This window comes from Argentina anserina, chromosome 4 (genome assembly GCF_933775445.1).
Source record: "Argentina anserina chromosome 4, drPotAnse1.1, whole genome shotgun sequence".
NCBI lineage: Eukaryota > Viridiplantae > Streptophyta > Magnoliopsida > Rosales > Rosaceae > Argentina > Argentina anserina.
Window position 1 is genome coordinate 8,132,445 of NC_065875.1, and position 72,089 is coordinate 8,204,533.

General features: G+C 38.4%; 6 protein-coding genes and 3 long non-coding RNA genes across 10 annotated transcripts in view; all 9 read right to left on the reverse strand.

Annotated features, from left to right (window-relative positions):
* Positions 1-2,713, reverse strand: part of LOC126789793 (cyclic nucleotide-gated ion channel 17-like) — a 5,466-nt gene extending 2,753 nt beyond the window's left edge. Inside the window, exons 1-4 of the mRNA XM_050515845.1 lie at positions 2,412-2,713; positions 1,310-1,874; positions 276-485; positions 1-194 (exon numbers count right to left, since the gene is read on the reverse strand). The exon at positions 1-194 is cut by the window's left edge and continues 105 nt beyond it. Coding sequence (XP_050371802.1) covers positions 1-194; positions 276-485; positions 1,310-1,874; positions 2,412-2,440 — 998 coding nt within the window. The 5' untranslated portion in view covers positions 2,441-2,713. The remainder of the gene's footprint in view (positions 195-275; positions 486-1,309; positions 1,875-2,411) is intronic.
* A 7,253-nt stretch (positions 2,714-9,966) lies between these two features.
* Positions 9,967-12,939, reverse strand: LOC126789790 (probable alpha,alpha-trehalose-phosphate synthase [UDP-forming] 11). 2 transcript variants are annotated; one of them, XM_050515842.1, is made up of 4 exons: positions 12,815-12,939; positions 10,910-12,751; positions 10,542-10,815; positions 9,967-10,287 (listed from the first exon to the last, which is right to left on the reverse strand). In XM_050515842.1, the coding sequence occupies exons 1-4, from the start codon at positions 12,937-12,939 to the stop codon at positions 9,967-9,969; spliced, it is 2,562 nt and encodes an 853-aa protein (XP_050371799.1). The 2 variants fall into 2 exon arrangements, with proteins under 2 accessions (XP_050371799.1, XP_050371798.1); XM_050515841.1 differs by having other exon boundaries at positions 10,910-12,939.
* A 1,199-nt stretch (positions 12,940-14,138) lies between these two features.
* On the reverse strand, positions 14,139-17,385 carry LOC126789804 (uncharacterized). The gene is made up of 5 exons (XM_050515860.1): positions 17,248-17,385; positions 16,101-16,185; positions 15,031-15,135; positions 14,489-14,590; positions 14,139-14,339 (listed from the first exon to the last, which is right to left on the reverse strand). Exons 1-5 carry the CDS (start codon positions 17,343-17,345, stop codon positions 14,295-14,297), a joined length of 435 nt encoding a protein of 144 aa, XP_050371817.1. The 5' UTR covers positions 17,346-17,385; the 3' UTR covers positions 14,139-14,294.
* Positions 17,386-21,037: 3,652 nt separating this feature from the next.
* Positions 21,038-21,584, reverse strand: LOC126789812 (uncharacterized). The gene is made up of 3 exons (XR_007671625.1): positions 21,459-21,584; positions 21,244-21,322; positions 21,038-21,148 (listed from the first exon to the last, which is right to left on the reverse strand). It is a non-coding gene; the product is annotated as an uncharacterized LOC126789812 (long non-coding RNA).
* An 88-nt stretch (positions 21,585-21,672) lies between these two features.
* LOC126789811 (uncharacterized) lies at positions 21,673-22,372 on the reverse strand. The gene is made up of 3 exons (XR_007671624.1): positions 22,242-22,372; positions 21,875-22,065; positions 21,673-21,772 (listed from the first exon to the last, which is right to left on the reverse strand). It is a non-coding gene; the product is annotated as an uncharacterized LOC126789811 (long non-coding RNA).
* A 9,571-nt stretch (positions 22,373-31,943) lies between these two features.
* On the reverse strand, positions 31,944-33,560 carry LOC126792123 (uncharacterized). The gene is made up of 2 exons (XM_050518610.1): positions 32,766-33,560; positions 31,944-32,672 (listed from the first exon to the last, which is right to left on the reverse strand). The coding sequence occupies exons 1-2, from the start codon at positions 33,558-33,560 to the stop codon at positions 31,944-31,946; spliced, it is 1,524 nt and encodes a 507-aa protein (XP_050374567.1).
* Positions 33,561-36,934: 3,374 nt separating this feature from the next.
* Positions 36,935-38,697, reverse strand: LOC126789810 (uncharacterized). Its single transcript, XR_007671623.1, has 3 exons — positions 38,560-38,697; positions 37,906-37,945; positions 36,935-37,163 (listed from the first exon to the last, which is right to left on the reverse strand). It is a non-coding gene; the product is annotated as an uncharacterized LOC126789810 (long non-coding RNA).
* A 10,718-nt stretch (positions 38,698-49,415) lies between these two features.
* Positions 49,416-50,279, reverse strand: LOC126792124 (uncharacterized). Its single transcript, XM_050518611.1, has one exon. It carries the CDS (start codon positions 50,277-50,279, stop codon positions 49,416-49,418), a length of 864 nt encoding a protein of 287 aa, XP_050374568.1.
* Positions 50,280-51,319: 1,040 nt separating this feature from the next.
* Positions 51,320-52,409, reverse strand: LOC126789800 (uncharacterized). Its single transcript, XM_050515853.1, has one exon. It carries the CDS (start codon positions 52,127-52,129, stop codon positions 51,446-51,448), a length of 684 nt encoding a protein of 227 aa, XP_050371810.1. The 5' UTR covers positions 52,130-52,409; the 3' UTR covers positions 51,320-51,445.
* Between the last annotated feature and the right edge of the window lie 19,680 nt (positions 52,410-72,089).

Consider the following 72,089-nt stretch of genomic DNA (forward strand, 5'->3'; position numbering starts at 1 on the left):
ATTTTACTTTCAGGATTGCAGTTATCAAAAACATGTGTACTATTTGCCCATGTCACATGATCAATTTGGTTGACACTATCACAATCTAAATATTTAGGCAAGCATTTTGGGGTGCTGAGTTCTTTGTCACAAAATGACTTCCAGCATGAGGCATACCGGTCAATAGATAGCAGATACCATGCGGCCCCCAAAACCTGAACAGCATGAAAATGTTATATCCTTTCAGAAATTAGGGACGGGTACAGAGAAAGAGGACAAGATACAATCTAACTTACATGGCTGGCCAGCATGTACAATAGCAGATTATATGCAGCCCCTGCCCAAGCAGTTTTTGTCACCACGCCAGTTGCTTTGATTAATTGCAAACTTAAAGGGAAAATCAGATATAATCTGGGAATGTACTGGAGGAGAACAATTAGCGCAAGCGCATTGTTGGTGTTATCCGTTTGAGCATTTTGGGGAGGTATGATAAACCAGATGACTATCTGTACAAAATATGTGAATTAGCTGTAATTACCTTTCTCACCCAAGGAAAGCACAAAAGAGACCAAACTCTAATATCTTATGATCTTGAATCTAACATTGTAGTATGGTTTAATGGGGGTGCTAGTTTTCACAATCTCCATTTTAGGTCAAAATGAAAATACACTTGTCATATATCCCCACAGAGTTTCTGTATACTGCTTCAATAATTATATTGGTGTCATCCATAAAGTCAAACAAAAGCTCCACTTAAAAGAGTAAATATAAACAGCTTGAATTATGAAGTTTAAAGCGACATTAGAAGCCTAAAGTCTGTCCACAAGGTAGATACTGAATTTATATGACTAACTTTTGAGTGACAAGGTAAACATTATTATTTATCAAATAATAAAATAATCTAGACTTCCAGCAGCTAAATCATACTTCCGTTAGATGCAAATGCACCAAAAAAACATGCCATACAAACTAAATATATAGTTGATAGGCAGGAAAGTGAGGAAACACATAGAGGGATGAGTGATGAATTTTCTCCCAGGTTCAGTACGTGCATACTTAAAATAAAAGCAAACGGAAGATTATTGCTCCTGCCTATCAGATGATGCCCTCACACATATCCTAATAGATTCTCAGTTCCTCATGAATTCATTGTCTCCTGTCATGTCATCCACAACAAAATTTGGAATCAAACAAGATTAACCTTGTCATGGACCCATTGTCATTCTCACTCACATTATGGCATTATGCTACGCTAGATATTTCAAACACTTCAACTAAGTGAGTGGATTTAAGGCTGTAAAATTTCCAGAATTATACACCAAATATGTACCTGAGGAAGTGGCAATGTGGCTATGAGATCAATAGAGAAGTCGGATTTAATGTATCTTTGTGCAATCTTCTTTGGGTCCATGACAAGTTCACCCCTTCCAAACACTCGAGAACTTGGTGCAGTATAAGCTGTCCTAAACTTTATAATCATGTGGAGCAAATAGAAAAAATCCGCAATAGTCCGGAATAAAGTCACAACAATCCGCAAATTCAAGTCTGTCTTCATGCAAAAATTGTTTCCACTCCCTCCAGCCATGGGCAAGTAAAAGTACAACGGGTCCACAAAGAGTGCAACCAAGCATGAGACAATGAAAACTCGATTCCATTGCAGCACTAACTCACTACCTGGGTCAAGTATTTTTTTGCGCCATGGCTCATGGTCCTCCGGAAACACCTTTGAATGCCCGATTCTGAAAGTTTCAACAAATCTGCTTCTGCCTCTCACTAGTTCATTATCAGATTTGAGCAATGAAGATGATGCAACCTTATATTGACAGGCTGACTTTTCAAGACGTTCAGTTCTGTCCCATATAGAATCTCTATGGTGTTTTTGATCAGAATAAAACCTAAGCACATAAAAAAAGGTTAGTAAAGTATTAGAGTATCCAAACACTACTTGTTCTATCAGCAAACATTATCATCTCTGTAAAGAGAGTCGCTTATCTTATAGAGAATTCGAGCCATAAGAAAAGCTTCAGCATAATTAACAGTCAACTTTCATCCCCACAATTAAACTATAATTCGTTCATGATACCTAGTTCAATCGACACAACAAAGTTTCCTGTATTTCCTCAGCAAAGAAACAAAAATCTCTAACAAGAGTAAACCCGAAGACAACGATTACCAATCCAATGTTAGACTTTGGCCTAATTTCTGGATAAACTGGAACACCCAACATCAAATACAATCCAAATTGCATGCCCAAATGAGAAAGCTTAGTTTTGGGGTAACCATAGGACTAAAAGTAACTCAATTCTTCTTCAAAATCCAAATAAGCATCAGAACAAAGACAGAAACAAAAAGACAATTCTAAGAACTTTCTTGGGTCAACTTCTCCTTAAAAAACAGAGATGAAAAGGATAAAACTTTGAGTGAGAAATAACCTGACAAGCCTCTCTTTCTTCAATTCCATGCCCAGAAGAATAAGAAAGCTGAAACCCAACCGCTCTTCAGAATTTTAACATACCCAGAACAATAAAGGCAGCAACTTTAAATGGGATGCTGCTAATGGTAACTTCCAAATCTGAGGTTAGAGAGTGTGTGAGGGTTAGAGTGGGAGTGACATTGATTTGATTTGGTGGGTATGGAGTGGAATCTAATTCATTCCATAGAGCAAGTGAGTTGTCTTGGTAAACAAATAGTTTGTGTTCAGAATGAGGAAGCCAAACAAGACACTGGTGTTGACTGTTACAGTCATTCCATAGACCTGTGATTGTCTTCATTCAGTCCACACATGGTTATATACTTTTCACTGCTACTAGTGGGTATGGGATTTTTCCTGATTTCATTTTATTATATTATTGAGCTAATAGTCCTCATCCCACACTTGGCTTTGTCAATTATTACTGACTAAAGCTCGACCATATTTTGTGGTAATTTACGAGTGACTTGACTTAAGAGCAAGTTCACCCAAAAATCTCTGGATCACTGCCATCGGATATCAGTTTTCACTTGAGAAGCACCGACGAGTGTCCAAATTTAACATGATTAAATACGTAGACACGTTAATATTTAAATATGTTAATAAAATATTATTTAAATTACATAATTCTAATTAAAAAAATTTAAACAAGAAGCAATATTGTTTCTTATTTTTTAAAAAGATTATGGCTAGTTTAATACAGCTTCACTTCTAAAAAAATCAATTTCTAGATCGACTTCTAAAATTGAGAGCTTCTTTCATACCTCCCAAAATGACACCGACACCTCTTTCTTTTTTCATGTCAATCTTGACAAAGTCAACACATGTAAAATGACTAAAAAAATATTAACAGTACAAATATAAAATAAAATAAAATCAATCTAAACTGTTTTTCCACGTACGTACAACATAAGTCTTAAACAGGATAAAATCTTCTTCCCAGCCTACCGCGCTTAGAACATGGATTGGGAAAGAAATGCTAATAGAAGATTTCGACAATTATTCTCTATGTACCGAGACTGCCTTGATTATTTCAATGAAATTTTCCAAGAACAAGATATCCATAATCATTCACAATCAATGAGTAAGTAAAATTTTATGTCAATTTCAAAGGTTATTTAATATGTAGGCATTGACTTTGATTTTTTTTTTTTAAAGATGATGTGCACACTATATTAATATTAATTTTTATTGTTTTTAGCTTTTGTTTACAGTGACTTTATTTTTTAGTTCCACTATAAATGATTATGTTAAAGAACTTGTGGAAATATATATTTGGTAATGTATTGTAACTTTGAACAAACAAGTTAGCTATGAATCTAGACAAAACTAAGAACTAATTAAATGAAAAAAAATCAGTGTGATGGAGGTCTAATTAAAGGAGATATAATTAACAATTGTGGAAGTATGGATAATATTTTATTGATTTAATTGGACAATGGGCAATTTGAATATAGAGGTCTAAATAACATTTTTCTATTTTATAAAAGAAAATTGGAGGTATATTGACTAAGGAGTGTATGTGCCATTTATGCCTTTTTATCATTTCTTTTAGATTGTGGCGGCAGAGGTGCAATGGTGGCAAATTCAACGGAGGGAGTGTCGTGGCAGTGGCGTTGGTCTCAGACTCTTAGTTTAGATCAGTGGAGTTGGGCGGAGTTGTGTCACTACTTTATTTGAGGTATGCGCCAAGTCAATATGACATTTTTATGATGATTAAGATCGTCAATTCCGACGCGACCCCATAATACGATAAATAGTGTTAGATATTGTTAAAATGAATAATCACATTTTAAATTATGTCATTCACATAAACAGGGCCCAAATCACTTCAACAATCTTCCACTCCCTGAAAACCCCAGTGCATCCAATGCTTTCCACATAAACATATTTATGTAGTTAAAAAGTGCGTTATACATGAAGTAATTTTAAAAGGTCCTTTCATCGATCATGAAATTAAATTTCATGCAACTGATGGCTGAGATGACTATTAGGATATAAATGTTGGCGTGAATCACAGAGGAAATTGAGGGTTAAAGTGTAGGTTTACTGATTATATATAGGATATTAGTGTGTATAGGTTGATTAAGGCAATTTAATATACTTTTCCTCTTGGTATCAGAGCATTGCTCTATTTTTTCTGCAGTTTTTTGGTGCGAGCTCGTCAGCCGAGCTTGCTACCACCCTCCCTGGAGTTCGTCGACGGCGTCAGCAAGCCACAAGCCTTGCGGTTCGGCAACGTCAGCAAGCCGGTTGCACCACCGCTGCAAGCATAATCAGTCGGTATATCCGACTCGTCCCCGCTTTCCTGACGTGCTCACCCGATCTCCCGACGTGCTTCTCCTCGAGGGACTGCATCACCGCCGGTCTCCGATCTCCTTGCCGCCTCGATCTCGCTCCGCCACTGCCTTCACATCGAGCTCTCCTCCTCTCCTTTGGTTTCCGCCGCTGCAAGCATTCCACCGGCGACATCTCTATCCTCCACCAGAGTCGCCGCGTCAAGCTCTCCTCCTCTCCACCAGCACCGCCGCATCAAGCCGTCGCATTCGCCATTGAAATCGCTGCTGCCCGAGCTCCGGATTTGGATCCGACCAGCCCGGTCTGGCCCAGCATCGACCCGCTCGGCCTGGCCCAAATTCGAACCAACCCTAATCTGACCCGACCCAGATTTGACTCGACCCGGATCTGACCCGGCCCAGAATTGGTAGTCTTGATTGTCCGTGTAGGTTCACCAACAATGCACGTGCATTCAAGACAGATTTATATCAGGTTTTTGGTAATTCCGCTGTATAATTCCTAATTTTTTTCAAATTCATTTTCAATGGGTTCTGGAGACGAAGCTGATGTTCCGAAATTTGAAGTTCTGTCAAGAGTTCTGACAATGGGTCCTTTGGGGAAACTAAACTCAATGGGACCAATTTCCGTAAATGGAAGCGACTTATGACGGCTCATCTTCGAGGCATGCATAAGATGGGGCATGTAACTGGAGTAACTACGGCTCCTAGTGCAGATGATATTATTGCCTACACTAAGTGGGACGACGATGATGGCCTTGTGATGTCGGTCTTGTGGAAAACTATGAATGAAGAAATAATTGATCTGGTGGAGGCATGTGACACGGCGCATGCAATATGGCTGACACTTGAAGGCTTATATACTAATGACTCTGCTTTCATACAGGTTCATGAGTTCATATACACCGCTTTGACGATGCAACAAGATGGGCAACCGGTGGCGTAATATTTCACCAAACTAAAAAATATTTGGGCTGAGATTGATGTGAAACGTCCTTGCATGAACAAACATCAAGAGGATATTGTTTGGTACCAGCGTGAGAAGGAGCTTGAGCGAGTTCACCATTTCATGAAAGGTCTTGACGCCAAGCATAACAGTGCGAAAGGGGAATTGCTCTGACAGATCGAACCCCCTATCCTACTTACAGCTTTTACATATATCCGTAAGGATGAATCTCACCAAGAGAACCTTCATCAGACACAAGTTGAAGTTTCCAGCCTTACTGTTCGTGCCAGATCTTCAGCACCACCCCTTCAGCAGACCACTTCAACTCTACTTCATCAGCGAGGACCACCACCAGGCTTCGGGAATCAGCCCCGCCCTCCTTGCTCTTATTGTTATGATACTAACCATGCTCGTGTGACCTGTTGGAAGTTTTATCCACACCTTCGGCCTAAGCGGCCTAATTATCGTCCCAAAGCGAAAGTTGCTATCCAATTCGTCCAGGAACCCGATATATATGGTGTGGTTAGACATGATCATCATACAGTAGACGGAGCAATACCTACCGCATTCATAGCTGGTTGTAGAAAAATTGGTATGGCTTTAAATATTTCTCACTTTATTGGTTTTGATACATGGATTATTAATTCGGGTGCGTCTGATCATATGACTTATGACAAATCTTATTTTACTATATTGTCTCCTCCACAGTACCCTATGTTACTAATGTTAATGGTGAGGCATTCCCCGTATTAGGGAAAGGGTCAGTTTGTATTACTCCCACAATAGAGCTTCACAATGTGCTCTATATACCTGCTTTATCTCATCATTTGATATATGTTCCCCAATTGAACGTTGACGCTAAGTGCTATGTGACATTTTTTCCGATGTATGTGATAATTCAGAATCTTCTCACCGTTGAGTTAATTGGTCGGGGGTATCTGATGGACCGGTTGTTTCATCTGGATCATACATATGTGGGGGAGAAACCTGGGGCACAGTCTCAGACCGCTTTAATCTCCACTTCTGACAAGATAAGTGAAGTTTGGTTATGGCATCGTCGCTTAGGGCATCCATCTTTTAGTATTATGAAAAAAATCTATGCCTACTTTGTTTATTAGTGTGGATGAGTCACTTTTACGTTGTGAGACATGTGTTTTGGGCAAGAGTCATCGTTCTACTTATTCCCCTAGTACTTCTAATAAACGTATTCTTCCTTTCAAATTAATTCATTCTCATGTTTGGGGACCCTCTAAAGAATCTATTGTGTCAGGGATGCGGTATTATGTGTCATTTATTGATGATTGCACCCGTCTTTCATGGATTGTTCTCCTCAAAACTAAAGATGAGGTTTTTCCCGCTTTTCAAGCCTTCTATACCACTGTCCAAACACAATATAATGCCACAGTTAGAGTTCTTCGTTCTGATAATGTGGGGGGGGGGAATATGTGAATCATGTCTTTCAGGAGTTCCTTAACACACACAGAATTGTTCATCAAACAGCGTGTCCTTATACATCTGAGCAGATTGGAGTTTCTGAAAGGAAAAATCGTCATTTACTTGACATGGTTCGGTGTATTCTTTTTAGTGCCCATATGCCCAAATACCTTTGGGGTGATGTTCTCATAACTTATGCCCACCTCATTAATCGTCTTCCCTCTCGTGTCCTTCAGGGAAAAGTTTCATATGAGGTGCTTGCATCTCATGTTTCCTTACCCTCTTTTCATAATCTTCCTGCCCGTGTTTTCGGTTGTGTTGCTTTTGTCCATCTTCCAAAACACCAGAGATCTAAGTTGGATGCCCGGGCCGTTAAATGTATGTTTGTTGGGTATGGCGGACATCAGAAAGGGTATCGGTGATATCATCCGCCTACCAGGAAATACTATGTCACTATGGATGTTACTTTCTTTGAGGACATGAGTTATTTTCCCTCTTCTGATACTACTCTTCAGGGGGAAAATTCATACTTTGAAGAGTTGTATCATGGAGAGGGGGAGAAAAGTATGTTAGTAGATATGGTGACAGGATCAATTGAGATTACCAATGTGTCCGTTATACATGCACCACCGGGTGATTCCGGTATAATCACTCCAGAGATTTAGGTACCAGAAGATGACAATACAACTGCTCCTCATGTCTCTCGTACTACTGTTTATACACCTGACCAATGCTCTCATGGTACGGAAGATCACTCATCTGAGGTTAGTCATTCTATTGGGACTAATACTAGTTAGGCTAATAGTAGACAATATGTCTTGCCAAATAGGTCTACTCGGGGTCAGCCAACAAAAAAATATTAACCTACCCTTCAGGCTAAAACTAAGTATACTGTGGCAAATTTTATGCCTACTAAAAGATTGTCTAAGTCATATGAATCATTTGTGAATCAAATATCTATTGTATCAGTACCTAACAAAGTGCATGATGCATTGAGAGATCCAAAATAGAGGAAAGTAATAGAGGAAGAGATGGAAGCATTACAAAAAAACAATACTTAGGAGCTTGTATCTCCACCAAATAGCAAGAAGATTGTGTGGGATGTCGTTGGGTGTTTACAGTGAAGCATAATCCAAATGGGTAGTGAGCCAGTATAAAGCACGCCTAGTAGCAAAAGGGTTCACCCAGACATATGACATAGACTATGATGAGACATTTGCACCTGTTGCAAAGATAAGCACTATTCGAGTATTTCTCTCTTGTGCTGCTAGCTTAAACTGGCCACTTAGACAGTTTGATGTTAAGAATGTATTCCTTCATGGAGAACTTACAGAAGAAGTGTACATAGATCTTCCGCCGGGATATGCGGCCGCTTCTCCAAGTAACTTTGTATGCAGATTGAAGAAATCTTTGTATGGTCTTAAACAGTCACCTCGTGCTTGGTTTGGAAGAATCTCACAATTCATGAGGAGAATTGGCTACAGACAGAGTAATTCAGACCACACATTATTTCTCAGACATCAACAAGGGAAGGTAACAGCCCTAATTATATATGTTGATGATATGGTAGTTACTGAGAATGATACTATTGAGGTGGATAGATTACAGAAACAGCTAACCACATAATTTGAGATGAAAGACCTAGGAACACTCAAGTACTTATTGGGCATTGAGGTAGCCCGGGGAAGTGATGTTATATATTTGTGTCAGAGGAAGTACATCATTGATCTACTAACAGAGACCGGTATGTTGGATTGCACTCTCATTAATATTCCTATTGAGCAGAACCATCTGTTAGCAGAGTATCCAGATCAAGTGCCTACTGAAAAACCTCGTTATCAGAGGCTAGTTGGACGTCTGATTTATTTATCACATACCAGACCAGATGTTGCGTATGCAGTGAGTGTAGTGAGTCAGTTCATGCATAATCTCAATGTGGACCACATGGATGCTGCTGTAAGAATTTTGAGGTACTTAAAGTCAGCTCCAGGGAGAGGAGTAATCTTCTCTAATCACAATAATATCTTTGAGGTTTGTGGCTTCACGGATGTAGATTGGGCTGGAAATATAACAGATTTGCAATCTACATCAGGGTACTTTATCTTTGTTGGGGGTAATCTTGTTACATGGAAGAGTAAGAAACAAAAAGTGGTAGCTCGATCTAGTGCTGAAGCAGAATATAGAGGTATGGCTCAGGGAGTGTGCGAATTATTATGGCTTAGAAATTTGCTACAAGATTTGGGTATTAAGCATAAGTGTGCTATGCAGCTGTATTGTGACAACAAAGCAGCTATTGATATTTCCCAGAATTCTGTGCAACATGATCGTACAAAACATGTGGAAGTTGATCGTCACTTTATAAAGGAGAAGCTAGACGCAAAAATCATTAGTTTTCATTTTGTTCCTACAGAAGAGCAACTTGCCGATATGCTCACAAAATGAGTGTCTAAAAAGATCTTTTATGATTCACTTAACAAGTTGGGTATGGTTGATATGTATGCACCAACTTGAGGGGGAGTGTTGGCATGAATCACGGAGAGAATTGAGGGTTAAAGTGTAGGTTTACTGATTATATATAGGATATTAGTGTGTATAGGTTGATTAAGGCAGTATAATATACTTTTCCTCTATAAAGTCTTGCGAATAGTATAGACTGAATTCACCCGAAACTTGTACATTCTGTCAAAGGAACATATCTAAAAGATTCAAAGAATAGAGTTCTAAGATGGATCTGTAAAAGAGATATCATTTGTACAAAAGTTCAATGTGTTGTTAGCTCTCTTTCATACCTAAATCCTGACGCAAACACAAACATTAGCTTAGTAATTTGCTAGTACTCACTTTCAAATGAACACCTCAAATGATTCCTCATGTTGCGGTCGAGACTTCAGTTGTGCTGATGCTGAAGCGAGGCCTTCTAGCAACTTGATAACATCAACTGTATCATCCAGATAGTATTTTGCCATACTTGGTTTTTGACCAACAGTGCAAGCAAACACTTCTGCAATGGCTGGCATGGATGGACTTGATTCGGGATACATGATACTCTTAAACATATCTTCATCCGAGCGATCGTCCCCTATGCATAGCAAGAAATCTGGTGACCTCACCTTATTTCGCATAGTGGCGATGAGCTCCTCCACAACTATACCTTTGCTCACACCCTGAAATTACAGAGACGAAATGTTACCATGCAGAATTCCTGCAGGAAAGAGGAAACTGATTTGTATGACAATTGGCATCATTGTATTGCGTGGATTTTGATATGCTTACTTTATATGGCACCATAAGTATTTCAAAACATTTTAATTTAAAGCCAAGTGACATTTTATGAACAATTTCCATAAAACATGTATTGTTTCCTCCTTTCTAAACTATTGGTGATATCATGGCATTTAGTAATGCTGCAAATGCATACCAGTGGTTTCACTTCCACGATGTGTTGGCCTCTTTTAACTACAACCGGCTCATTGACAAGAACACTCTCCAGGTGATCAAGCAGCTCTTTAGCCTGGGAAGAGCCGAAATGAGGATCGGCATCTTGATGATGCCAAACCAGTGCACTGTCTTTCTCCTCTATAAAAGAACCATCAGTTGCTTCTGTGTATGACTCCATAATAGGCAGCACAATCTTCTTCCAGCTGTAATCCATTGTCAAGGAGCAAGTCTCCCAAGCAGAATCTTTACTCCACCTACAAATCAAGAACATACAAATTAAGAAAGAACAGTGAATGCGACAAAAAATTATGTTCCCCAATTGAACGCTAAAATAGCACATAATTCAACCTAGTGAAGTAACCATGCTCTGCTGATAAACCCAGTTTCTCACATTGAGAAAACCACTTGCTGAGAGAATCCTTCCCTCGGCCACTCACAATGAAAACAAAGTTTTTAGGATCACTGCATAAGCGATTCAAGACCGAAATAACTTCACTGCTTGGAGCTTTGTCGACTGAAGCCTGAGGTGTCATGGTGCCATCATAGTCTAATAAGATGAGCCGGCTACTTGTATTTCTGTAAGCATGAGCAATGTGATCCACAGAAAGCTTCCTGAAGTTGAACCCTAAAGCTACAACTCTGAATCCCAAACCTAAACCAATGCCCCAGCATCTCCTAGTGTAATGCTCTCTGCAAGCTCTCACAAGATCTTGATCAAAACTCCGAGCCCAATAACCAACATCATGAGAACTGATATACTTGTAATGCTTGTCATGGCGAAAGTGCTTTTCTTCCTCCGACATTGTGATGGCCGAATTCATGGCATCAGAGACAGCATCAATGTTCCAAGGATTGACGCGTATTGCGCCGCTAAGAGACGGTGAACATCCAATAAATTCAGAGACAATGATCACACTCTTTTTTGCGTCTGCTGCCTCATCACTAGTTGCCAATACCTTGTCCAAAACAGAGCTCCCCTGCCTACAAACAGTATACCTGTAAGGCACCAAATTCATCCCATCCCTCACAGCGTTAATCAAACAACACTCTGAAATAGTGTAATATGCAGCTTTATCTTGCGTTGACAAAGGTCCATTGATCATTGCAACAGGCTGGTATTCGGGCTGGCCATACTTCTCATTGATCTCTTTTGCAATAGTACTTGTCTCATTCAGAACTTCCTGCACATCCTTGCCTCCGCTTCGTGCGGGGTTTGTTATCTGCACCAAAACAACCTTCCCCCTCAACCTCTGATGCTCCTCCAAAAGCTGCTTCATTGCCAGAAACTTCAAACTAATCCCCTTAAACAAGTCTAAGTCATCCACTCCCAAAATCACAACCTTCCCCTCGTACTTCTCCTTCAACATCTTCACTTTCTCAGCAGTATCATCAAGCGCCAAAACCCTTTGCAGCTGACCCATATGAATCCCCACAGGCATCATCTTAATACTCACTATTCTACCATAGTACTCCAATCCCATGTACCCTCTCTTAAACTCATAATGAAGACCCAGCATTCTACTACAGCAAGACAAAAAGTGCCTAGCATAGTCAAATATATGGAACCCTATAAGATCACAATTCAGCAACGCCCTCAGAATCTCCTCCCGGACCGGAATCGTCCGGTAAATCTCCGACGAAGGAAAAGGACTATGCAGAAAGAAACCAAGCTTGACACGATAGTACCTTTTCCTCAAGAAAGTTGGCAACACCATAAGATGATAGTCATGGATCCAAACATAGTCCACATCGGGGTTCAGAACCTCCATGATTCTGTCAGCAAAGGCCTTGTTGGCTGAGACGTAGGCCTGCCAGAGTGCACGGTCGAACCGTGCGCCGTGGCTGGGCGTCATGGGAAGCATGTAGTGAAACAGAGGCCATAGATAGTGTTTACAGAAGCCATGATAGAATTTGTTGAGTGTTTCCGTCGGGAGAAAACAGGGGACGCAGTGAAACTCATGCAGGAGGACCAATGCGACACCGTCTTGATCGCAGGGGTCGATCTCGGCGCCGTTTAAGCAGCCGACGTAAAGAACCTCGACGTCCGCGGCGAACCCGCCGCCGTCTTTGAGTTGGAGGACCAAACTGTCGTGGTCGTATTCGAAACTCCACTTATTCGTATCTTTGTCTCGAAAAGCACGTATAGGCAGGTGGTTGGAGACAATGATTCTTCTTCCTTGTTCTTGTGTTACAGAGGAACCATTGTCGTTGTCGTTGTTGTCGGAGGAGGAGAATGACCCGCCGGAGCCGCGGTGGTCGGCGTTTTCGAAATCGGAGATAAACTCGGGGGATTTCATGACTCTTGGGATCCGACTAACAGCCCGGAAATCGACAATGGGGTCCAAATTCAACAAATCAAAGCATGATCTTGAGAGCATACTCAAACAACAAAACAGAGAGAAATCTTTATAAGGATTGAAAAACTTTGAGACGAAAACAATGGTGGCGGACGATTTGGGTGAGAAGGTGTAGTCTTTATAGGTGAGTACTGCAAAGGAAGATGAATCTTGAAGTTATGGAATTGAAAGACTTTGATGACCTCTCTGTGTTTTTTTTTTCTCTTGGCGGAAGTAAATCAGATATTAAGGATTGATCCTTAATGAATAACAGGATAAGAACGAAAGTAATATTATTATTACAGAGAAGAAGTTTATGATGAATTGAAGAATGTTTGACGGTCCGCATTTCACTGGCCGGATTATGCTTTACCGTGATGAATGTGGTCGACCAGAAAGAGAATCATGGAGGGCTGACTGAAACTGTAAACTTTTTTTTTTGTGTTTTGACCTTTTATTTTCTTTCTTTTTTTGGCATAAACCTTTGTTTTCTTTTTGTGGATTAACAAGTATTAAGTTGTCTTTTTTTGAATTAAGGTTAAATAGCATTTATAATGACCTGATCCAGCTTTGAGTAGAGAAGTTGGATTAAACTTCCAAATAAGGGAATTAGGTTTATGAATATAAATTCTTCGTTTTGTTTGGCAAATATAAGTGACAACCCGTTTATACTTTAGAGGATTGAATCTTTGCCAAATATCATTCCATATGTGGTTCCACTTTCGCTGTATCCAGTAAGCTATGGAACTTCACAATTATGATACCAGAAACTTTTATCTCCTGCTCCTCTAAATTATAATTTCACCAACACCAATAATGGTTTGTTCACAGAATAAACACCAGATTGACCAGATCAATCTTTTGCAGACCATAAAATTCCCGTCTCCACTGTAGTGTGGCACTAAACAGTGTTCCTGAAGTCCTGAACAAGTCTGGTAATTAACGGCAGATACCTAATGAAAAATTAAGGCCAATCATTAAAGACCGGAGAGGGATACATGAAAACACTAAGAGGTGGACCTATAGACCTCATCAGCATTCTGCAGTTTATGACTTTATGTTTAACACTAATCGTAGGCCGACCAGGTCTCTACCCCATAGAGAATCAATTGAAAAGCATCTATCTACACATTGATTCGAGCTCTAACACTTCCACACATTCCTCCTGAACCCCTCTTCACAGTTTATCGGCAGTTTGTAAACAGAAAGTGGAACAAAACCACAAAGAGAAATCATTATCCAGTAAAGTTCGAGATAAAAAAACTTGCCATCACGAATTATAGCAGGTATAAGTATGCTGGCAGATACAACAGGTAATTAATAGATCATATACGTACATTTGTAAAGAATTATGCAACAAAGAATCTGCAATGCTTTCAGCTACCATCCAAATTTCTCTATAGCATGAAAAAGTCGACAATAGCACTCCAGTAATCGGACAACTGAAAAGAAAACATTTGCAATAAAATAACTTAACAGGTAGTATATATGGTCTGGAAGGGAATAAATTATCGACCAAGAAACTTCTTGAGTATGTGAAAGGAACATTGTGTGCATGAACAGTCGCTGAAAATCAAGAAAGTAACCAAACCTGAACTAGGATGCTTTTTCCAGTTTGGCCTTCGATAACCAAGCCTGCTGTAAGTCCAATCATTGCCCATGCACCATTAATTGCTTCTATTTTTCGTTTTCTCTATGATAATAACGTTAATTGTAGAAATATATTAGTAACATACAAGATGGCAAACCAACATCAGCTGACACCAAAAGGAATGATGGAAGGGAATAAAAAAAAAAAAGAAATAAAAAAATAAAAGAGAGGGAAAAATAAGTAAATAAAAATGAAATAGAAGAGATTATCGTGTATTTTGACACTAAAAGGAAAACAGTAAGAATTTGATAATAGATAATAAAAGCCTTGCAACAATTCCAGTCTTATTTCTACAGAAATCGATAAGATTGATGTTATAAGTGGTACATATGCACTTTACTTATTAATACAAAGTGGTATTAATATAATTTCCAATTCTTAATGATAATTCCTTATAGTCAATATATTGGTACTGAAGTTTCCCAGACAAGTGAGTTTCACACTCCTAATCTTTGAAGGTTTAAGATCATCCATTTCCTTACCTTGAAGTTCTCCTTTGCTTTAATCTGTTCCATTTGTTTGGCAGCCAATCGCTTGGCTTCCGAAGGATCAACCATGATCACCTCATTGTTTCCTTTTGAAGACGCCTATACCAAAAAAATAATAGAGATAAAAATATCCAATCTGAATTAGAAAAAGAATGGTTATTTTGATAAACTCCGTGCTAACAACAGATGAAAAGAAAACATGTATTAAATAAACTGATATTCGCCAGTTGACTTCAATTTTATCATGTAGAAAGGTTATCGAGGATTGGATAAAAAAAACACACAAAAAAAAAAAACAAAGATCCAACTCATTTGAGACTTCTAAAGGAGTTGAATTTAACAAGAAAGTTAGGGGAAAAAACTCTGAAATTAGTAAGCAACAAGCAACACTATGTTTCACTGATCTCACAGCCATCTCTTACTTTTCGAGACAGATTAGCAAAATAAAACCTGATATAATGAGTCAAAAAGTACTCAAACATCTTTAGAATCAGCTTCAGACCAGTCAACAGCAATTGATACTGACGCTCAGCTAATGTATGATGGATTGTTCTAACAAGCATGGAACATCCTGGATCACATTATAGGGAAGTATGGAAGTAGCAATGCCTTGGATGACAGGATGATAAATCAGTAACTTAGTGCAGTTCAATATAATTCCAAGACTTTGAAGTAGGTTGACTACGTTAAGCATTTTCGGAATTGAATGAGATGCCTTATAATGCAGTAGAGCTATTTAATATAAAAATTATTTATTATTTTTGAAGATTTTAAGATATAATATATAAACTAAGACATCCTGAAGTTAAACTGTTAAACTAGTTATACACTGTAGCTTTACTCTTCTTCGTACTTAAATCATTTCTAAGAATGCAGCTTGATCTGCACTTCACAATGGAGGCCCAATCATGATCAAGTAACATTAAACAAGCAGTTTTTATATACATCTACAGCCTAGATACCCAACTCTGATTGATAAACTAACAACTACATACCTAAAAAATCTTTGACCATATTGAAACCAAATACATTGGTGTTATAATGTGGAATCCTTGGGTGCATACATTAGGATTGGGCAACATTTGAAGGGCGTGGCCATTAGTTCCATAAGCAACTATGTTTCCACCTTGATATTTTCTCAACCCCCACCTGGAAAAGTAAGCAATGTTTCAATATATTTGTTAGAGAGAAACAAACTAGCAACTTAGCAGTATAAAATCCTGGATCACGCAAGAGATAACCAATATAACTTCACCAACTAAGAGTACTAAGTCAGATCCAAAACCAATGATGAATAACGTGATCTTGGTGACTATAGATATCCATTTCATTCTTGCAATTTATCAAGTCTGATGTCATTTTACCTTCTGCAAGCAGGCATTTATCTTACGACAGAATCTACAGAAGGTCATTTTACCTTCTGCAGGATCACTTATTTTACCTTAGCTTACCCATCAATACCATGTCAAATTGGAAGTTAGTCATTGAAAAATGCAGATGCATTGACTAACTTTTTTTTTTATTAGTTTTCACTTTTCATTAGCAAAAGTACAGAAAGAAGGCTAAACTTGATCGCTAGGAGAATTCTTCATAATTATATTATAGAGGATATGAACTCGGTAAAACACTCAGAGCACTCGGATTAATGCAATAGTAATAAAATCACCACATACCAACAACAAACGGAAACATTTTCACATGCGATCAACTCTTATACTGTTTTGTTACATAATAGCTCTGAACTCCACATTTTCTTGATAGAATCTTGCAAATATAAAATAAAAAGTACACTTTGGGGCACCTGAAATGTAATATAACAAAATACTACCATTATTATCAAGAAAACGAATAAGGAGCAAGGATGAATGCACTGTTCTCTCCATCCGTTTACTCCATGTTACCCCAGAGGTGGATAAAAATTTAATGTTTGATTCTTCTCAGGATAATTTCATCAGCGCACATGAACATGATATCATTACTAAAAATATTCTCAGTTCCTGATTTGTTTTGATTTCAAAGTTTCAGCAACCAAACAGGAAGTGGATAAATTACAGACACCCACAAAAAGGTTGACTTATCCGAGCAAATAGAGATGCGGGTTAGTGAGTTTCATCCTTAAATTGACATTTTTGATTCTCTTAAACAACAATTGGGTCAGAAAGACAGCAGCAGACATGAACAAAACTGAAGAATTGGAGTTACTTCACTTACTTGAAGGGAGTGATATGAGTTGCAGAGAGACGACGGTGATTGAGAGAAAAGAGAAGGTGGCCTCCATTGATAGGTGGTAGCAAACTTGTGGACGACATCTTCACCCTTCTACTTCTACTTCTACTTCCCCCCTTTGAATTTCTCTTCTCTTCTCTCTAATCCAATTTCTGTTATCAATTTATAACTTCTGTCCTTTTTGCATTTTTTTGTATGTTATTTTTTATTCTCTGGTTGCTAACTTCCCCGGTCCCCCGCTATCCACGTAGACCTTTTAATATTGGACTCAACGGCGTCGTCATTTTTCTCATTTTCCGGCCAAGGCAACGGTATGGAGGCTTCAATCATAGGTTTTATTTTTATGTTTAGTTAGCAGAATCATATGTGTAATTACATAGTCTGATAACTATGCACAATCGTATTAGAACAAATGCACCCTGAGAGGCGAAAGACAAAGTTTTGCCTCCTATTTTTACACTTTCGTTTCTTACTTACATTAGTTGAAAGTTATTAAAACGTGTATGACCCACACTCTGTCATTTGTTAAATTCTTATTGTTTTGTAACACTCATGTCCACGAGAATTAGTTATATATATATCGATCGGAATAAATAATAAATAACGTTAATAAACGAAAATGAAGATATGACATGCGAAATATAAATTTTAGTAATTGTTTTACTTTATGTAGCTAGGTTGAATGACGTTGCATTCAGCTATCCCTCTTGAGAGTTGATTGACATCTTCGTTTACCTTGAACATAATCCGAACTGTAATGTAAACGATTCCTAATAAGACGATGGCGAACAATACTAAGAAACACATGGCAAGTGCACAGTCACTTTCTCTGACCTTAAACTGCAACCTCTTCAACCTTCTGAAACCCATTTGAAGCTGGGGTACAGTATAAGCCATATCAACTAAGAGAACCAGAGTGAAGACCAGTGATATGAGAAAGGTTATCATATTCAACACTGCAATAAGCTTTAGGTCAAAGACCATCCCAGCCGAAAGGATCCAATCTAGTCCTTCTTGGTCACTTCGCCAGAATCGACCGAATGCGACACAGTTGTGAAAGAGGTCTTCTTTGCACAAAATGGTAAGTTTGTAATTAGCAAATTCGAGGATAAGGTAGGATATGAAAATAGAAGCAAACCACCAGAACCTGGGTTTCCCTTGCGAACTGGGAGGTTGGTAGGAATCCTCTTCATCCTTTTCACGAATGTTGCAAGTGAATGAATTTACTTCTTTCATAGTTGCTGCTTATGCATGTACAAGTGTCTTGGCGGATTTATATAGGAGATTTGAACCTCACACGCGTCTTCAACTATGTCAGGATTAGGGTGATATTATCTATATGGTACGTCCATATTGCAGGCTATAGTGACGTTACCAATGTAGCCGGTTTTGTTATAAGCAAGGTGATTTGTATTTCATATCTAGAGAAAATGGTGTTGAAGCAGTCCTGCATGCGCAAGGCATTATATCAGATTTAAGCTCTGCAAGATCAAGGTTGTAACCATGCCGCCCGTTACGTCCTTATCTCAACCTTGTGCTAATGGAGATCATCAATACCACTCCCAAACAATTGCATAAGATTAGCTAGCCATTTGGTACTTAGCTATCTTTTTTATTGGAAGTTTGAAAAAAGGTTGGCACTACAACAAAATTGAGCAACACACACATTCTTCTTTTGTGGCAAAATTGGTGTACATCACACATGTTTGTACTACAATGCAGCCAGATATAATGAGATTTGTGCTCAATTGAGGGATGGCAATGAGGCCAATACCCACATATATGATGGAGTGTGGCAAGAATATGGATTTTGTCATACAGTGGGCCCAATTCAAGTATTATGTATATTAGTTGTATCCATACATGTATTTAGACCAAGGGATTCGTATTTTTTTCTATTTGTAGGATTTGTTGTTGCCTGCACATTCAATTTTTTCCTTTTCAGGTGCTTCTAGATTGATGCGCCTCTCAATTATAATTGTCATCCCCAGCAACCATTCCAAACGTAATTCATAATGAAAAAAAATCATTCTAGATCAATTTAAAGAAACTTAATGGACTTATATATTGAAATAATCAAGTATTTTCATATTACATGAAGGTACAAATATACAAAAGTTATAAGAGTATAGATTGTAGTTGTACACTATAAGATGGGCTAAATCAGACTCCATATATCCACTTATCCCATGATCATGTAGCTACATCGCTATACTAGACAGTAGGTTCAAAACAACAAAAATACAGAGGCCTGAAGCCATAGTGATACTAACCAAAACATGAAGTGGGTCTTTGTTTGTGGCAACACGGTGGTACAAATCTTCACAATATTAAGGAATTACGTCTATAAACATTAACCAAGTCATTTACATTCTGCACATCTGTAGGTTGACTATGGCTCTTCAATTGTTGAACGGTTTCAATTTACTATTAAGAACAATCTTGTACGCACAATGTAATACACTAGTGTTAGGGCCGCGCTATGCGTCGGCTTGTTTTTGATGTCGTGCTAGAATCGTGTAGTTAAGCAGGAGCTTCAGTTAAGCAAAACTACATAAGATTGATTCTTCATACTTTCTCTTGACGTTTTTCTCATGAGTACAACTAACGTTTAAGTTATGGCAAAGAGTAATCAGGCAAAATGATTTATAAAAGGAAAAACATGAGCACTTTTACATTTGCTTGAAGTGGAAGTGTCTGCATTACATAAACAAATGCCTTGTTTATCGGACTTAACTAGTTGTGATCACTCTCCATTGAATATCGTACTTGAGTCTATCAAGCTTAATTAGCAGCTTACATTGCAAAAAAATTCACAAAATACTTCATTGGTCAAACTATCCAAAATCTGAACTTGAAATTCATTCAAAAAACAAATCTGCAAATTATTAAGAAAGCTGCTGCTATGCTCACTTTGCCTCTTCCCTTACCCACCTCCCCTCTACTAAATGAAAACAATCACAACACCGAATAACAGACAAACACGATTACATTATCTATCAAACATCGTTGAGTTATACAGTTACTACATAAATACAATATACTTGTTTTTCGCAGTGTGATAAACATTTCAACTTATTTTACATTGATTCATAGTGAGGATCACTATGAACATAAACTTTTGCTGCTTCGTTGAATTCCTTCAATCTTTTGATAACTTTCTTTCTCAAAACTCTCATACTATCGCGATCATTGGGTTGTCCAAACACTTGATTTTACTGAATAAACCCTATCCTATTACTTATCTCATCAGGTAGATTATAATGGTTTGCATAAACCCTCTTGTTTGTAAGATCTAAACATGACTGACCGAACAAATCTTCAGCCTGCTTTCCAATCAGTGACAGTAATTTGGTCTCTCTCTCATCTTGGATCATCGTGAAAACTCTGTACCTGCCCCCATTATAATCACACAATACCAACAAAAGTAATTTGGTCACATATCTAGGAACAGTTGCAGTTAAATGAAAAAGTAGCAAATAATGGTCTAAAGTAACTTACTCCTATATTTTCTGAAGCTACAATATACATACACCGGAATAGATGCACAATCTCCATGCACTGGACAAATCCATCGCAGCCTATTTTAGACCTCATTTGTGTCGAAGGTCTTTGAACTGGACAATCATTATTCCACCAGCCACTGTGGCAAGGAGACCTCAAAATGGTTGCATGACAAAGTACAATTCGATTATGCCATATAAAGAAAAATAATAATGCACACATCATTTATATACAACCTTTAAACCTTGTATATTTTTCAGAACAAACCTTGTATTCAGCTTGATGCAAGGTACGCAGATCCATAATTGACTTTCATGTATCATCTCTTATTTCACCACCATGTAACCCATTAATCTTGGCTCAATCTCCTAGTTTGTTTAATCTGCATTAGAGATATAAATTAATGGGGCTATCAAAAGAATCAATAAATATATTATTGATATAGACCAATTAGTTTTTAAACAGTTAGAAACTAACTCTGCTTCATAGTCGGGGCATGCTAAGGTGTCTCTGGGCTAAAGATCATGTTGATTAGTTCTAGTTGGTGTAAGCTTTCCTACATAAAACAGACAACATAAACCACAACTTTCAAATAGATACAACGATACGTTATTCCATATTGATATTGAAATTATCCTAATTTTATTAGGTAGCTACATATGTAATCAAAATTTAGTGGTACTAATAAATACCTTTATACATCTTCACCCACATAATTGTAACTATTGCAAAGGTGTGTGATGCTAACTCATCAACAATCTTCATATCAAAACTATTTGCAATATCTGACCAAAGAGTTATTTTGATGATTTCGCTCCAGTGGCAGTCAGAGAAATCAACCAGTCAAAGTATAATAAATTTAGTATAAACTCATTCATAGATAGATAAGAATATACCACATACCGATGGTTTTCAAGGAAGGTCTCACATATTGATTCATGTTCATACCTTACTGCTATAAACAGTGTGTGACCTGGTACAACCTCTTTAATGCAACCATACATATCTTGCATTACAAATATGAAATTCATTATCAATAGTAGTTACATTGTAGCTTCAGTAAACCGTGATGATATTAAGAAACACCAAGTAATCATTGTTTACTAACCTGCTAATATGACTATTTTTCTTTATCCAAAATTCTGCTGCTCATTGAAATTGGTTTCTACTTGCTGGAATTGCAGAAAATGACACACATATCTTGGAATCGGACATCAACCTTTTCTTAATAGTGTGATCAGATACATTTCATTTCACCCTATCTCCAAATCTTTCTTGGAGACCTTGTATCCACTGCTACTACTCTTGACATGAACACGAAAAATATTATAAAGACAACCCTCTTTCATCTTCGCCACGTGTGGAAAGTCATGTTCATGATATGAATAGAATATCTGTATATAAAATCTCAGACTTGCTATTAATTTAAAGTTAAATGAATTAGAAAACCAAACAGTAAAAAACATATATATTACCTGCTCATCAATAAGCAGATAGTGTATTCCATCAAAGGATTCAGCTTCAAATATTTTGGTCTCCAAACTCACGACACGCAAACCTGTATCCAGTTAACATACTGCAATCGTCTTATAGAGATTAGTGAAGTGATCAACATATTCCAGACACCTAATAAGGAAAGAGTAATTTGTAGTCAGACCAAACCAAAAGGAGATATAAGTAATTATAGAAACAAACACACGGGCATATGATTATTTCAGATTGGAGGCACAGAAACCCGGTAAACAAAGATTTCATGAATTCTAAGAAGTGAGATAATTTGGTATTTGACTAACAAAATGACATAAGTTTCATTAGGTAATTATTTGGCATCTCTACTGCAACTTTTGGTTCAATTTGATAGTTACAAAAACTAATATCAGAACATCAAGCAAGAGCATGTCCAAACAGTGAATTGAGAATGAAACTAAACTATCTACACCATATGAAGACACCAAAATAGAAGTTGCACATCGAATCAGACCCAAATCAAGGCAAAACAATTTTCTACATTCAAAATGAACCAATAAACAATTGAACTGGATATAATCATATCAGAACACAAAAAATCAGATGACATAGTTAGTGATAGTAGAACCCTAACAAATTCTGAGAAAGAAAGCAAATAGTAGTAAGCAGAGCAAGCTGACGCAACACACGCGTTTAACCATAACAATAGTAAAACATGGTTCTTGAAAGTTAGTGATAGGTTTTCGTGTGCTCATAAAAAAATATATATTAGTAAGGATTATGTATAAGGTAATTTAACGTTAAATTTTCACAATTATCAGATATGTGGTTAAAGCATCTGAAATACAAAGACTAACCAAACCACCATTTTTCCATAGAACTTTCTTGCCCCTAATTGACATGGAAATACAATAGATGAATAGTCATTTACATTAAAATACAAAAGATGAATAGTCATTCGATAAAAATCATTTGAATATTGTGATCAGAATAAACATATAAATCCACCGGAGATCGAGGGTTCATACATTATATCTCAAAAACGATGAACTGACATGTGAGATAAATGTCTATCAGATTGTACGACTTACAGTGTACACCGCTGCTTGAAGATGAATGTCCCATTCAATCTTTCAAGATTAAAGCGTTCTTTCAATTGCAATTGTCAAGAAAAGCTGAGAGCATGTGGCTGAAGAAGCACTGCAAAGCTGTAAGCCTCAACTTTGCCTTCACATTTGGAACCTAAAACATTATAATAGGAAACGGTAAGTTAAAAAGGAAATTGTCAATCAAATTACAGAAAATTAAGATTACTAATGATGGTTTGTAAAAACAGCCACATAGACCAAGTTATATTGGCTGAGTAATCCTCTGTGCTGAATTCTTTTAGATGGATGTGATCATTTAGATTTGCTGGGAATGAGCTCATTAATTATAAAGACAAAGCAGTGATTCACATCCAGGCATTCTTTTCTTTTTATTCGTTCTTTGGTTGCCGATGATGATGTTGTATCCTGGGTCTCCTTATCACTATGAATCAAATCTAGATACAATCAGACCCTGGTTAAGTTCCAATTTTATCAAATGTCCCTGAAGAGACCTGAGTTAGATTCTAAACTCATTAATATAGTAAATTAACAGCTGAACATTATGTGTGATCATTCCAATGTATTTAACACTTTCCTATCACAACCATGATACTCATACATTTCCATCACTAAAGAATATGCAAATCAGTTACATTCTTTTTAACATTGTTACACCAGTTCGACCACCATCACCAAACTTATATAATCTTCATCATTTAGAAGTTTCCATTTCAAAAATTTATATGGACCCAGAGAAACAAAATAACAGAAACCCATATACTATCGCCACACCTATCTAGAAACAGTTTCAAAAATAGAATAGCTGCAGAACAAAACAAAATCAGGAAGGAAACAATGCAAGAAGCCTTTATTTCAACATCTAGTTTAAACTCATATATTCTTCTGTTTAATCTGCAGGTTACCTACAAAAACAACATGAGATCTAAAAAATTGGCGCTGCTATTTTTACTTTTAAGTCTAGTGTACCAATAAAATTGTAACCAACTATTTAAAGAGCTATTTGGTACATCATCTAAATTCTAATATACACAATATGCTAAATAGTGCATAAATAATAAATTTAATAATATTGTCTCATTACCTATTAACAAAACTAATCAATGTAAACTGTATTTAATACTATATTGTGAAGTCTTGGACTTGTGAAGCATAGGAACAGAAACAATGAGAAAAAATACAAAGAAGATCGACTACAAATAAGTTCCACAATAACTCTAATATCAAAAACCGTACTTCTAATAAAATCCAGAGACTAAAATATATTAATAACTGGTACTAATCTCAATCGAAAGCAGAGGTAAAAAAATGTTCATCCCCGTAAATGACCTAAATAAAGAGGTACAGCCAAAATGGCAAAGTGAAAGCTACACTCTTTAAATAATGACAGCTATTAACACGCCAGTTCTTAAGATAATGGCAGTACAATATCAACATACAAATCTTTAGCACTTGCTTAGAAGTAATCTTAAGATACATGGTTCATATGGGATTGTCTCCATGACTTAAACGGCATCATATTTGATCATGTGAATCTGCTCTTTAACTGCTTCAAACATTATACATGAAACTAAAACATTAGAGAGCAATCCATTCAATATTATTTAAAACTCAAGATTATTACAATAGTTTAGTGATCAAGCATATATATAAGGCAACGCAGCAATGCATGTCACATAGGGTTTCAGTAGTTGTTTACCATATTTGTCACAACATATCAATATGTAAGAACTCTCAGATAAAAACAAAAGCTTACGGATGTAGGAAGTACTAACCCTCGTCCATGAGCATGAAAACAAAAACAGAACTCCATTCACTATCGATTCCAATTCCATCCTAAGTTCTGAATTCGAGACCCATCAACATAAAACCAAGTAAATCCCATCGATTAAACCCAGAACTTACCAGATCGATCCACCAATTCGCGACACACCATTCCCCAGATTTACTCTAACGACGATGAACGAAAACAAAACCAAAGCTCCCAATCCAAGGATTTTTAAGAGAAGAGCTCAATCTAGAAAGACAGAACATAGAAAATGAGAGAGCGAGAGAATAATAGGTGCACAAACTAATAAGATTATAACTAGATAATAGAAGGGGAATTCATTTCATTCATGCCTCTACCGAGGTTGCAAAATACATATATATATGGCGACTGCCTTTGTCTTGCATCTAGGTGGGAACTAGAGGTACAGGGTCTAACGACTCTAAAATTTCGAGCCTAAAAACTCAAAATTTCAAAGTCGTTAAACACTAAACAATTTCAATGAAATCGAAATCATTTAAAATGTACAGCGAATCATTACTGAGTTCTCAATACAACTCAGAAAACCAATTATTACAACCCAAATTTATAATTCAACATTACATAAGATGGAAATGTAATAATCCTCACAATTTCTCACAAAACTCACAAATAAATCCACATCAATTCTCACACACAAATCCACGCTAGAAACCTCACCACAAGCAGGATACGAATGACTTCGAGTCTCCGAAGTCGTCATTCAATCTCCACTAGTCAACACCTGCGGAATTATCCCCTACACCATCGAATTGGTGCACCGGGATTGTAAACACAAACCCGGTAAGCTTATAGCTCGTATGAGTAAAATGAAAATATATTTCGCATATTAATATATATACGAAAAATCACAAATCAGCAAATATAAATGCCCTCATGAGTCAATGGACGGCCCATCTGGTTGTCCCAAAAATATATGAAATGAAAGTGCTCATGAGAAATCGGGCAACCCTTCTGGTTACCCAAAAACATTTATAATACGGGTACTAATGAACGCTAGTACACATCTGTTACCCCTCACGTAGTACACCGCTGATATTGGGTAACCACCCACTACCTAATATCCAAAAAAATCTGAGTACTCATGAGCCGATAACCACCAGTTACCTCACATGCAGTACTAAGGCAGACATACTAGAGTTCTAACTGTATCGTAACTTTCGCCCGACCAAAGGCTAGGTTCCGACTTGCCAAACACGTACAATAATCTCACATCATATTGTACAAACATCAATTCCGAAGACAAATCAATATTTTAACAATCTCCACGTTAAAATCACGTACAATAATCTCACATCATATTGTACAAATCAAAATCACATGCTCGATAAAATCTTGTCATCGAAATGACATCATCACGATAAAATCATAACAGTACATTATATAGCAACTATATATATATATGTACTTATTTACCATTTATACAATATATATATAATCCACTATATCGTATACGTGTCATAATTAGTAAACACGTCCGAAGACAAAACGTTTAACAAACACATATTAAAATCACGTACAATAATCTCACATCATATTGTACAATTTAATTCACATGCTCGTCATATAATTCTCGTCATCGAAATGACTAATTCTAATGAATTCATAACAGTATATAATATAGCACATTATATATATAAGTACTTATTTACCATTTATACGAATATATATATTCCACTATATCATATACATGTCGTATTTCAATATTTAAAACTCTTGCAAAAATCTTGAATTCACCTCAAGGGTAGATTCGTAAATAAGTGAGATTTTACTCACATTATCGACTCGAGCGTAATTCCACAATTTCCGAAGATAATTCATTTCCTTGATTTATCGATCACCTTGAAAAGATAAGAAAAGAATTTAGAATCGTTTCGTAAACCTTTAAATGCCGAAACAGTAATAATCGGTTACTGTTCAGCAATTTTCGGTTTTACGAATTTACTATTTATGTATTAATACACAAATACACATCCAATACGTATCTTTGTACGAGTACATACTATTTACGTATTTCTGTACGTATAAATATTATTCAAATGTACGTACTGTCTTAGTAAATAAAAATTACCGAATTACCCTTCTAAAATTACTTTTTACTTTTACTAAAAGTAATATACATTTACATTTACCGTACGTAAATAAAATTTACATTTACTGTGTCGGAGTTACTGTTCACGCACCGCCGCACGTGGCGGCCGTGGGGTGCACGCGCCACCACCGGCAGGCCGCGCGTGGGGCACACGCGCCGAGCCTAAAGCCGGCGCGTAGCACGCCACTGCCACCCTATTTCTCTCCGTTCTCTTCCTCCTCCACCCTGCACGGCCCAAGGCCACCCCCACACTGCCTCACGCTCTCACACGCGCCGCTTAAGGCGGCGATGTTCAACCCATCCACTCCCTACTCTGATCGCCACAATTCGAACCAAAAACAACAACAATCCATTCACAACAATAAATCTATACTAACCCTCACCTCAATCGGACCCTTGGACCGTTAGATCGTCGTCGGAGAGCTCGAGATGCCGGCGGTGCCTATCGCGATTTTCGATCGCCAATCTTGTCACCGGAGGCACTAAGGGCGAGGAGAGGTGGTGGTGGTGCAGTCCCTATGCCCTGGTCTCATCGGCGAAGTGCTTGGACGACGGGAGAAATCGCGAGGCTTCGGGATGTCGCGTGGGAGCTTATGGCGGCGAGGTGAGGAGCGTCGTGCACGCGGGTCGCTCGCGGTGAGGCTTGCGAGGGTCGAGGATGTGGCGGTGTCTGCCACGGAGGGCTGGGCGGCAAGATCGCAGGTGAGGGTTTTTCGGGGGAAAGGGAGACTTGGGGAGGGTGAGAGAGAAGGAGGGAGGCGCGGGGCGAATGAAGGAAGTGGGTTTCTGAAAATGGAAACCCTACTTCACAAAGTTTCCTTTTATACCCCCCTCTAAAATCGGAAACTAACTTCCGTCGTTAATAAATTTTACGTACGACGTCCGATTCGAACGCGTGATGCATCCACGAACTCGTATCGACGAGCTCTACAACTTTCATGAAGGAAGTTGTCGCAACCGAGCGACGGAATAAAAGTCGATATATACGTTGCGGTAACGTTTCGTTTTTCAAATTAAACGTTTCGAGAACGTTTCCGTTTCTCGTTTCATAACGTCGCCACCAGTCACATTCATTCTAATTAAATTTCGAAATTTCATAGAATTCAAATCACACCAAAAATTGTTTGAAAAAAAAATTAGGGTTATTACACAGGGATCGCCCTAACTGAAGAGAAGACAAGGAAACGATAACTGGAAAATAAAGACAAGGTGCTGATAGTTGAAGACAAAGTGCATAGAGGTGGTTGCTGCGTGCTCTGGGTGTCCTGAGTGAAATGCAGGATTGTACTGATGTGCAGATATGGTATGTGGGACTTCACTGAGCGGTTTGGGCCTGGTAATGGGTTTAGGTAATGGGTTGGTCTCAACAAGCCCCCCCCCCATGAGAGCAGACTTGTCCTCAAGCTGCAAAGTCTGGGAACTTGCGAGCTATGAATGCTGCATCCTCCCACGTAGCATCTTCAATTGGAAAACCAGTCTAAGCAATGAGCCATTTCGTGACGACCTCTTGTGTTTGGTGAAGACAGCCATGTCTAACACACGCTCGGGGTGGCACTCCAAGTTACCATCGTAGTCAAAGTGAGGCAGAGTGGTGGAGACCGGTGTCTTGTGGCCCAGGCGAGGTTTCAGCAGTGAGACATGAAAAACGGGATGGAGTTTGCATGACTCCGGAAGGCTGAGGCGATAGGCAACCTTGCCGATTCGAGCAGCGACTTGAAATGGTCCATAGAAGCGGGGAGCGAGCTTTTGTGATGTACAGTGAACCAATGACTTCTGCCGGTAGGGGTGGAGTTTTAAGAAAACCCAATCACCAACGACAAACTCACGCTCGGTGCGGCGGAGGTCATGATGTTGCTTCATATGGTTTTGAGCCAAATGGAGGTGCTGTTTCAGTGCAGCAAGCAGGTTGTCCCTATCCTGTAACTCCCTGTCCACGGCAGCAACATAGGTGGTTCCCGGTAAGTAATGAGCGATGGATGAGGGTGGGTAGCCGTAGACTGCTTGGAAAGGAGTCATTTGGATGGCCGAATGGAAAGTGGTATTATACCACCATTCCGCCCAATGAAGAAGATTAGCCCAAGAACTCGGTTTTTCGGCTATGAAACAACGGAGATAATGTTCCAAGGTGCTGTTCAAGACCTCCGATTGGCCATCCGTTTGTGGGTGATAAGCCGAACTCCGGCAGAGCTTTGTACCTTGCAATTTGAAAAAATGCTCCCAAAAGTTGGATATGAAAATGCGATCACGGTCACTGACAATGGTCTTCGGCATGCCGTGTAGGCGAAACACTTCCTTAGTGAACACCTCAGCAATCTGAGTAGCAGTGTAAGGGTGTTGTACGGCAATGAAGTGGCCGTATTTAGAAAGGCGATCCACTACCACCAATACAGAGGTTTTGCCCTCAGAGGAAGGCATGCCATCAACAAAATCCATGGCTATATCCAACCAAACATTCTCCGGAATAGGTAGAGGCTGCAGGAGGCCCGGAGGGTGTGTTGCCTCGTAATTGACACGCTGACACTGATCGCAAGTTGCTAGATACTGTTTCACATCACGACGGACACCCGGCCATGCGAAGTTGTGCGTGAGTCGCTTGAATGTCTGCAGGAAACCCGAGTGACCGGCTGTAAGATTGTCATGGCACTCATGGAGGAGTTTAGAACGCCAATCCGAGGATGTAGGGACAAAGATTCTATCCTTGTACATGAGGCGGCCATTGAGCAGGGTGAACCGTTTCCTGGTTTCGTTGCCGGCCGAGAGGGCAGAGATAATGGTTGCTGCCTCGGGATCAGACTGACACACCTGACCAATTGCTGCAATACATTCTACATTGGGCATAGATATGGCCTGTATGCTATGAAACTCATGCAATCGAGAAAGTGTGTCGGACACAATATTGAGGGTACCGGAACGGTATGTGACAGTGTAATCGTAGCCAAGAAGCTTGGAAATCCACTTGTGCTGCGCCGGAGTACTGATGCGTTGGGTAAGCATGTGTAAGAGGGGATGGTGATCGGTGACAATGGTGAAGTGATGGCCCAATAAGTAGGGACGCCATTTGTCCACAGCTTGAAGAACAGCCAAGAGCTCCTTCTCATAAGTGGATAGAGCCTGATTCCGAGGGGAGAGTGGCTTGCTTAGAAACTCGATAGGGTGGCGATTCTGAGTGAGGACGGCTCCGATTCCCTGGCCGCTGGCATCCGTTTCGAGGAAGAACTCCTCGTTGAAATTGGGTAAGGCCAACACTGGAGCCGAGGTTATGGCTGCCTTGAGGTCAGCGAAAGTTTGGTCGGTGGCGGTAGTCCAGCTGAAATTCCCTTGTTTGAGGAGATCATGGAGTGGTTTCACCAGAAGGGAGTAGTTCTTGACGAAACGACGATAATACCCAGCAATCCCTAAAAAACCTCGCAGAGCTTTGACTGTTGCAGGTTTGGGCCAACTGATGATCCTATGAACTTTTTCTGGGTCCATGGAGACTCCCTCCGCATAAATCACATGGCCCAAATACTGGATATTGGGCTGCGCGAATTTGCATTTAGAAAGTTTGACATGTAACTGATGGGCCTGCAAAACTTGAAGAACATGTGCCAAATGATGTAAATGTGAGTTCCAATCTTTACTATACACCAAAATGTCATCAAAGAACACAAGGACAAATTTCCGAAGCAAGTCACGAAAAATCTCATTCATGAGGGCTTGGAAGGTAGAAGGGGCATTAGAGAGGCCGAAAGGCATGACCACAAATTCATAGTGGCCTTCATGTGTAAGAAATGCGGTTTTAGCAATGTCATCAGCAAACATCCGAAGTTGATGATACCCGGATCGTAGATCTAGCTTGGAAAATATGGTGGCACCATGTAACTCATCAAAAAGCTCGTCGACTACCGGAATGGGGAAAGGTTCTTGATGGTAACCGCATTCAACTCCCGATAGTCAATACAAAATCGCCAAGTACCCTCCTTCTTCCGTACAAGTAACACAGGTGAGGAGAAAGGGCTAGAACTATGGCGAATGATTCCTTGTTGTAACATACCAGCAACTTGGGCTTTAAGTTCGGTTTTTTGAGAATGGGCGTATCGGTATGGGCGAACATTGATAGGGCCAGTGTTGGGCTGAAGTATGATTCTGTGGTCCACTGAGCGGCTTGGGGGAAGGCCCAAAGGTGGTTGGAAAAGGGATTGAAAACGTGTCAGGATAGCTTGGATGTGGGGGTGGTGTTCCGAGTCGGGTTTTTCAGCAGCAATGGAATAAATAGGGAAGTGACTATCAAGTTGCTCTGGGGACAGGAGGTCCAACACATCAGAGACCTCAATCTGACGGTTGAGGTTCGAATTGATGCCCCGGAGAACATGTCTGTTGCCATTCGCCAGAAAAACCATGATCTTTTCTTGAAAGTGCCATCCAATGAAACCTAAGGTGTCAAGCCATTGAGCACCCAAGACAAGGTCACATCCTGCTACAGCCAATAGCAAGAAAGAGTCAGTGAATTCATAACCTTGCGCACACACGGTGATGTTGTGAGCAATCCCACTGGGTGTGAGAACATGGACTCCAGCAGCCGTGAATTGAAGGCCCGTAGTGGGTGAGATAGGGAGCCCCAATTTGGTAATGATGGCCGGGTTTAAGAAGTTTGTGGCGGCGCCGCAATCAATAAAGATATCGATTGGTTGCCCGGAAATGGAGCCCCGCAGTTGCATCATGTCACTTAACTTGGTAGGGGTGATAGCATGGAGTGGATAGACGGGGTGGTTTCCTCTGCTGATTCTAGTGGCGGTGAGGGGGGAAGGGTGTCCTCCACTAGCGCCTCCTCTGACTCGGGGGCCAGAATGGAGAGGAGAGGTTGTTTGCACACATGTTTATCATGCCAAGCTTCATCACAGCCAAAGCAAAGGCCCTTAGCGCGGCGGTCGCGTTGCTCCACAGGGCTAAGGGTACGAAAATTGTTCGGGCGAGGTGTGTAATGTGGAAATGGGTTGTTGTTAGGAGGTGGGGGTCGAGGAAGGGAGTTGGGGTTGGTGTGGGAAGATGAAGAGGGGAATTGCGGTTTATTGTAAGTGGAAGGCGGATTTGGGCGCCGAAATGGCGGAGGAGAGCGGAGCTCCAGGTTTCGAGCTTCGAAGAGACGCGCAAGGCGTTGTGCCTCTTCAATAGTGTGGGGGTTGAGGGCCCGTATGTCATGGCGCAATTCGGATCGTAGTCCGACAATGAACATGTGTATTAGTTCACTGTTCGGCCAGTCAGGGGCGCGACAGGAGAGTTTGGGAAAGGCCGAGATGAATTCATCGACGCTAGAGGTCTGCTTTAGGTGGGAAAGCGCACCCTTGATGTCTGAAATGGTGCCAGCGCCAAATCGAGCCGTGAGGGCGGCCACGAACTCATCCCAGGTGGCATGAGGGTGGCGGAGTTCGAAGGCGTTCACCCACACAGTGGTGTCCTGACCAAAATTTGAAGCAGTAAGCTGAACGCGGTCATAATCCGGAACTCAGTGGATCCGCAGGTAGTGCTCAGCCATTGCGAGCCAGCCGACCACATCATCACCATTGAACCGCGGTAGCTCAACCTTTGGTGGGCGATAAGAATGGTCAGGGTGTTGTAGGTGTGGTGGCGGCAGAGGGGGTTGGTCTGCTGGTTGGTAGGGAGGGAAATTTGGTGGTGGAGATGGTGGTGGTGGTTGGTAGGGTGGTCGGCGGTGGGAGGTAGATGGAAGAGAAACATGTGGAGTGCCCATTTGTAGGGGGTGAGCAGAGGATGATGGTGAAAGGGTGAACATGACTTGTGTATTGTGTGGGGTCGCAAGGGGTGGAGTGGTGGGGAGATGAGTGTAAGTACCAAAAGAGAGAGGTAACAGAGAGGGAGTAGGGGGTGTCGCTGCTGCCATGGGTTGTGGTTGGTGGTGGTAGATGGGAAAACCCAGAGTTTTAGAAGGTGTGGAAACTGGAACAGCGGTGGGTGAAAATGGTGGTGGTGGAGAAGCACCCCAATGGTTGAGCAGCACATTCTGGAACGCTGCGTTCTGTTGGGCCATGAAGGCCTGGCTCCGTGCAATGGAGTTAATTGGGTGATGTAGTTCCTCATATTGGGTGTGTAAGGCATCATTTCGGTCATAGAGGCTGTCTATGGCAGCTTGAAAGGTACAAAGGTGGTCTGTAGAGATGGAGAGGGCAGGTGAAACGGTGGGACGTGGTGGTGGTGAGGATGGGGTGGTGGAGGTGGGGGTTGTGCGGGGAGGGGTAAGAGCCACTCGGTTTTGGGGTTGGGGAAGTGCAGGAACATGGCCATCAGCCGAAGGGTGGGATGGGCGGGGATTTTGGTTACCACGCATCGGAACGTGGCTCTGCATACCAGATAGTAGGTGCACAAACTAAATAAGATTATAACTAGATAATAGAAGGGGAATTCATTTCATTCATGCCTCTACCAAGGTTGCAAAATACATATATATATGGCGACTGCCTTTGTCTTGCATCTAGGTGGGAACTAGAGGTCCAGGGACCGCCCTAACTGAAGAGAAGACAAGGAAACGATAACTGGAAAATAAAGACAAGGTGCTGATAGTTGAAGACAAAGTGCAGAGAGGTGGTTGCTGCGTGCTCTGGGTGTCCTGAGTGAAATGCAGGATTGTACTGATGTGTAGATATGGTATGTGGGACTTCACTGAGCGGTTTGGGCCTAGTAATGGGTTTAGGTAATGGGTTGGTCTCAACAGAGAGCGACGCGGTGACCTAAAGACAACCCCAACTTCCAACGAACGCAATTAGCTGAACACGCATCTCACACCACCCACGAAAGATACATCACCCGATTATGTACCCGACCCAATGGCCCAAAAAACAGTACCGACCCGGTGGCAGTTTTGCTTTAGTGACGATGAAAGCACCCAAAAACTATCGAGCAATCGCTGAAGAAGGGAAGATTGAAAGGAAGAACTGATCGGTAGGGAGCAAAATAAGACGGTGAAGAGGTTATAATGACCGATTAGAAATTTAGGAAGTGAGAGAAAGGGAGAGATGTGGGCAAGAGAAAGCAATATATGTAAAAAAGTGAGAACACGCGTCACTGGAAACCCAAATAAGCCTAATGGCGAAACGGTGAATATACCCAAAAACCCTTGTGAACAGTACCGATTCACAACGCTTAATATTTAGTAAATTTACTGTAAAATCTGGTACATTGCCTTGCAGCTTACATTAGTTAGCAACAACACAAAAAGATCCAAAAAAAAAGAAAGGAGCAATTTTAACATTGAAACTATCAAACTAAAACTGAAAAACCGCCAAAACTTAGGGAGAAAAACCAAAAGTCAAAATGACACATCCTTCAACCAAATAGAAGAAGAACCTCACCATATGTCACGACCCCAAAAATTTCGAGTATGACACTCGACAATCGAAGCTATGAAAACTCAAAAACAATCTCAATAAATCAAAATCGTCTCATCGTGACAGCGTATGCGTATCATTACTGACTTCATAGTACAACTCAGTTGAATTAATTATTACAAAACCAATTTAAAATTTCAAACATTATTTCAAATAGAAATGTAAAATTCTCACAATCCCCACCACAAAATAAATGAAGAGACTTCGAAGTCTTCAGAGTGGTCCATCAATTCTGCTAATCCACACCTGTAGAACTATCCCCTACACCATTGAATATGTGCACCGGGATTGTAATCACAAACCCGGTAAGCTTTGCAGCTCGTATGAGTAAAACAACAATATAACTCGTGTATAAATACAAAAGAAAAATCATGAAAACATTTAATTATAAATGTACTCATAAGCCATTGGACGACCCATCTGATTGTCCAATAATATCTGAAAATTTAAGTGGTCATGAGAAATTGGGCAACCCATCTGTTTACCCAAATGCATTTATAATACGGGTACTTATGAGCGCTGATACACCTCTGTTACCCTTCATGTTAGTACGCCGCCTGACATTGGGCAACCACTTGCTACCCAATATCTAAAATATGGGTACTCATAAGCCGGTAACCCATCTGTAAACTCTCATGCCAGTACACCGACAGACAGACTAGAGCTCTAACTGTATCGTAACTGTCGCCCAGCCAAGGTTAGGTTTTGACATGCCAACACGTCCGAAGACAACAAAACGTTTTAACATAACTCAAGTTAAAACCACGTACGAACAATCCTCACATATTGTCGTACAAAACCAAGTGACATGCTCAATAAATAAATATCAGTGCCATAAATGATCTTATTTGAAATCAAGATTATGACAGTATAATATAGCAACCCATATATATGTATCGATTTTACCAATTATACACATACACAACCCACTATATCATATACATATCATAGTTCGATCTTTTAAAATAAATGTAATTATGATTCTCCGCTAAGGGTAGATTCATCACTGTGAGATTTTACTCACCTTATATTCCTGAGCGTAATTTCCACAATTCTGTATTACTTTTCACCTTATATGTATTGTCTACGTATTACTTTTCACATACGTACGGGTTATGTATTACTTTTCATATACATACTGTTTACGTATTAATGTAAACTAATGTACTATATACACAGTAAATACTGTCAATAAATACAAATCACTGATTTACCTTTTAGAAATTACTTTTACAATTACTGTACGTAAAATAATTTTACATTCACCGTACGTAAAATAATTTTACATTTACTGTACGTAAATTATGTTTTATATTCACCGTACAGAAATCACGTTTTACAAAATTACTATTTGAAAATCACTGTTCACGCGCCACCTCCAGCGACCACGCGTGGCGCTCACGCGCCTCTCCACAGTGGCAGCGCATGGAGCTCACGCACTGCTCGAATCGCCGCGCGTGGCTTGCCCACCGCCGCCCAAAACCCCTCATTTTCTTCCCCTCCACGGCCCAAGGCCGCCTCTTACCCTCCTCACGCGCCGCCCTAGGCGGCGGTACCTCTCTCATCTCCTCCTCCTCTGATGTTCCCCAAAATCAATCCAAATCAACCAAAAACAACCACAATAATCACATTAAGCTAACCCTCACCTTGAGATGCCGGCGGATTCGAAATTGAGCAGCGGCGAGGCGGCGATGCGAGTTGAACTCCAATCGCCTCGCTGGTGGCACCAGAGATGAGGAGCGGCGATGGCGAGCTGGTCCATGTGCCCTAGCCTTGCCGGGGACGAAAGAGACAGCGGCGAGGATCGCAGGAGGGCTCGAGATGTCGGGCGGCTTCACGACGGCGAGACGAGGTGTGTCAAGCTCGAGGGTTGCTGCAGTGGACCGCGCGAAGTTCCTGGGGCAGGCGGTGATGGCCACGGCGGCCTGGGTCGGGAGATCGCCGGAGGCGTTCTTTGTGCGGGAGAGAATCGGGGAGAGAGAGAGAGAGAGAGAAGAGAGAGAGGGTTTGGCTGCGGGGGGTGAGGGGTTTTTGAAAATGGAAACCCTAATCCCTAAAATTCTCTTTTTGTACCAACTTCTAAAATCAGAAACTAACTTCCGCGGTTAATAACTTTCATGCACGACATCCAATTAAGACTCGTGACATGTCCACGAACTCGTATCGACGAGCTCTACAACTTTTGAGAAAGAAGTTTTCAGAAACGAGCGACAGAATAAAAATTGACTCTCGCGTCGCGGAAACGTAACGTTTTTCCGATTTAAATTTTCGCAGACGGTTTCGTGTTCGATTTTACGAAGTTGCGAAGCGAAACAAATGCGGTTCAATAAATTTACACACTTTATTAAAGTCTAAGAATTCAAATAATTAGTTCCGAAAAATCGGGTCATTACACCATAACATTGCAAATCTCGTGTTCAAGAACCCACCAACAATAAGCTTAATAAAAACACAATACTTACCCAATTCAATAACTCATCCCAAGAGGGTTCTTCCTGACATCAAAAGCCAATACCCATAATTACATTTTTAATAACAGGTTTCACCTGCAAAAATAAAAAATACTAGGCGGTCAATGCTACTGTGGATTAAGTAACTAAATAATTTAAACAGACGATCATAAACATTATTGTTTTCCCAATCATTCATGTCATAACTCTAATTCTCATATCCTAGGTAAACAGTTCAAGATCATTTACATAGTTTTTCAGTTTCCTCTTCAATTATGAACTAAAATTTATTATACACTCAAAAATGTACTTCTCATCATCTCAAATTAATAAAGTCTAGGAGCTTTACTTTTTTATACGTTCACCACTAACTTATTGGTAATGACCTCAAATAGGATCCCTGAATATAATCCTAATTAACACCTTAACTGTATAAATTGTTGTTCACTTGAGCAAGCAAGGGACAAAAGAATACTGCCTCACACTCAAATTTGTTTTGTATCAGCTGAAATCATATATGTTGATAATAGGGAGTATGTATTCATGAAAGTCAACTGTATATGTTCAAAAATGTAGCAGCTTCTTATGGATACTAACTATAATCATATGTAGCCAAAGCACATTGAATTTTAAGTGATGTTGTTTAGGAACCATATTCTGTAAGAGGAAAAAAAAATCAATTCAGTGAACTGAATGAATCAATGCTCATGCAATTGAAGCCAAAATCTCCCAATTTAAAAGCCAAAGAACGAAGTCCGTTATCAAAATTAATCAAATACAGAAATTCGATGTAACAAAAGAACTATGTTAAACTAGAGATGAAAGACTGAAACTTCACCTCAAAATTTATCCCATACAACCCGGAAAACCAATTGAACCTGCCACAATCACCATTGCATAAGTCGATAACCCAAATCACATAAATCAATGAAGCCACTCCTTTTATTAAAAACACAACTCTTCACACCTAATCCAAGGTACACAAATTTAAAGTCATACATAGAAATAATCATCAAACCTTTATGTATACATTTGCACAAGTCATCTCTTCACTTCAAATCCCAAATCTTAGACCCCTAAATAACATCCATACACAAAAATTGAATTTGAAATTTACAGAAATAACAATTTTAAACTTAAATTCCAATACAAAGCACTACGCTCCCATTAAACAGAATCAAAAGGACTAATGAAAAGGCCTTACATCAGATCAACCTTAATCCCAGATTACCGAGAAAGAAAAAGGACTAATCAATTCGAAAACTAAAACTGTAAACAACCATACCTATATACCACTGAAAAACCGACCAAATTGGACGTGCCACAATGACTAATGAATAAGTCAATAACCCAAACCATATAAATCAAACAGCGGAAGAAAACCCATCACCAAAACTCAAACTGGAGACTACGATCCAGAAGAAAGGAGAAGAAATAGATCGCCGAACCCAGAAACAAAACAACGACGAAGAAGAAAGAGCGGCTTACGCACCTTTGGATGACACTATCTCTAGGAAACTGAGCCACCAACAATCGAACAATTTTCTCTCCTTGTCTCTCTCTTTTCAGTCTCTGTTATGCGAGGATTGACGAAGACACAACAAACAACACGGCGTGCTCTCCTTTTTTTCTTCCTGAACAAAACATATGGTCAAAAATAAATCTCAGGAAAAATCAATTAATACGCAAAACTGATACCAATAGTGGAGAGGAATACGCAAACTGTTACTAATAGTGGGCTCAGTCACTGTATGGCACCTTGAACAAATATAAAATATAATCCAGGCACACTTTGTTGTTCAAATGTGCGAAAAAAAAAATGTGTGTTCATATCCTCTTATGGCCACAATTTACTTCTGTTGTGGCAACAAAAGTGTAGTTGTTGCTCACATTTGTGGTAGTGTGGTGATGCTGTAAAATGCCTATAGAACTGATGGAACTCAGAGAACTGATTGTTTGAGAATAACTGGCTAGTCTGGTTTTACTTCTACCACTGAAGAACTCATTGTTGAACTCTAGAAAGTCTCAAAACTTCCAAAGAAAACTAGCTAGCTACTTGACCCTGTACTCGACTTAGACAATGGATTTGCACATTAATTAGTTTAGTTGTTCACCTCCAGTGGAGTTTCCTCTAATTTCACCCTAGCTAGCTTAGGCATGTTTCACCATCTTTCGTTTCTTGACATACATATATACCTTCAGACTTTTTGATCCATAAAAGAAAATAATGATTTGATGGATGGTTTATCGCAGAGGCCCTTGAATATCATTTTTTAGGAGAAGCTACACTGGTTTGGATCATTTTACCTTCTGATGTCTTTTTTATCTTTTTTTTTTTTTCATCATGTTTATACAAATTTGGAACTTTGTTCCAAATACTTTGGACACAAACATGTCTTCTTTTCTTTTCTATGTACATCTATTTCACCCCTGCACCCATTAAGTACGCACAGTCAAAATTATGATTTCTGCTTCATACGTTGTCTGTGTAGGTCAAGTCAATCTGTATCACACACTATTTGTGCAGTTTTGAACATTGAATAAATCATTACTACCCAATCACAAAACCAGTGTGGGAGAACATTATAAATAATAAGACTCTCCATATGACAAAACAACCATCTCGATCTTAAACACTATTCTAGCTAGCTCAAGTAACACAAGATATGGATCAGAAGAAGCCCGAGGTTGTAGTGGTGGTGTCCCAGATTAAAACACAGACCAATGTGTCTAGTGAAGTGGAAAACAAAATGCTAGCTGATCAATATGGTGGATGTTCGACCAATTTCCCTCAGAGTTACAAGGCATCAGAGTTTGCAGACAAGCACAGTGGCACTTCGCAATTCGTTCTTAAGGAAGATGATGAGTTTGTTGACTTGGAGCAAGGGTATGGCACTCAGTATCAGACTCAAGTGAAGTCCAAGGAATCTGTGTAAGCTAATTAGAAAGTCTAACAACAATTGAATCAACTAGTATCAAGTATCGACATCTTTTAATTGTGTGCTCATAATATGGATTTCCTATTATTTCAGCTAATTTATGGAAATCTCTGACTATCCTAGTATCTGTCATATTCATATATGTTGGAGTTTAATTAGGTCTGTAACTCTGTATTTCAAATTCTAGTGGTTGTTGGCTTATAATAATTTTAGTACATTGTTTGAACTTTGAATATTATGAAGAACTACTAAAAATAATTTGAAGTCTTTGTATCATTTAACTTGTTCTTTCAGAAAACTCATGCATAACTGTTGCACTACCAGATGACATATGAGTAACTGTAATGTATTTTATCATTTATGAAAATTATGGTTTGTCACAACCCCGAAATTCGAATGATAAAAATTCAATTTTGAAGCCATGAAAACTCTAAAACAATCTCAAATATATTGAAATCATCTTCTCATAACAGTGTATCGAAACTGAGTCAACATCATGACTCAGTTGACTTGAATAATACACAACCAATGGAAATGTAAAATTCACTCAATCCTCACCGCGAACAGCAGAAAGAAATCTTTGACAATCTTCAGAGAAAGCCCTCTAATTCTGCGAATCCACATCTACAGAACTATCCCCTACACCATCGAATAGGTGCACCGGGATTGTAAACACAAACTCGGTAAGCTTTGCAGCTCGTATGCGTAAACCAACAGTATAACACACATAGTATACAAGAGAAAATACTGAATTCATTTAATTATAAATGCACTCATGAGTCACAGAACGGCCCATTTGGATGTTCAATAATATCTGAAAATATGAGTGCTCATGAGACATTGGGCAACCCATCTGTTTACCCAAAATACATTTATAATACGGGTACTCATCAGACCCAGGTACTCATCTGTTACCCCTCATGTAGTACGCCGCCAGACACTGGGCAACCCATTTGTTACCTAATATCCAAAAATATGGGTACTCATAAGCAGGTAACTCATCTATTACCCATCATGTAGTACACCGGCAGACAGACTAGAGCTCTAACTGAATCGTAACTGGTGCCCGGCCAAGGCTAGGTTCCGACATGCCAACACGTCCGAAGACATAAAACATGTCCGAAGACAGAATACGTTTTAACAAAACTCAATGTTAAAAAACCATGTACAATAACAATCCACCCATGTTATTATACTATAACAAACGACTCTTGCTCAAATAAAATAAATATAATTGCCACAATATAATTCATTTGGAAATAAGAACGTAACAATATATAATATAGCAACTCATATATATGTATCGTATTTACCATTTTATACAAATACACAACCCACTATATTATATACATGTCATAGTTCGATCTTTTTAAGGAAACGTAAATATGAGTCACCGCCAAGGGTAGACTCGTCATAGTGAGATTTACTCACATTCACCATTGTCCATAATCACTAAAACCTTTTTAAAATCATTTATTAAAATAGCGTTTCACTTACCCATGAACCGTAGACGATCAAATTCATGTAATTTAAACCAAAACATATTTTTAAAATAATTTTTATAAACTAGTGATGCAACGACTATGATGACAACTCAAACTAAATTCAATAATTATAATATTACTTCGATCATGATGATCATTGTGAGGTTTACTCACCTTATTTCCTGCGTGCAACTTCAACGACACTGAAAGTAATTTCCTCACTCGTTTCGTCGGTTACCTAATAGCATGATAAAATGCTTAGAAAACGATACGTAAAATATCAGGTGACGATTTCATTACAACTAAATGTTGTTCATAAAACATTGTTTACATAACACTGTTCATGTTTACTGTTCTACTAAACACTGTTCGGTTATACTTTTTACAAAACACTGTTCACAGATAATGTTCGTAATGTTCATGAACACTGTTCACAGTAATGTTCATGCGGCGCAACAGTTCACCGACCGCCACCAATGACCACCAAATTTCACCACTATAATCTAAATGACATTCCTAACAACTTCTTAGTTCACCACAAAGTCTAATTCTGAGCCTAAACACTTCAATTTAACAAAAACCGAAAAACCCCAATTTAAAACCTAGAATTTCTTTTCTTCGATTCTCCTATCACACAACGATTTGGGTAAATATTTTAGAGAGTTTGTAGTATGAAAGAAGACCTTCAAAATGAGACAAGAATCTTACCGATTGGTTGTTGAAGGAGGGAGATCCGACGAGTTGAAGTTCGGCGAAATATGCATTTTCAGGAGAACTTCTGGGCTTCACCGCTCCTAAACGGAGGCGAGATAGCGGGTGGCGCTGCCACCAATCGACAGGGGACGCAACAACCTTTCAAACGTGACCGGTGCGCTGCTCTATGGTGGCCGGACGGCGGAGATCTGGTGACCCGTGAACATTACCGATCTGAATTTCTGATTTTTCTCCCCCTTTTTCTCTTTAATTCCCCTATTTATACTATTTTCAAAACAATTAATCTTTCGAACCTTTTCGTTTTCATCCTCGTGAAATAAAATTGGACAATGACCAACTTAATAATATAAGGGAACTCATTGAAAATTAGATATGAATTTTCGGGGTATTACATGGTTTGAGTGAGATCTTTTAATTTGAATCTTAATTACTTTGACATAGTTTGAGGCAGAAACATGGTCTTTCTGGGTACAGAACAGTCTGAATATATTGAATTAGAATATGGCTATTAAATTGATGCTAATATGATCAATTTGTGAAATTTTGGTTCAAATGAAAAATTGATTTGATTTGTATTGTAATAACCCGATTTTTCCTGAACAATTATTGGATGATTTTAAATTTATAAAGTTTGTGAAACTCATTAAACGTGTTTGTATCGCCCTGCGACGTCGGAAATCGAAAACGGAAACGTTATCGGAACGTTTATTTAGAAAAACGTTACGTTTCCGCGACGTGAGTATCGACTTTTATTTCATCGCTTGTTTGTGAAAACTTCCTTCGCGAGAGTTGTAGAGCTCGTCGATACGCGTTCGTGGACACATCAAGCGTTCTAATCGGATATCGTACGTGAAAGTTATTGACGATTGAAGTTAGTTTCCGATTATAGAAATGGGTATAAAAGGAAACTTTTAAAGAGTAGGGTTTCCATTTTCGGAAACCCTCTCTCTCTCTCTTCACCCCGCGCCTCCCTCTCTCCTTTCCTCTCTCTCTCTCCCCCCGAGTTCCCTCTCTCTCCGGCGATCTCCCTCACCGGCCATCCGTGCCTCTCACCGCCGGCCTAGGAAGCGTCGCACCATCCTACAAAGTCGACGCATCCTCTAGCGCCGCCGTGCGACGCCGCCAACTTCTGCGTTTCTCCTCTGCCGCAGTCAAGCCCATCTCCGGTGGTTCTCAGCTCAAATCAAGGTGTGATTAGCCTAGGTTGTTTGTTGTGATGTTGTTGTTGAAATTTTGGGTTGATTTGTGGTGTTTTGGTGAGATATCGGAGGTGGAGGAGGAGGGGAGGTTACCGCCGCCTTAGGCGGCGCGTGTGGATGTGTGGAGGTGGCTAGGCACGGCGTGAGGCCGTGGGGAGGAAGAGGGGGAAGAGAGGAGGAGAAATGGGGCGGCGGTGGCATGCTACGCGCCGGTCGCTTGCTCAGCGCGTGGGCCCCACGCGCTGCCACAGTGAGTGGCGCGTGAGGGCCACGCGCGGTCGCCGGAGGTGGCGCGTGAACCCCACACGCCGCCACGTGCGTCGGCACGTGAATAGTATTTTCGAAAACAGTAATTTTGTAAAATTTATTTTTACGTACGGTAAATGTAAAAAGTAATTTATGCACAGTAAATGTAAAATTTATTTACATTCAGTAAATATAAATAAAAATTACATTCAGTAAATATAAAAGTAATTTCGGAAGGGTAAATCGGTAATTATTATTTACTGAGACAGTATTTACATTTGAATAGTATGTATAACGTACAGAAATACGTATACAGTATGTACATGTACATAAATACGTAATGGATATGTATTTGTACATAAATACGTAAATAGTAACTCCGTGAACAGTAAATTATTATTACTGTTTCGGCATTTAAGGTTTACGTGACGATTTTAAATTCTTTTCTTATCTTTTCAAGGTGATTAATAATTCAAGTAAAGGATTTACTTTCGGAATCGTGGAATTACGCTCGAGATTATAAGGTGAGTAAAATCTCACATTTACGAATCTACCCTTGCGGAGATTCAAGATTATGCTGAATTTTAAAGAAAGAAATATGACATGTATATGATATAGTAGAATATATATTTGTATAAATGGTAAATAGGTACATATATATAGTTTGCTATATTATATACTGTCATGATTTTGTTGTGAATATGTTCATTTGGTGATGAGGTTTATATATCGAGCATGTGATTTGATTTGTACAATATGACATGATGATTATTGTACGTGATTTTAACATTGAGTTTTGTTAAAATGTGTTTTAAGTCTTCGGACGCGTTTGTCTTCAGACGTGTTTTATGTCTTCGGACGAGTTATGTCTTCGGACGTGTTTATGTTTTCGGACCAGTCTTCGGACGTGTTTGGAATGTCGGAATGTAGCCTTTGGCCGGACGAAAGTTACGATACAGTAGAGCTCTAGTCTGTCTGCCGGGTTACTGCATATGAGGTAACAGATGGGTTATCGGCTTATGAGTACCCATATATTTTTGATATTGGATGACAAATGGTTGTCCAATGTCGGCGGCGTACTACATGAGGGGTAACAAAGGGGTACCAGCGCTCATGAGTACCCGTATTATAAATGCATTTGGGTAAACATAGGGGTTGCCCAATTCTCATGAGTACATATATTTTCATATTATTAGACAACCAGATGGGCCGTCTAATGAGTCATGAGTGCATTTATATTTGTTGATTTGTGGATTTTCGTATATATTGATATGCGAGTTATATTGTTGTTTTACTCATACGAGCTACAAAGCTTACCGGGTTTGTGTTTACAATCCCGGTGCACCTATTCGATGGTGTATGAGATAACTCCGCAGGTGTGGATTAGCGGAAATCGACGGACCGCTCAGAGGACATGAAGTTATATATTTCCATCTTGTGGTGAGGACCTTGTGTGGATTTCTTTGTGAGGATTATACATTTCTATTTGTTATAATGTTAAATTATAAATTTTAGTTTGTAATAATCGGTTTGACTGAGTTGTATTTTGAACTCAGAGATAATCCGCTGTGACATTTAAATGATTTCGATTCATTGAGATTGTTTTAGTGTTTTTCAATACTTCGAAATTTAAGTTTCATACTCGAAATTTCCAGATCGTGACATGTATAATCATATACAATTCAATTATTATTTCTCAGATTCAAAGGACTCATTTTGAAAGTTTTTATTGCTTTTTTACTAGGCAAATGAAAACAAACTTCCACAAAGCTAATTTGTTTCTATCAATGAACCAATGTACCCAAAGGCCAAACCTGTTTCATCGAAAAATAACTGATATGGCATGTCATACCTATGAGGCCATGAGGATATCCAGCCAGAATACTGATATAGTGTTTATTTTTACTGATTCAGTGTTTCTATTAAGTTGCAGATTTTGCTACTACCCAGGCACGGACCTAGGGAGGGGCTGAGGTCTGCTGCACTCCTCTCAAGTTTTGGGGAAATGTTTTGCAGGATGTATGTATATATTGTGTTTGTAGTTCAGCAGCTGTCAGTGTTTGAAAACAAAAAAAAAAACGACAAGAAGAAAGGTAGAAGAAGCAATTGTTTGATTAAAAGAACGACCTGTAGTTGAGTATAATCAAATTATTTGAGCAAAAAGCAGCAATAAGGTGATTAAGGTCTCTCTAAAGACCGGTCTTCTAACTACTTGTCCTTCAACCCTTCTCCTTATCACATCCGCAAAGAGAGCTCTTTGGAATTCAATACTCTACTTCCATTTTCTTCTCATCTCATTCTCCCGATTTTATTCAAGGTATTACACTTACATTTTTCCCGTAACAGAATTTGTATTAAAGTAGACTAGCCTGTACTCGTATAAATTTCCACGGATTACAAAATTACTTTAAAAAAAAAGTTAGTTTTAGTTTGTCTATTTTCCACTACCCATAATATTCTCCTACTTCGCCTACATTTTCACATTTTTTCTTAATCTTATTTTACCTTAATTTTGGTAGTTTACCATATTATCCTTCCCACATAGTATTTTCTCTATTTATTTTTTATTTTTTTTATCTCTAACATAGTCATTTTGGAGACTTTGAAATTTTGGTGTAGCTATTGACATCAAAATCACGCTTCCAATTATAGTAGTGGAGAGGAGAAAAATTTTAAGAATAATTTTCTTGTTGTGCAAAGGTAAATCTAGCCCATCTCGGTTTTCAATCCTGGTTCCGTGCCTGTTACTACCTACAAGTCTATAACATAAGCAAATTGTCACGACCCAAAATTCAAGTATGAAACTCGAATTTCGACGTCCTGAAAAACTCTAAAACAATCTCAATAAATCGAAATCGTTTTAATGTCACCGTGGATCATTACTGAGTTCACAATACGACTCAGACAAACCAATTATTACAAACTAAATTTATAATTCAACATTACATCAAATGGAAATGTAATAATCCTCACAAATTCTCACACAAATCCACACAAATCCTCACCACAAGATGGAAAATGAACGACTTCGAATCTTCAGAGTTGTCTTTTGATTTCCACTAATCGACACCTGCGGAATTATCCCCTACACCATCGAATAGGTGCACCGGGATTGTAAACAGAAACCCGGTAAGTTTTACAACTCGTATGAGTAAAATAACAAATACCACTCATATCAATATATACGAAAATCCAAAAATCAACAAATATAAATGCACTCATGACAAATTAGACGGCTTATCTGGTTGTCTAATAATGTAAAAATTTATGAACTCATGAGAATTGGGCAACCCCTCTGTTTACCCAAATGTATTTATAATACGAGTACTCATGAGCGCTGGTACACCTCTGTTACCCCTCATTTAGTACGCCGCCGACATTGGACAACAATCTGTCATCCAATATCAAAAATATATGGGTACTCATAAGCCGATAACCCATATGTTACCTCATATGCAGTACCCCGGCAGACGGCTGAATCGTAACTTTCGCCCGGCCAAAGGCTAGGTTCCGACATGCCAAACACGTCCGAAGACATAAACTCGTTCGAAGACTAAAAACTCGTCCGAAAACATAAAACACGTCTGAAGACAAAAACTCGTCCGAAGACATCAATCACGTCTGAAGACCAAAAACTCGTCCGAAGACATAAAACACGTCTGAAGACAAAACATTTTAACAAACTCCATGTTAAAACCACATATAATAATGATCGCATCATATTGTACAAATTAAATCGACATACTCTATATAATCTCATCATCAAAATGAACATATTCACAACGAAATCAAGACAGTAAATAATATAGCAAACTATATATATGTACCTATTTACCATTTATACAAATATATATTCCACTATATCATATACCTGTCATATTTCATTCTTAAAAATTCTGCGTAAATGTGAGATTTTACTCACCTTATAATCTCAAGCGTAATTCCACGAATTCCGAAAGTAATTTTTTTTCTTGAATTATCGATCACCTTGAAAAGATAAGAAAATAATTTAGAATCGTTACATAAACCTTAGATGCCGAAACAGTAATATTATTTTACTGTTTAGCAATTTCTGGTTTTACGAAATTACTGTTCACATATTTACTATTCACATATTTTTGTACAAATACACATCAATTACGTATTCATGTATGCGTACATACTGTTTACGTATTTCTGTACGTATACATACTATTCAAATGTAAATATTGTCTCAGTAAATAATAATTACTTATTTACCTTTCCGAAATTACTTTTTACATTTACTGAAAGTAATTTACATTTATATTTACTGTACGTAAAATAAATTTACATTTACAGTACGTAAATCACTTTTTACATTCACCGTTGTAAAAATAAATTTTACAAATTTACTGTGTCGAAAACACGTCGGGCCCATGCGCAGAGCACGCCACCGCCGCCCCTAATCTCTTCCTTTCTTCCCCCTCTTTCTCCCCACGGCCTCACTCCGCCCCTAGACCACTCCACGCCCCCACACGTGCCGCCCTAGGCGGCGGTGTTCACCCTTCCACTCCCTCCTCCGATCTCCCAAAAATTCAACCCATTTCAATCAAAAATCCTCAACAATTCATCACAACATTCACACGAAGTTAACCCTCACCTCAATCGACGATTTGGACTGTCGGATTCACCGGAGAAGCTCAAGGAATCGCTGTGGAGTCTCGGATTCGAGGGGGAGCGGTTGACGGTGCTGCAGCTCAATTCGAGCCTCTCCTCCAGTGGAATCACGTCGAGGGGTGAGAGAGGAAGCTCGCCAACTTGCCTCCTAGCTCGCGCGGCGTCGGCGACGTCGAGATCGGCGGGGCCGAGGCTATGCTTTGTCGTCGCTGCTCGATCTCCGCCTAGGGTGGGTCGTCGCTACCACCGGTCGACTCGTCTTGGCCGTGCGGTCCCAATGACACCGGCGGTGTCGAGCATTGTGGCCGATGGAGGGAGATCGCCGGCGTGGGAGGTGAGGGTCAGGGAGAGAGAAAATCGCGAGGGGAGAGAGAGAGAGAGAAAAGGGGGCGGGTTAAGGGTTTCCAGAAATGGAAACCCTGATCCCTAAAATTTTCTATTTATACTCGTTTCCAAAATCGGAAACTACTTCCGTCGTTAATAACTTTCACGTACGACGTCCGATTCGAACGCGTGACGCGTCCACGAACTCGTATCGACGAGCTCTACGACTTTCGTGAAAGAAGTTTTCACAAACGATTGACAGAGTAAAAGTCGATATTCATGTCGCGGAAACGTAACGTTTTCCTAAATAAACGTTCCGATAACATTTCCGTTTCTGATTTACCACTTCGCTAAATAAACAAAAGTCGTTTAAATGAATTTCACCAATTTATAAACTTAAAAACAATTCCATAAACGTTCCGAAAAATCGGGTTATTACACAAATATAATTAAAATTAAAAGTGTGACATTCTATGTTAGTTGTATCTGCAACAATAGGTAAGGTAGCTCCAGTAAATTTAGTGTAACTGAGAAAGAAGAAAAAAAGCAGAATGAGAACATATGGAGATTCTTGCGCTTTGTATAAACTTATGGCATTAGGAACTTTTACAGTGGACTTTGTTTGAAAGGTTCAGTAGCTTTCACAGGTCAGATCAATAAAAGGGAAAATGCAAATTCCGTCGTGTTGATTTATTGCTGTCATTCAGTCCTTGTACCATAACACTTTCAAGATAAAATACCAGTTAAAGAGCATCAAATATTAATTTCTAAAATTACAAAGCTAGGGGTGCAATGGTGCTTCGATCAACATGCTTCATCTGAACTGATAAGTGAAGCGGCCGCGGTAACTTTAGTATATTCAACACTTTCTTGCATTTCAAGCTCTTCTCCATGAGTCTCCTTGCAATCATAGTAAAGGACGGTATATGCCATTAGTGAAAACATCCTGATCAAGGACATTGAGTTTAAAATGAGCAATGGAATTACTATTTCACTTCCTGAAAATGCGGTATCGCTAATCTTCTTCAAACCGTAGACCACAGCAACAGAGAATGCTCCGAAAAGAATATTCAGGCCAAACCCTCGTACCATAGATCCTCTGATAAGCTGTCCGGCTCTCCCTAGGGCATCAATGCCCCATTTTTCCTCAAGTACTGAAATAATGAGTGCTAAATTCCAAACAACAGCAAGATAAGCTTGGAAAATAACAGCTACAATTAGTACTATTATAGAGAAACTAGAAAGTGTGAACATATGACTGGAAAACACGACCAAAGGAACCATAAATGCTGTAAGAAATACACAATAGCCTAGATGAAGCAGCATTATGTAAAACCAAGTGACAAACGGTCTTTTAAACAATTTCACCACCCTCGGTAGGACTTCCTTGACAGATACGTTTTTACCACAGTATGTTACCCCTGATGCTAAGATTGATGGGATAGCAAAAATTAGAGAGGTAAAGGAGAATGCTAGAATGAAAATCGCCTCTAGTCCCACGACTAATCGGAGGTCAGTTTTCAAGGAACTTAAAAGGTAGCCAAATTCAGGGCTACCAGACTCTGTCAAGCTTAGGACTAGGATCGTTGCCTTGACAATGAAGCTCTCAAGTGGCGGTTTCACTGAGAAGATATTGATCAACAAAAGGATAGAACTAAGAAACATCATGAGTATAATGATAGAGGACATGAGTTTCCCATTTCTCAAGAAAGGTTTTGGAGCTTCCCTTAGTATGCCTACCAAACCCAATAGGTTATAGAACTTTACTGGGGAAGGACTGATATGGTTCAGAAATTTAGTATTTGAATCCATCATCATTGTGGTGTTAAGTTTAAAGACCTACACTAAGTACAAGCTCTTATACTCGAATACACAATGCCAGGAAGGAAGTAGAAAGATTGATAATAGTTGCAATCTGATACAGAACACCATGATATTCCTTCTATATAGGGAACTATATAAACATGAAATTCATGAAACTGATGACAAAAACAAGAAATATTGGGGCAAAAACAAGGGAGTGGTGAGATAAACAATGCGCATTCGTGGGAAACTAAAAAGAAGTCTGCTGCAGAATAAAATGTTTGATCTCCTGATTCATTCACAGAGTCAATCTGGAGATCTCATTTTTGGAATAGAAGGGGTCAATGATGATAGGTGAAAGTAAATGTGGAACCATGCATGTGTTTAACTCCAGTAACTTAAGATCCAAACGGACTTGGATTAAAGTTGACTCTACAAGGTGTATGTCTATAGCTTGGTATTGCCGGCAACAGGCGCTTGGATAATGTTAAACAAATTGTCCATTTGGACTTGAAAGAGCTCTGAAGTATTTCTTAGTCATGAAAGTGTAGGATTCTTAACTCAGACCTATTGATTTACTTCTAGGCCAAGAAAATAAGACAATCTTTATCCATTGAATAACGTTGTGCATGATTCATGATAGTTACTGTGAAAATGACAGAGTTACAGCATATGATTAAGGGAGGAAAATAGTCGAAAGTCAATGCTGAGGGAAAAGGGACAAAGGACTTGGTCCATCCTCTAGCCTCTGAAGGTTTTCAAGTGTTACTTTGCAATGTGTTTATTTCTATCTCCACTGTAAGGAAAATTGTTTGATGATCAGTGTGGTGAATAATTGAGAGACCAATCCTACACATGTTTGTGATTTCAAGTATCAAAACATGAACAATCATATTCATATAAGCAAGGTTTAATTACAATATTACATTATAAACCCCAAGCATGGACTGCATGGCAAGAACTGTAGATGTGCTTACAAAGTTACTACAGAAGCAAAAACATTGGTATATAACAGAAAGTGATCGTCTTCGTCAAACTACATCTTCATTGATAAGAGGGGTAGCAGAAGAGGAGACCTTAGTATATTCCGAGCTTCCATGAAGTTCAAGCTCTTCTACATGAGTCGCCTTGGACTCATAGTACAGGACTGTGTATGCCATTCGTGACACCATAGTTACGAGGCAGAAGACAGAGTTGAAGAGGAGCAATGGAACAATCACGGCTTTTACTGGTACAGCTTTGGCAAGAGTTGTATACAAAACAAATAACACCAATGAGGAGGTGGCCAAAACAAGATTGAGAAAAAACCCTCGTAGCTTTGATCCCTTAATAAGCTGTCCAGCTTTTCCAAGTGCCTCAATGCCACATTTCTCTTCTAGTATTGAAACAACTAATGCTAAATTCCAAACAACAGCTAGATAAGTTCGGACAACTAGAGCTAAAAGGCATGGGATTATAGTGAAAGCAGATACAGTGAGCTTAAGATTGAAAATAAGCACCAAAGGAAGAACAAATGCAAGGAGAATCGAAAAGTAGCCTAAATCAAGCATTGTTATGAAGAACCATGTAACAATTGGTCTTTTCAACGATTTCAATGCCTTTGGTAGAAGTTCCTTGATGCACAAGTCTTTCCACAGTACGAAACTGCTGATGCTAAGATTGAGGCTGTTGCAAAAAACAACGACGTAATAGACATTGTCAACATGAAAATCCATTCTACTCCGAAAAATAATCGGAAGTCGAACTGGGCAGCAGTTAGAAGATGGGAGAATCCAGCGCCTCCAGGACTTGTAGCTGCCATGAAGCTTGCCTTCATTACAAAATCAGTGACTATTGGTTTGATGGAGTAGAAATGGCTTACCAAGAGGAAAGAACTAACAAGTATTATGAGAAGGGTGATGGAGGACAAAGCCTTCCCATTTCTGGAGAAAAGCTTGCAGGATCCCTTTGGAGTCCCAGGAAATCCAAGAACATGTTAAACTTCATCGAAATAAAAAGGATCAATACTTTTCAGAGCTTCTAAATCTTTTATGCACTGCGAAAGTACAATGGTTAGCATATTCATATTACGTTTTTCTTCATTGTCAGAATCGACTATTCTAATTTAGTAATTTTTCCTTAAGACCAAGTCATCTATTCTATTATATCCTACTACTTCCTAGCTACTTCATTGTCCACATGGAGAAGTTTAACGTCTTGCGCAAGCCGGAATGGCACCACTGCTAAACAGTGGTGGATCCAGAATTTAAGACCTGGGTGGGCTTAAAAATTTTATTTGAGAAATTCAACGCAATGTCGATATTAAAACAGTAGAATGAATTCGAGAGAATAATTGTAATTTTATTGATAGATATATGACCTTATATATAGACATTACATCAACGATCTCGATAAATCAAGAATAAAATAACATTTTTTAACTAGCTAGGCTATACTAATTAGGACAAGATACACCAAAAATGTATATGAGATGATTCTCTTATAAAAATCTCCCATGTATCGCGATCCTAATATGACATAGTGCAATACTGTTGCCTCGGTTAAAACTTTGTCAAGTAAAACAAAAACCTCTTAGGTAAAATTAAAAGCTTTGGTCGAAAGAGAGAAAGAACACAACGCACTAACTACAAATGATCAATGCATGTGACGTAGACTCCCTCTGATGTCTACAAAACTGCTCTCCCTAATCTTTAACTCAATCTTGGAGCTCTGATAGACAACACAAGCTAATGCGTCTCACATGCTTCACAAATGTGGATTTTGGAAGAGACTTAGTAAACAAATCTGCCACATTATTCTTAAAATGAATCTAATTAATTTAGATATTCAACATCTCTTGTTGTTGCTGATTATAAAAGAACTTTGGCGAAATATGCTTTATGTTATCACCCTTAATGTAACCTAACTTCATCTGCTCAATGCAACCAACATTATCTTCGTAAAGACATGTAGGTTCAACTGTAATATAACTTAATCCACTAGCATCTCGAATATGATTAATGATTGCTCGAAGCCAAATGCACTCTTTGATTGCTTCATACAATGCTATAATCTCATAATGATTCGAGGAAGTAGCAACAAGGATTTGCTTGGTTAATCTCCAAGAAATTACCGTATTCCCCATGGTAAAAACATAACCAGTTTGGGAACATCCTTTCTGTGATCCGAAAGGTATCTAGCATCAGCGAATCCTACCAATTCATCACTAGAAGTTGTAGGGAAGGAGAAATTGTCATTCAAATGCTGAGAATTAGCATCGGCAGCGACACTGGAGGCGGCGGCAGTAGAGCCGTGTCTGGCTTTCCAAGAGAGTATGGCGGCGACGTTGTGTCGATCTTCACCATCAATTCTTGCCGGAATACTAATAATACAACCCCTTATCAATGGAACCTTTCAAGTACCTAAAGATGTTCTTAATACCGGTCCAATTACGCATAGTTGGTGTAGAACTAAACATTGCCAACAAGTTCACTGATAATACAATGTCTGGACGAGTACATTGAGCTAGATAAAACAAAGCTCCTATAACACTCAAATATGGATATTCAGGACCAAGTATCTCTTCATCGTCATGTTTCAGACGGAATTGATATTTCTTGGTATCCAGACTTTTTACGACCATGGGAGTACTAGAAGGGTGCATAACTTTGTCCATATAGAATCGCCTGAGCATCTTTTGGACGTATGCAAACTCGTGTACAAGGATTCCACCAACTCTATGCTCAATTTCCAAACCTAAGCAAAAACCGAGTCTTTCACATGTCTTTCATCTCAAATTCTGCTTTCAAGTAGCTTATTGTCTCACCAATCTCATTAAGAGATCCAATTATGTTCATGTCATCGACATAGACAGCTATACGCGGGAAGTTTTTTAAAAAATTGATCCAACTTTTTACGTTGGTTGAAGTAATTAGATAATTATAGGAAAACCAGAACTATTGCAATTGATAAATACGCAAGGGCACAATTCATCGCTCTTGTATCCCTTCCTAATCAAGTATTCACTCAAACGTGTATACCACATTTTACTAGACTGGTTAAGTCCATAAAGTGAGCATTGTAACCTAATGACATAGGCATTGCGTGACTTACTTGAATTGGGTACTTGAAGTCCATCAGGAACCTTCATGTATATGTCTATATTTAGATCCCCTTAAAGATACGCGGTCACCACATCTAACAGCTACATATCTAGCATTTCAGATACCACTAGACTTATCAGATATCAGAAGGTAATAATATCCATAACCGGAGAATACGTCTCCTCATAGTCAACATCAGGATGCTAAGAGAATCCTTGAGCAACGAGTCACACTTTATACCACAGGACTTCGCCTTTCTCATTCATCTTACGAACAAAGACCTATTTATGTCCAACATGCTTAACATTCGGCGGTACTTCAATGACCGGGTCGAAAACTTGCCTTTTATTAAGAGAGTCTAGTTCTGTCTTGATTGCTTCCTTTCATTTCAGCCAATCTGCTCTTCGTTGACATTCTTCAACCGAGCGCGGTTCCATGTCGTTGTCGTCGATGATTTCCCGAGCGACGAAATAAGCAAACACATCATCTATCTACATGGAATTCCTATTAATGACTTCTGGAATATTTAACTTGCTCAATGAGATTTCTTTGCTCTCTGATATCAACAATGAGTCTGAAGCGTCCCTCAGATCATCAAGTGTTGATTCATGGACATAGCTATAATCAGAGATAATCTCGAAGCTCGGGTTGTCCGAGTCTATGATGAGTTGATCAGTTTGTGCCTTGACTTTAGCTCTTTTTCTTGGCTGTGAGTGAGTGGAACCTTTCAGCCTCTCCCTCTTCTTGGGAAGAGCTGAGACCGTCGTCGTGCCTCCACCTACGGTAGGATCGGCCGAGCCTTGCTCTGGTACGGTGACATCTTGCCCGAAGTTCCAGACTTCTAACCTCGCAGGACAGTTTGCAGCAGGTATACTCGATCTCGTCACTTTTGCAATATCCGTAAAGGCGTCAGGCATCGAATCTGCCACCTTATGTAACTGCAAAATACATTGCACTTCAATCTCAGGATTATCTTGAACATATGTGTTCTTATATCCCTCTAAATACGGGAATGTGTCTCATCGAAGTGACAATTTACAAATCTAGCAATAAAGAGATCTCTTGTCTGAGGGTTGATGAATTGCTCGATTACTCGACATCAATATTTAACCCTGTAAGCATCGTTACTAGTATAAAACAAGAGGGTATCGTTCACAAACCGGGGATCCAGCCAGGGCTTAGAATCACAAACAATTAACACGAATTCATAAAGATATAAAAGAGTTTGATATATAGGATCAGATTGAAAGATAAAAAAAACAGAAAATAAAACCTAAACTAATATATACATGTGATCAACCAACCAACACATTTGCAATCACCAAACAAATCATACAAAGCTAACGAAAATCAGATTATAGTCCTCCTTTAAGAGTCATGCCGAGACACTATCATGAATAACTAAGGTTGGATCATGCAATTAGGGTCCTAAGCAGTAACCTAAATACATAGACACTTAACACATTCGATTCATTCCAAGCGGTTCTAATCGAAATCTAACATACTTATCCTACCATGTAACTTCAAAACCACGCATATTGAATTCATTAAGTATGTCACCTACTTAACCCCCAATCATGCAATTTCGAAAATCACATAGGAAAGATAAACATGTTCATAGCATAAGTCATAAATCCAACAACCTAAATATCATGCTACAAGCGTATACATAACATAAAGATACTTTCGAAATCACACAAGAATAGATCACGGCATAAACGAAAATCATAGAACTAAAAACCTAAAATCGCAACTTTATATGAATTGAAACAAGTAACTATCTCATAGACAAAATCGAAACTAGTTTACAATACACAAATCGCATACTCATCCAAGAACAAGAAAAACCAAAACCCGAAATAGACATAGAGAGAATCATGGTTATACTCTATCAATCAAGCGATCTCACAAAGTATAGTCGTGGCTTCTAAGGGGATGGAACCTCTTCACAAGCGTGCTTGAAGGCTATAGATTGGTGGAGAATGGTGGAATCGGTTTTAGGATTTCTTCGAAGGGTGAGGGATTGATTCGGCAGAGCTAGGCTTGTGCTTGTGTGCAAGGTTGATGATGATCTGAATGGGGAGGCTGAGCCTCTAATATATAGGAGAAAATAAACCCTCTTTGCCATCCCTTGTAGGAGATAGAAACCAATTGGGAAGCTGAAATCTTCTTTGATATGGATTTTGATTCATGTACTCCAAATCCAACTTGATGTAGGAAACCAAATCCAATAGGGAAACATATATGGGATGCACGGCATCTCTCCATGTTCAACTAGGAATAGCTAGGCCGGCCTCTTCTTCTCCTTCTTCAACTTGGACATGATTTTCTTGTCTCACTAGGAATGCATCACGACATCTCTACTCCTTATCCAAGTATGATTTGTCTTTCCTGAAAAGAAATCGACGATTAGGGAATGGGAAAGAATGAAAATAGGAAAGTAGAGTCATAGTCGAGTAAGGAATCCTAACTCAATAAGGATTTCTAACACTTAGCACAATTTCATCATCAATTCATCTAAATTCGGCATAGCTCTACTTAGAACATACAAATATCAAATATGAACCTAAAACAACTAAATAAGAAGTAACAAAGCATAAGAATAGGGCATATATACATTAAGAACGTCACACTATGTGCTCCTATCAAGGGTCAATGTAACAGATAATCGTTGGAGAGTTATATCTAACATAAATTGTCATTCGTCTCTATGGACCCATTTTCTTACACAGTGGAGGCGTAATAGGTACATAAACCGCGCAACCAAACGTGCGTAAATGTGAAATGTCAGGCTCATATCCAGTTACTAACTGGTACACACTAATAGGTTGTTTGGCAGTACGTCTCAAAGGAATAAGTATAGCTGCATGCAAGATTGCATATCCCCAAGCATTTATGGGCAAGTTACAATGCATAACTAAAACCCGAGCTATAAGTTGTAACCGCTTAATTGTCGTTTCTGCCAATCTATTCTGAGAATGAATGTGGGGTACCAGATGTTCAACATCTATCTCGATTGACATACTATAATCATCAAATGCCTTCGAAGTGAATTCTTTTGCATTATCCAGTCTAATAGACTTAATCCAATGGTCAAGGTGGTGAGCCCTAAGTTTAATTATTGGAGTGAGGAGCTTTGGAAATGTAGCATTCCGTGTGAACACTAGATCGACATTTGACCAGCGTGTTGATACATCTACCAAAACCATAAAGTATCTAAATGGTCCGCACTCTGGATGTATTTGTCCACATATATCACATTGGATCCTTTTAAAAAATGGAATATTTTATGTATTATCAACTGCAAATGAAGGCTTTCCCTGCATCTTTGTGAATGCACAAGCTTTACAAAATAATTTATGGGCATTAGAGATCGCGGAAAAGGCATCACAGAACTTCTTGGGCTCCATCACGGACTTAGAAGACCGTGGGAAAGCCTTGGCAGGCCGTGAGGCTTAGCCATGGCCAGACACAAGTGTCACGGCCATGCCACCATCATTTATGGCGTGTGGGGTTCCCACATGCTTATTGGCTTTGAAAAATGGATGACTGTGTGAAGTTTTTAATATACGAATCATCATATCATGTCCATGATGACCTAAACGATTATGCCATAGCTTGTAAGCGGCAGAATCACAGAAAGACTTGCCAACTGCATTAGATTTAATTGCATGTAGTGTGGTAGTACAACCCACTACTAACACGCTCAAACATCTCTAGCAAACATCTCTAGATTACGACGATGATGTCTATAACAAGAGGTAACACATAGAAACTCCTTTCCATCAATAACTTTGGTGTTCATATGATAATCGGTGGCACGAATATCCTTAAAACTGAGGAAGGTTCGGTTCCCCTTTGGTGCATATAGTGCATCTGTGACTATTATGGGAGTACCATTAGGTAAGTCTCAATTTGACAAGTCACAGAGGATTTACAAGGCACAAATTATGTAAAAAGTTTCTTAACCCGCAAAAATGTGTGAGTTGTTCCACAATCTGCTAAACATTCTATTTCGCCGGTTGACATCTACATATAAATTGTAAAACATAATTACTCTTTTGAAAAGACAAGGCGAATATTCTCTAGAAGAAGAGAAAATTATAATATGAATGGTCAAAACAAATTGTGATCCCTTAAAATGTGCATAACGGTATCATCAATACTTAGAGAAATCACATGAGAAACTTATGTGTGCCAAAGAGTAAGCACGTTGTCATTGGATCAAATAACTATGATCTGCAAAAGACAATAAAGTAGCACTGTAGGGTAGCATGTGTCACATACCGGATTGGAACATGAACAGTATATTAGGATTTAAAAGAAGATTAGCAAGCGAACATAACAAATAAGTTGTGTTCTAAACACTCACAAACATAAACATGTGAACCAAAAATTTGAACAAGTCAAATACGTTTGCGAAATAAAGAATATTCAAATACGTTTGTGAAATAAAGAATATTCAAATAAATGGAACCAAAAATTTGAACAAGTCAAATATGTTTGCGAAAAACATTGTCAAATACATTAACTCTCAAATGAGGTTCCTAGCTCCGGAAATTAACAATTGGACCTGCAAGACAACTATGGTAAGGGTGAGTGTCGTCCTCGCTTGTCCAGTAGGGGCCAACCCGCCCATGAGGTTTGAAAACCAAAATCAGGTAAAGATAAGTTTTATAAATGTTGAGGGTAGTTTAGCGCATAGAAAACCATTTAATTAAAAACAAATGCAAGTTTAGGAAATACTCATGCTAAAATAGTTTGTGGAGCTCCAAAGGTAGGGTAAGGCAAATTCAACTTCAAGCAATGCTCGATCGATCCTAGCGACTAGATAGTCGAGGCCAACTACACGTATGTTATAATAACAGAGTAGCGAGCATGTCTATTTAAACGGAATGCCCTCAATAGTAAAGAATATAATTGATCCAATAATAAATAGGGCATTGCCCCTCCGGAGGTTCACGGTCATTGATACCGTAGGATTACCTAGAATGCTAGGCTCCCGTCACTCTCAGGTCAACACAAGCGAGGATTCACTACTTACCATATCTCGAAATCGTGCCTAGTCTCGGGTTTTCCCAATATTTAATGCATCATAAATCATTCATCCGAGAACTAGACTATGCAATTATAATTGGCCCAAAATCAACATAGGAGGGTTAGCTCCCCTACCTGGAATGACGTGCAGAATCCCAACTGTTATCCAAATCAATAGAAGTAGCTGTTGTTACTACTCCACCATCAACTCTGAATTTATGAATCATATAAAGAGTCAATTTCAATTCGAATATCGAAGATAAATTAACTCAATCATTTTCCTAGTTTGACCAGAAAAGTCAACCTTTGACTTTCTGTTGACCAAGTCTTCCTGGATTGACAAGGTATTGACCATGTTGACCAATTCTCGAAAAATCCAAAAATAATCCGACTTCAATAGTCGATCGATACAAAGCATACTTTATGTATATAAAAGTTACTCAGAATCATATCGACGACTTATTTATTATACCGACACATTTATAAGTTAAATAGTTCTCGATTCTCGAACCGGGTGAAAATCAAAACTAACATTAGTCGTAACTAAAAGTTATGTTTATTTGTCGCTTTTTTAGTTAAAATTGGGTTTTCACTAAGTTACCGTAGGTAAAAGTAAAACCGTTAAAAATCAATTAGTAAAAGTAAAATGGTAACTTAGGTTAAACCGTAAAACAGTAAAGTTAAATAGGACAATAGTAATTTCTGCCAGGGGCATTTTGGTCACTTCACATCCCAATAAAAGGGTAAAAGTACAATGGTAAAAACCAACATTTTCACCCTTATCTCTCCGATCATACTTCCGGCCTCCTAAACCACCTCTGATCGACACAAAGCAACAATAATCAACTTCTCAACTCCACAACAACAACACAAACCTCAACTCCAACAAACAGCAACAAAGCATAGTTTTCTACCTCTGATGATTCCCAAAAACAATATCAATGGTGCTTCTTTCTTCTGACTTCAAATCGAGTCCCTACCCTTCCTATCTTCGTTGTTACGGTCCCAACATTGTTCCAGAAGTAAAGAAGAAGATCACCACAAAGACTTAACCATGGCAGGGGCTCAGTAGATGCAAAAGAGAGGTAAGAGAGGAAAGAGATTAAGTTCTAATCTCAAACAAAAATCGAAAAGGAAAAAGGCCAGAAGTGAAAGAGAAAGACTGAGCTTACCAAATGTGGCCCGAGAAGCTCGTCGGAGTTCCGAACGCACTGCCGAGAAGAAGGAGAACGACGGCGGAGATCGTGGTGTCGACATAGCAGAAAATGACGAATTGGATTAAGCCCTGATTAATGAAATTGAGTGAAGAATCAAAGTGGGTATAAAGAATAAGTGCTAGACTTACCAAGACGGAAGTTGAAAAGCTCGTTGGAGGTCGACGGTGGTGTTGTGTCCCTAACTACACCTCATTGTATCAATTTTGATCTTCACCAAAAGATCGTAGCAAGAATGATCAATGGGTATAGAAGTGAAGATAATGAAGAGGCGAGTTTGATGGTGAGGTTGCATGTGTGATTCTTGTTGGAACGGCGGTGGTAGGACGAAGAAACTAGTGACGGTGGAGGAGAAGAGAGAGACCGAATGGTTCTCTATGTCTCAACGAAGAAGAGAAAAGAAAATGAGGGAGAGAGAGAGAACGGGAGGAAGAAAAGAAAAAAGAGAGTTGGGCTCGGGCTTGGGCCCGGGTAAAAAAGAATTGGGTTTCTCAAAGCCTACAATTCAAATACCCAAATAGAAAAATATTTTAAAACAAATCACAAGTTTAGGAATTCCTTAAAAAAAAAAATCCAGTGTCGAAAAAATATTCCGAAGACATTTCTGAGCTCGTGGCAACATGTAGTTTAATAATGACGTATTAAACTACGTTTTCGACACTTAACATAAATGTCGATTAATTAGTCCTAATGTGTCGGTAATCAAGATTAGAAATCTCGGGTATTACAGCATGGCCATGGTGAGAATGCAAGGCCTAGGTGGGGCTGCAGTGTTGCCATGGAAGGGAGTTGTAGGGGCCGTACAGGGGAGACTGTAGGAGGCCGTGTAGGGCTGCGGGAGGGGGGGGGCAGCAGTGCATGATGCGGGGGTCCTGCGAGGTGGCTGTAGGGGACGCGCGGGGCTGGTGCAGGGGGGACTGCAAGGAGGCCGCATGGGGGTGTGCAGGGGTGGCTTGGAGGGGTCGTGCGGAGGGAGCTACATGGCCATGCAGAGGGGCTGCAGGGCTGGCTGCGAAGGTTCAGCAAGGCTGCAACGGCGACTCCGGCGACGGTCCATCGACCTTTTCCGGCTAGTTTTCCGGTGACTTTTCCGGCCAATTTGAACCACACTCTCTTTAGGAGCACATCATTGCTTATGAAAGTGCTTATGTGAACCACACTTGTAGCATGGAAGGTTCGGATTTGGAACCTTTGCCAAGTTGTCGGATTTGGAAGGTTAGAGGGGCCGACGGCGGTGCCATCTCTAGTCCAAGTCATGTTACAACGAGGCCCTCTGTTTCCTTCAGTTTGGTACGGTGCAGGTCGATTTTTTGATTTCTTTTTTTTGACTTTTTTCCTTACTTTCCTGATTAGCTTCTAGAACTCTTTTCATCCCTACAGGTCTTAGATTGTTATTGTTGAGAATGATCTCATAATGTCGTTCCTTCTTCTTGAGAAGGTTCATTAAATCTGCAAAACTCTTGATTCTTTTGGCCTCATAATCACGACGATATTGGTGAGCTATTTCACTCATAGATTCTGGGAAAGCCTCTAGGGTCTTCTCGATCATGTCATCGTCAGTTTTCTCTTTGCCACACACATTTAAGTCTGTTTGGAGATTTAACATTGCCTGATGGTAATCCTGAACCTTGAAAAAATCCAGTAGACAAATAGATGTCCATTATGCCAAAAGAGTTGGCAACCGTGCATCATGCACATTATCAAACTGTTCCCTAAGAGCTTCCCAAGGAACACTCGGATCTGTATACTTTTAGGTACTATTTGTTGAGCACATTTTCCATATGGCGCCTGAAAAACATCAAGGCCTCGGCTTTCACCTCATCAGATGCTTGGTCCTCTTTTTCTTTTGGAGGTCGGCTGCAGTAAACTTCTTTCCGACAAAAGTGATTTGCACGTTGGACACCCATCGGTGATACTCGGTTCCATAAGAATCTAGGAAGTGGAATTATGTTTGTGTATTTTCAGCATCTACAAGAAAAATATTGAATATGTTAGTTTCGAATTAATGAAACAAGTTTGATTAAATAAAACTCTTTCAGAACAATTGTACGGGTCTAATCGATGCGAATTTGGGGCTATGACTGCCATGTGTATCACCCGAGAAGTAGAAGAATCAGGATGACGTGAAAAAGGAGTTTGAAAGTCCCTGATGTAAGACAAAAATCTCATCAAAGTAAATTTCACTGAAAGCAGGAACGTTTATTTACAAATTTACCTTAAATTGCAAAAGTCTTGAATTTTCTTCTTCTTCTTCTTCTTCTTCTCTTCTTCTCCTCTTGTACAACATCAACCTTGAAGCTTTGGTCTTCCACTTTTAGGCGGCGGCAGAGGAGGCTAGGGCCACCGAGAAGCAGCGTTGGATGAGGTAAGGGTTTTAGGTTTTTTTTTTCCGGGTTTAGGCCTAGGGTTTTCAGGGCTAGAGCTACGTGCTTGATAACATAAAATAATATAATAAACTCGAGAGAATAACTGTAATTTTAATGATAGACATATGACCTTATATATATGCATTACATCAAAGATCTCGATGAATCAGAAATAATATAATATTTTAACTAGCTTGACTATATTAATTAGGATAAGATATACCAAGAATGTATATGAAATGACTCGTACAACAGATACTGAATAAAATGTATACTATGTATAAACTTTTTACATCTGTGAAAATTTAAGAACCATCTTTGAAAATTTAAGAACCATCTTAACTCCATCTAATATATAGCTAATTTGAAAAATATGTTTTGGAATTACTTATATTTCTTGAGAAAATAATCTCTTTTTTTTTGTATTGAATAAGACTATTGAGACAAACGCAAGAGTAAACTATCATTAATAATTTATTATGACTTATTCTATTACAGCTAACCTAAAAAACCAAGGTTAAATCTTAAATAGATTCAAAAAGCCACAAAAGAGGAAAGCCAAATGTCCAAATTTAGATGATTGAGGGTAGAAACTAGAAAGTATTGAGAAATAAAGAAATAAAAAAAATTGATAGAAGAAAGTGAGAATGGGGATCGAACTTAGGTGAGTTAAAAATGTATAAAATAAACTAAACCAAGCTGACCATTTATTCAACTACCTATAACATACACATGCAAACGAATTTTGAATTATAATTTCGGTTGGGCTTGAGCCTACCAAGTGACAGGCTTGCTCCGCGCCTGTTGCCAAATTCATCGATCATTTTGTCTTGGCCACTCTCCTAGAAATTTCATCCAAATACAAGCACAGTGGATAGAACCAGTCCACAAGGACAACGAATTATCTGTGTATCTTGGACCAAAAAAATGATTCAGCTGATAATGACAATTTATATTTGAGCAGAAATCCTCAAAGTTTGTTAAAAGAAAGCAAAAGAACACATTTTCCTTTGGTACTAACTATTCAAAGATAGAAAGTGAACTGGCGCGATCTGGTTCTCGATCAATGGTGCTGCTTACAACATCAATTTCATGAAATAATTCCATTTGGGCTAACTTAATTTACAAATATGATGCTTGTGTTGAAGGAAAAACACCATTAGTGTGTCTTCGTTAAAGCAAATAAATGAATAAGTTAATGACGTTTATGGTTAACGGATGTAACGGATCAATCACCATTATGTAGCCTTAATTGCCATTGTAATTACTATTTATTTCTATTGTAATCTTGACCCCTATATAAAGGGGATTATCAATGAGATGAGTAGATTCATTCTATTTTCTCTACAACACGTTATCAGCACGTTACTTTACCTTTGAGTTTTCGGGCAAAGAATACCAATTCCCCTTTCGTTTTATTACGAGTTTTTAGCCAAAAAAAAAACTGAAAACCATAGTTTTTTTTCCCCGGTCGTTCCAGCCTACTCCGATCGGTGAACTCGTTTCGGCCCACCCCGCTCGGCGACCCAGACCGCCGCATCCAGTCCATGCGGCGACACAGCTCGGCGACATCGACGCTCCGCCTTTTCCCTGCGACGACACAGCTCGGCGGGATCCACCTCGCCGCGATCTCCGACGCAACCTGCGATCTCCTACGCGACCTGCGATCTCCGAGGCGACCCCCGACACATGCCGCAATCGAGACCGGCGACGTGACCTCCGACCCACCGTCGCTTCACCATTTCCGATCGGCCAACACCGCACCGGATCTCCTCTGTTGCGACGGATCCAGCGATCCAGCGATCCCGACCCGGACCTGCGACCCCTGATCTGCGACTCCCGATCCATGATTTTGACCCAGGACCCGCGATTCCGACCCGCGACCTGCAACCCGCGACCCACGGAAATAGACTTTACCCATGGTAAATTGAAATTTACATCTTTCCGTAAAAAAAAAATTTTGAAGGTAATTCTAGAAATTACTATACCATTAATTTTAGTTTATTATTCAGCATTTACTGTTTCACAGTAAAATAATTTACTTTTCATGGTTAATTATTTCAATTTATAATGATTAAAATGACTAATCATATAAATGTCATTAATTTTGTATGTAACGTATCACTTGCACTACGACGATTAATGCGAGAAATGCGATGCGTGAAACGCAACCACAGTTACAAACAGTTATTTGGTAAATTTACAAATCTGACGACGTTTGACTCAGATCTGCGGTTGCAGACCTCAACCCGGCGACTCCTAAATCGGATCCGTCGACCCAACCCGACCCATGAAAAAAAAAAGATTTTTACCTTTGGTTATTAAAAAAAATTAATTACCTCTTATGGTAAACAGTTAAAGGTAATTATTTTATTATTTTTGCCACTCAGTGAATCATATTTACTATTCACTGTTAATAATCTAAATTTAATAACTACTATGTAAATGGTAAATATGCAATCCACTTTTATATATTATTTATTAACTTTATTAAATAAGGTAAATTAAAATCAAATGCAATTTCATTACATATGATTAAGTGACTGATCATATAAGTGTTGTTGTTTTTTGTATGTGATTTATTTATAACCATGTGACGAGCAACATGGAATCATGAGATCAAAAATCACTTGCATATGCAGTTCATTTGGCAAACAGACAAGATCTAAATTAGTATTGTCGGTTTTATTGCATTTCATTCATATAAATGAAATTATATATGTTATATGAGCAAAGTACTCTCTAAATCTTATTCATGTTATATGCTATGTTTTTATCAAAATTTAATTACTTAGCATGTCATTAAATCGTGATGTTATGATTTAAATTTTTAAGCATTATATATTTATACATGGTCATTGGCATGTATCATGAATACGATAATTGCCTAAGTCTTGTAAATTACTTAACCATGTTAAATGATATGCTCTATTTGTTGCATATGTTATGGTTATATAATTTTTATAATTATGTTATTTAGCATATTATATGAGCATTGTCATGATAACGAAATTTCATGAGAATTTTATAATTCAAAAATAAAGAGAGGACAAACATATTCTTGTGATAAAGTATTTTCATGAAGTATCGAAAATACGACCATTTCAATTCTTGGTCTTGCAATCCGATTTGTATTTCTTGGAAATTAATTATATTGTATATCTTTACTGTGATAAAACATCTTCATAAAGCTAAGTGACCATAATGTATTTTGATATATTTAATTTTCGTGTAAGTCTATTTAGACTTTTAGACTGCGAAACTAATATGTCTCGTACTCTATTTACAGTTGGTTAAACCAACACAACATATATTAGACTCTAAAGAATTTGAGTACCGACTTTCCCTTCAAGCCAACCAAGGCTCACCCATGATCGAATTATGCAAACATGCTTCCCTGCACGTAAATTGGAAACATATTTAAAATCTTGTATGACGAAGAAATGTCTCTCAAGACAAAGAAATGTCTTTAAAAAAAATTCTCATAACAAACTATGAATAATAATGAAGAAATAACCCTAAAGCAAATGACAAATATTATGAACATGTAGGTTCATACAAACCGATCCATGACAATTGATAACAATGTACCGTTAAAAAAATGCATATGAGATATGATATGAGCAATGGAATGCCCTCTTATAAAAAGAGTATAGAATAATGAGAGTACGAAAATTTGAAAAAAAAAAATTCAATATCAAACTACGAGGAGAAAGCTCTTCAATTTAAGAGTGACACAAATCTATGTCAATTCAAAATGTTTCAGACTTCGATTACAGTCTGTCACTAATTTTCCAAGATATAATTGTAATGGCTATTATATATGCCTAAAATTTCGGTATTGAAGTACCTTTGGATTGGACAAGACCTTGATGCAATCGTTGACATACAACCAAGGTTATGAATTTTTCTCAATGAATTGAGAATATTCGAATATTAATCGAAATATACGCTGTTCGATTTTATGGTTCGATTTTTTATATTTGACTTTGCGAAGTACCGCATAAAGTAAAGCAACTTCACAAAATATTAGTATAACATGGATAACTGAATGCAAAGAAATGCATCATGCGATCCCCACAGTAGTAGTACTGAATAATAATCGTACTATATCCGTGGATATAAAAAATAATATTAATAATGATCGCTAAATATATAATTATTCGGAATTCAAAATGTACATGCATTATGAGATGAATATATCGTTTTACGATTCTATCTAATTACTCTAAATAAATTGGGTTTATATTCCATTTTCATGTCATACCTATATACTTCATTGACACTTTATGTAACAAGAGTCAACAAGAGACAATCGAACCCTTATACGTTTTAAATATTTATGTCAACGATTTTTTCATGTAAAATGAATAAGTGAGATTACATTTTACTTCTTTTGCACTGTCTCTAATGAATGTGGATTTAACCGAGTATTAGAGAAGTTCATATGTCTATTTAGCAACTATATATGAAACTGCCTAATAAATCCAACAACGTCAAAAGAAATTGACCTTCAGGATTTTGGCATATTTGGGCTTTGACACGATTTACTGGGATACCCAGGTCGTGCTATATGTGTTTGTATATGAAAGGAGTTACACCAGGACACTCATATTTTTTGGATAAAATAGAAGTAAGAACTAAGGAAACAAAGTACTGTCAAAATCCTTAAATTTATTTTTATGGAGGAATTGAAGATGTAATTTCATCCCCAGATTTCGTTGCTCCCATAAGACGGAACAATGATATTATTTTATGCATAAGTATATGCACTAACACCATATTATGCTTCTTATATCCATTGTGATTAGGTATGTAAAGCTAATCATTCAAATCTTATCAATTTCTTAAAGAAATTTAGATTGAGATCATCCTATGCAAAGGACATGTATTCTCACTGTGTTAAAGGATTGAATCCAACGACAATTATGTTGATTAATTCAACCAACTTGCGGACACTTTAAATAATTTAAGGTGTTGGTTTATGTGTTAACACGCTGGTCACGTGTCATCACACCATTCACTATTAAAACTAATGTTACTTATGCTAGTTACAAACCCACTTGGTCTCACAGAAAATGTCTAAAGTACTAGTCTTGATATTGGTAAATTGTAATGCGCACCAATCTTTCCGTTGATGGTAATGTAATTTTTGCATAATCAACTTATTACTCACTAGTTTTTGGCTATCACCTTAATCATTGTGAAAGGAAATAAATCGATAACATCGAAGAATCGAAATACTTGAGCTCGCCAGGATTGACACGGATCTAGAATCCTTGAGCTCAACTAGATTAATCTACGTGCCAAATTGCGACGCCACATCGCATAATGGTGAAGCCAACTAATGTGTATAAATATTCACTGGAGACGAGCATCCAGATAATCCGCTATATTGCAACTTTGACAAGCGATCTCTTTTTCCGCTAGATATGTGGAATATCACTTTGATGAGACAGTCTTCCCGTCATTAGGGGGAGATAAGAACAAAGAATGTTCAAGTGGAACGACAGGAATTGTCGTGCTTTGTCCCCACTGTGTCTCATCTTGATCCCCACTATTGCACAAAGTGATGAGATCACAGATATTAGCTGCAAATAGGCTTGCAAGGTTCAATGTCCTAAGAAGAAGACATGATGCCACCCAAAAGGACTTGGGCATTGCGTTGCCACCATAGATGATGGCATGTTGACACCATAAAGTGGCATAAATGGTGTCATAGGCCGTGGCTCTCCAAGGAAGAGGGGGAGACCACCTTATGTTCGATATATACTCGATTAAAGGAAGAAAGCGAGTTTGGCACAATTGGATCCATTGATCCATAATCTCAAATCCGCCTCATAAGAATTCCTGGATTTTGGTTATCACTGGGGGACGCCTCAAATGTTAGAACAAATCCTTGAATATATAGAGATCTCTACGAAATACAAACCATATGAGGATGTAGGATATTGAGTCTTCATATCGAACCATACTTCGTTGAGAAATAACAACGTAGTAATTTTGGCCCAATGGAAAGAAGCGATCCAGCATGAACTAAAGTTCACTAACAAAGAGATAGGTATTTGGGCAGGTGAAGCCGACACCGAAGTGTAAACCCTATCATATATCTTTGTTAGGATGCGTATGAGAATTAAGAATATAGACTCACCTTATGGCGCAAAATCTCTCACAAACGCACTGGAATCGACTACGAGGAAATATTCTTTTGTAATGGACCATAAAGAGATATTCTCGTAATGGAAGTCATTGCACTCCACTACCTTATCAGTTTGGTAGTTTCCGAAAAACTAACAAATGCAGCTTATGAATGGTGAAATAAGGTATCTCTATGGGGATCGAAATTAATAGATATACATGAAAGTCGTAGAACAGACTTTATCCACCCAAGAAATGGTTCTAGATCACGTAGCGTTACAAAAGGAATTGAAACGTTCACGAAGTAAAATACTTGATTATGAATACGGATCAGATGTGTTATGTCATTGCATTCAATATAGAATGAACTAACAAGATGTCGCCATTACAAATCCTAAGTCAAGAATGAAAAAGATCATGGGGAAGACACAGTCTCAAAATGGATCTTGAGAACTGTAATATTGATGATTAACCATCAATCGGCTTTTAAGCACTCTAAATGTTAAAAGTGAGGCATCCATAGCTCCCATGATCAGTCGAAGTCTTTAAAGATAGATCTGTTTTCGTCTAAATGAAAGATGACGAATAAGTGTCAGGAAATGAGATTCCCTATACAAATGCAAAGACGCATTATTGCACTTAACACAATATACTTGACTCGTCCTCTCATTCGATGTATAGCTTAGCGCCCACGCAACAACAATACCTAAAAGTTTAGGTTTATAGTCCCTATAAAGAAAAGAGAAAACGACATTATTAGAATGAATTCTATTCATGTCGTTATACATTTGGCATAAAGAAATACGTATCAAATAAAATACGTATCAAATAAGATGCATCATTAAATATGGAAAAGTTATCAAAACTCCCATGATTAATGTAAAGATTAGAGGGAGGTGCAGACATCATGGGGAGTCTAGCACATATATGTTAATCTTAAATGTAATGGGTGCGTTGTGCTCTTTTCTCCTTCGACCAAGGTTTTATTTTCTCCCATTGGGTTTTGTTACTTGGCAAGGTTTTTGATGAGGCAACATCTTATGCACCATTATATCTTTAAACTCGGCACAAGGGGGAGTTTGAAGGAAAAACACCATTAGTGTGCCTTCGTTAAAGCAAATAAAGGAATAAGTTAATGACATTTATGGTCAACGGATGTAACAGATCAATCACCATTATGTAGCCTTAATTGCTATTGTAATTACTATTTATTTCTATTGTAATCTTGACTCCTATATAAAGGGGATTATCAATGAGATGAGTAGATTCATTCTATTTTCTCTACAAACTTATTATTTTGGCACTGTTGTTAACATTATTATTATTTTTTGGGTGCGGCTATTTTCACCCCACTAACTTATTTATTCACTCCACATAAATTTTAATTACTGAAAGACTATATTACCGAAGTGCAAAATGACTATTAAGTATACAATTTTTTTAAATACATAATCAATTAATTATAGGTATACAAAAAATACTTAATTTTCATAAAATATTAATATTTTCCACCCGATCTAAAAATATTTCTCTCTTATTTATTGAAAAAAAAAATTTGTTCGATATTTATATGTAATTTGTTATTCAAATCATAAATCATTACTGTTAACTTAATAACATCTTTATAATACCTGGTGAACATCACAAATATAAATTCTAACACTAAAATCAATTTTTTTTCATTGTTCAAAGTTGATAATCTATGATTTTTTTCCACAACTCAGATTAATAACTTTATAATTTTTTTGGAATTTATATTAGATAAACACTTAATTTTTTCTAGAAAAAAATTAAAATATATATAATTAAGGAAGAAATATATGAATCAGATTATGATTCTATTTTAAAATTATATCATTCATTTTATATTGGTGTAAATTAATTGAAAGATTGTCTCTAAAAATTATCTTTTTCAATTCGATATGTTATTTAAGGACAGTTTTGGGAAAAAAAGTGGGTGAAATAAATAAATTTAAAATATGGGATGAAATAAGTAGAATTGGTGAATAAAATAGATAGTAGAGTGGCAATAGCCGCAGTCTATTTTTTTTATAACGTTGTTAACATTAATTTGTAAAGAATCTGTAAGGTTATGTGATCAACTAAATCAAACCTATTTGAGACCCAAAATCATAATCGAGGGAGCCCAAATAGAAGCACTCGTTTCACGAACAATAATTGCTTGAAAATACGTATCAACTATCAAGATTGAGATTAGTTGTTGCTCTATAGAGAAACGTCCTACAAAGGACTTATTTGAAGGTTTTTATTGCTTTTTTACTTGGCAAACGAAAATTTCCACAAAGCCACAGTAATTTGTTTCTATCAATGAACCAATGTACCCAAAGGCCAAAGCTGTTTCATCCAAAAATAACTGATATGGCATGGTGTTTTTTACTGATATAGTGTTTATTTCTACGAAACTTATTCAGTGTTGCTATTAAACTTGCAGATTAACAGAAGCTAATATTATAAATTAAAAGTGTGACATTCTATAATCTATATTAGTTGTATCTGCAACGATAGTTAAGGTAGCTCTATCAAATTTATTTTATATGAGAAAAAAAACATATCAGAATGAGGACATATGGAGACTTGTGTTTTGTATAAAATTGCGGCATTAGGAACTTTTACAGTGGGAACTTGTTTGAAGGTTCAATTTCTTTCACACGTCAGATCAATAAAACGGAAAATGCAAATTCTGTCATATTGATTTATTGCTGTCATTCAGTCATTGCACCATAACACTTTCAAGACCAAATAACCGTTAAAGGGCATCTAAAATTAATTTCTACATAGCAAGGGGTTCAATGGTGCTTCAACATGCTTCATCTGAAC

What these genes read in the sequence shown, in the direction of transcription:
- LOC126789790 (XM_050515841.1), bottom strand. Translation starts at nt 12,939, where the DNA reads ATGCTCTCAAGATCATGCTTTGATTTGTTGAATTTGGACCCCATTGTC. An exon ending in GAGCATGGTTACTTCACTAG is followed by an intron (nt 10,816 to 10,909) that starts GTTGAATTATGT and finishes CTTGATTTGTAG; the next exon opens with GTGGAGTAAAGATTCTGCTT. An exon ending in TCGTGGAAGTGAAACCACTG is followed by an intron (nt 10,288 to 10,541) that starts GTATGCATTTGC and finishes CTGTAATTTCAG; the next exon opens with GGTGTGAGCAAAGGTATAGT.
- LOC126792123 (XM_050518610.1), bottom strand. Translation starts at nt 33,560, where the DNA reads ATGCGTGGTAACCAAAATCCCCGCCCATCCCACCCTTCGGCTGATGGC. An exon ending in GGTTCAATGGTGATGATGTG is followed by an intron (nt 32,673 to 32,765) that starts GTCGGCTGGCTC and finishes AATTTTGGTCAG; the next exon opens with GACACCACTGTGTGGGTGAA.
- LOC126789800 (XM_050515853.1), bottom strand. Translation starts at nt 52,129, where the DNA reads ATGGATTTTCATGTTGACAATGTCTATTACGTCGTTGTTTTTTGCAAC.
- LOC126789804 (XM_050515860.1), bottom strand. Translation starts at nt 17,345, where the DNA reads ATGTCGTCCACAAGTTTGCTACCACCTATCAATGGAGGCCACCTTCTC. An exon ending in AAGCAAAGGAGAACTTCAAG is followed by an intron (nt 14,591 to 15,030) that starts GTAAGGAAATGG and finishes TTATTATCATAG; the next exon opens with AGAAAACGAAAAATAGAAGC. An exon ending in GAAAAAGCATCCTAGTTCAG is followed by an intron (nt 14,340 to 14,488) that starts GTTTGGTTACTT and finishes TTTTCTTTTCAG; the next exon opens with TTGTCCGATTACTGGAGTGC.
- LOC126792124 (XM_050518611.1), bottom strand. Translation starts at nt 50,279, where the DNA reads ATGATGTTTCTTAGTTCTATCCTTTTGTTGATCAATATCTTCTCAGTG.